At 41.5% G+C, this 57,323-nt stretch overlaps 1 protein-coding gene across 1 annotated transcript; it reads right to left on the bottom strand.

Moving 5' to 3' along the window:
- Positions 1-15,799: 15,799 nt before the first annotated feature.
- On the bottom strand, positions 15,800-41,280 carry tshz3a (teashirt zinc finger homeobox 3a). Its single transcript, XM_012860308.3, has 2 exons — positions 40,772-41,280; positions 15,800-19,950 (listed from the first exon to the last, which is right to left on the bottom strand). The coding sequence occupies exons 1-2, from the start codon at positions 40,809-40,811 to the stop codon at positions 16,658-16,660; spliced, it is 3,333 nt and encodes a 1,110-aa protein (XP_012715762.1). The 5' UTR covers positions 40,812-41,280; the 3' UTR covers positions 15,800-16,657.
- Between the last annotated feature and the right edge of the window lie 16,043 nt (positions 41,281-57,323).

The raw sequence follows: 57,323 nt of genomic DNA, 5'->3' as shown, positions 1-57,323 counted from the left end.
AAAAAAGCCATTAGAAGACTTCAAGTCATTCATGGACATTGCAAGCACATGGTAGAAGACAGTCTGGTCAGATGAGTTTGAAATCAAACATTGTGGCCTACATGTAGTGGTGGCACCATCATGCTGCAGGGATGCTTTTTTTTCAGTAGGGACAGAAAATGTGGTCAGAGCTGATGGGAAGACAGGCAAACCTGCAAGAAGAAGAAAATGGACAAAAATCATGGCTGAGACATGCCCTATAAGGCTAAAAAGAGGGTGGTTCTACAAAGATATTAATCGAGGGATTAAGTACAATGGCATACCACACACCTTGGGGGTATTTACTTCTAAAATATATTTGAAAGCCTTTCTTTCCACTTCACAAGCATGAAATAATTTCTGTTCATCTGTCACAAATAAATAAATAAAAAAATCTAAATAAAGTGCACCTAGTTTGTTGGTTATAATTCTACGGAATCTGATTAAGTTCAAGGGGTCTGAGTATTTTTGCAAGGTAATTGTACCATTGGCAGTCATCTGTCTCCCTTTTTTTTGTTGTTCAATCAGATAAAGTGCTGGAGCCTGGGAGAGTTAGATCCATTTAACAGGCATCTTCCTCCGCTGACAGAAGTTCAGCTCTGGCTCCCGACGGTTCTATTCCAGCTTGACCTGTTCTGTTCTCCGCCACCGAAGCCAGGCCTCGGAGGTGGAGCAGAACACACCAGCGTCCCTCTACAACCATCAGTCAGAGCTTTCACTCTGAACTCTGTGTGACCTTCTCCTCAACTTTGAAAGAAGTAGTTTGCTTCGTTTTAAAGCGACAGGAGCCGTTTTCCTTTTTTTTTTTTTTTTTCTGAATGAAGATTAGTGAAAGACTTCCTCCTTCAGAACCCCAAAACTATTAAAACTGACCATTAAAAGAAGCAGGCGAAGGCTGAGAAGGACGGTGTGGAAAAGAAGTGAAAATCTTTATCTTTGGTGAATGGCCCTTTAATTCGCTCTCCCTGACAGAAGGCAACGGCAGCCTGGAGGAGGGTCAGGACACCAGTTGGCATGAATAGACACATTTTTGTCTCGTCTCCAACTTTCTCTGCGCTGTGCCTCCCCTGACTGTAACATCTCATTTTTTCCCCCCAAGCTGGAAGTCTCAACAGCCATTCTCTTGTCACTGGGAGGAGGCAGGCAGCTCTCTGTCTCCTCACTCGCAGATGAATAGAAAACATTGTGCCAAAAGGTTCAAATTCGCCAAGCTGTTTTCGATTGCATATAAAACACAGAATCCGAGAACATGTTGGAAAATGACAGACTGATTGGCTGTGGTCATTTCAGTCTGTGTGGGCCTCATTTTCCCCCCGTGTTTCATCAGTGGGTGCATTCATCCATTCAGGATAGATTGAAGCAGTAGCCTTTAATAAAGTCACCAGGCTTGAAAATATATGAATAAAATGACATCCACTGCCTTGGATGGATCAAATTGACTTATCCTGGTAATAGCCCAAGGATAATGTGTGCGTGTACACGAGCAAGAGTGTGTGTGTGTCTGAGCGGAAAGACGGGAGAAGGAGAAAACAGCAGAATCAGAGATGGATATAGTGGCGGGACACAGGCAAGAAAGAATATCAGAGAAATAAAACAAACGTGACCTGAGGGGACAAAATTAAATGAAAACCTGCAGCTGGACACATGACTTTGAATCTTATTTGTATTGGTAAAAGTGACCCTTCTGCTGTTATAAAGCGCTATAAGGGATGCTAGGAAGAAGAAAACAAAGCCATTAAGGTGGAAAGCACAGAAGACAGAGAGTGACAAACTTGATCCTAACAAAATTAAAGGGTTAGTCAACACAAAACATGAAAATTATGAGTCCAATTTCTCCAATTCTGCAGCAATTTGATCGCGCTGAGACACAGACGGCTCCCAAATCCAATGATGCAGCCGAGGAGGCGTAAAGAGCTGAACAAAAGGAGCCACGATGACAAAGACAGTTTCACATTTCAGTCAATTACAAGAAATAAACACTCTCAATCTCCCATCTTGGCCTTTTGTATTTTTCCTCCACCATTTTACTTATTTTCTTGCCTAAAAGTGGGTGCCTGTCTATGGTTTGGGCTGAATGGTCGTGAGCCATAATAATGACAATCAGAAGCGATGGCTGTACAAGGAGACACATGTCTGTTCTTTGCTCTTCAAACGTCCGGCTTAAACTCCTGCTATGTGTGAATAAAGACGACAGGAAGTGGCAGTTTGGCAGCTCCAACCAGGAGTGTCACTCTCAATTGCGTCCCCTGCCAGCTTCAGACACATCGCACGGCCAAAGAGGTCACGGGTCGGACTCCTCTTACTCCCTCTCTTTCCTTTTCTCCCCACTTTCAACATTGTTTGTGCAGGACTTTTCCATTTCAATGCCACCTATGTGCAAAGCTCAACCGTCAAGGAGAAGACAGCATGATGTACGGAAAGCGCGAGCCAGAGCGACGGCGGCACATTTTCTGAACGCTCCAATAAAACATGAGGGTTGTCTTGTCAGATTATCCTGACAACCTGTGTCAAAATCTCTGCCACGTCTTCATGAAGCAGAGTAGCAGATGTCCTGAGCTCGCCTTCCTCCTCTGGACAGAACTGTCAAGATTTTCCCGTGAAGGGCACTAAAGACAGAGCAGATGGAAAGAATGAGGAGTTTTTTTTTTTTGTTTTTTTTTTTTCACCAGTTGGGATACAAAATGATATAACATGAGGAGAAAAGTAAGTTTAGTTTAAAAATGTGAATGTAAAGAATTCTAAGCAAACCGCTAAACTGTGTCTTAAATGATCAGTTTCTAACTACAGATTGTCTAAAACACCTCGTTTTGGGGGTAGTTTCGCAGCCTTATCCCCAAATCACAATCATTCTGCCTTTCAACTGGATTCATACAATGAACTTTTGCACATTTGGCCATATGACAACCACAAACTTCAGATTCTTGTACTGCGAGTTTATGTAATAGACCAACAAAAAGTAGCTGAATATTGTCCAGTGAAAGGGAGAAGAGGAACAGGTAAATGGATAAAAATCTGAGAATGATTGGGCGCATTGGTAATCACTCCCTCTGGGTCAATAATTGTACAACTAGCTTTTGTTTCGATTAGGGCTGCAGGTCTTTGGGGGTGTGTGTCTTCACTGTCTTTGGACATCTGGAGTCTGTAATATTTGCTATTTTTTTATTTATTTTTTGGCAAAAGCTCAAGTATGTATGAACATACATTTTTAAATATCAACTAAGATTCTTGTTTGGATTTATGTATGGAGCTTGTTCTGAACCAATGGCAGCTCCTCTATGAATGGCACCCTGGGGAAGCCCCTTTCTCTGTGACTCCCTCCAAACTATTACTATTTTCTTCCTTTCTATTCTGCTTCCATGATGCAAACATCCAAACGATTCCACTTAGTAAAATGTAATTTCGTCAAATCATTTAGGTAAACATAGCTATAGGAATAAATCAAACTATACCCAGCTAAAGGAAAATGAAACATCACAGAGAAACTTGTCTCACCCAACATAAACTGTGTAAATGGCAGCAAACACACCTGGATTTCCAAGCGGGGGGCCACCTAGAAAATACGTCGTGGCACTAAACCCCCCTTGACTTAAAATGCATAAAAGCAATCAAAAATTGTTCAGGACGATACAGGCAAATACAAAAAGTGCTATTTTTGATATGATGGTTGTGTTTGCTCCCTTTCTAATGCCGCTCTGGGCAAGTGCCCACATATAAAAAAGCTGCCAATAATCAGAATCCATTCCATTGTAGCTCTGGCTGCACGTTAAGGATCATAGTCCTGGTGGAAGAGGAACCTCCACCAAGGTTCCAAGTCTTGGATAGCCTCAAACAAGTTGTCTTCCAGAATTGTACTCTAAATATAGACATGTTTGTTTTGTTCTCATACTTTCTGGAGTTCTCACAGCTACGATTTTTCCTTGCCACTCTTTCATAAAAGCCAGATTTGGGATATTACATGCCAGGGAAGACAGATCACCCGCTATTACCATATAACATAGAAAGGATTACAGGATCAATGTGTACCTCTGTGAATTTTTTGTCTCTCCTATTGTGTCTCTGCTCTGTCTTCTCTAACCCCCATTCAGTCGAGGTAGATGACCGTTCACACTGATCCTGGTTCTGCTGGAGGTTTTTCCTTCCAGTTAAAGGGGAGTTTTCCTCTCCACTGTCACTTCATGCTTGCTCAGTATGAGGGATTGCTGCAAAGCCATCAGCAATGCAGATGACTGTCCCTGTAACTCTACGTTCTTTCAGGAGGAGTGAATGCTGCTTGTCAAGACTTGATGCCATCTGTTGGGTTTCCTTAGATAGGAAATTTTTTGACCAATCTATATAATCTGATTGAATTTGACTTTGGAAAGTGCCTTGAGATGGCATGTATCATGACTTGGTACTATAAAAATACAATTGAATTGAATTGATACTTACCTTGTTGACAGAAGCGCAGCTCCCACCTAAGCCGCAGATCTGTTCAGCTCCTCCATCTTATCTTGGGGTTCTTGACCACTTCTCTGATTAATGTTGTCCTTTACCAGTTTGTAAGTTAAGGCCAACAGACTTGTTTTAGCAGGTTAGCCTTTACCAAACAATCTCTCCATTTTTATGTGATGGAACAGTGCTCTGTAAAATGTTCAAAGCTTCGTATATTGTTATATAATCCAACCCAGTAAACAAACAGGTAAGCTTTATTTGCTGATTAGATGAGCTCTGATGGCAACATGTTTCATTGGATTGTAGTTAGGAGTATTCGTTCATTGATTCATTTCACTTTATTTTGCTACTTTTATTACACAAAGTAGCAAAACAAAAACAAAAATAATAATTTATCTTACAAAACTCCTAATTTACTAAAAAAGGAATAGGCTGAAACCAAGGCTTATACTTGCATCCCCTATTCATAGACTCAGCAGCCTACGATGATAATAATAATAATAATAATAATAATATCATCTGTCCATATACATACATGAATACACATTCACACATTTTATTTAAGCACACATGTACATATTTACATACATGGTTACACTATACTATTTATGTCTACATATCAGTATAAGCTTTTAATATACTCTTTTAAAGCTCACCACAAAAGGACAATTTGAGGTCATTATTCAATTCATTCCAGAGTTTCACGCAGATAGCTTAAATACATCTAGGCTTTGTCTGACTTTTCCCCTCAGCATGTTCAAATATTAACAAACCTTGTAAATTATATTTACTTTCTCTCAATTTAAATAATTTCTAAATTCCAGAAGGAAGAATTTTGTTCAGTGCTGTTTACATTATTTCCAGTATTTTAATATATACGGTACAATGTCTTTAAATTTTTATGTATTACTTTGAATGAAATGTTTATTACTTGGTTCACGATATCCCACTTTATTACCCAATTTGTTGCCCAATAATATGTCAATGTTTGTTTTATTTACATTTCCCCATACTTTTGAGCAATGTGTGTATATGCAAGTCTTTTACATTTATTAAAATTTTGTTTTAAACAATATACCAATAGTTTTTGCAATTTTATTGCCGATATATTCAACATGAGGCCTCCAACTAAGTTTGTTGTCTAGAATAATCCCAAAAAAAATGTGTGTCATAAACTCTCAATTTCAACTCCAGTTATATGTAACTTCACATTATTGTTAGTCCGATTACCAGAAAATAACATAAATTTAGTTTATTTTCATTTAATGATAACTTATAATCAAACTACTTCTTAAACTCAGCTAGCTCTTTTTCAACTATTTGTATTAATTTATCCAAATTTTTTCCCAGAAAACAAAAAGCAAAACAAAAGAAAACCAAAATCACCAGCAAACGTTATAAATTTCTAAATTTTAGATACTGCAAAATATAATTTAAGTAAAGTATATATAAGTTTGGTGGTAAGACTGAGCCTTAAGGAAGACAATTTCAATTTGTGACTTTGTGTTGTTAATTTGTACATATTGTAACTTATTACTCAAGTAACTTTTTAACTACTTATATGTATGTAGTATCAGAGAAAAGACAGCCAAACTCAAATGAACATGCCACTTTTTAATTTTCTTATTGAAAACTTTATATCCTTATGATTTCACTTCTGAAGATTATATTATTTATGTAGGTATGAACAAATGTTTTTGATCTGCTTAATATTCTATCACATTGATATTTGTGGTTGTACAGATACAGCACAGTAAATTGGATGAAGCTCGTTTGCCAGATTGAAAGTGTCTTTTCAAAATAATCTTTAATTAGTTATTTAACATACTTGCATTAAGACCACATTTCTGTATTAAAAATTCTGTTTATTTATCGGTCTAGTTGTTGAAGAAATTAAATGTCAAGTTTTTTAGCAAAAGAAACAGACAGAAAGGCTTAGAGACATCACTCTCTGTGTAATTAATGTATATATTATGTCTCACTAAGTGAATTGGGTAACTGAAAAAAGTTTACTTTTCAATGAAAGTCTGATTTATTCAGATGCACATAAGTAAATAGTGAGGCAAATGTGATAAAGTTCAAAATCATTAGGGGCCTTGATTTATGTGGACTTGAGGACATGTGAAGCTAATAGCATCATGAATTTTAAGCGTAAAATACTCAAAACTACAATAAAGCAACAAGCCTCTTCATTCTTTTCAATTTTCTCAAGTTGCTGATCAACTAAAAAAAACTCCTCTGATCATTTATATCAAAGCTAGGGTTAAAAAGACACTCTTTCTTACTACAACTACTGCTGCTCTTCCTGGATGCTCCGATATTCTTCAATTTACTTATACAAAGGGCCCCAGCTGATTGAAATGACCCAAAAGTATCTATGTGGTACAGCCATTATGATTTATGTTTAATACCTCTAAGTGGCAAACAGAAGAGCTTCATTACTTCTTTAATAATCTCCTTTAGCAGAAGACATGGTCATAATTCAAAAACAAAAAAATTTTTGTGGCTGCATCTTTCAGAGGGACGCTATAATAATCCCACTAATTAGAAACCATGAATATAGGTGTGAAGCTAATAATATAGAATCAAGCAGCCTCTGAGAATATGTTTGTATTTTATTGCATTTTTCCCCCTTTTCTCAAAAAAATTACCAACCCTTTACTGTAAACTCTATAATCCCACATTTCTGTTTTTATGTTTTTACATTTCTGTGAATCTGCATGCTTTGACTTACCAGTCACTTTGCTGCTGGTACACCTGACTTTCCCCATTAAGGGACAATAACGGATATTTCTGTTGTATTCTATTTTTCTAATCTATTCTGTTCTTATGTTGAAGTCAGATTTATCTTAGGTTTTTTTTAAATTTCAGACAATTTTAATATGTTAAATAATAATAAGATAATATATTGCTATTTTAGTAAAGAATATCTGTTGAACCCATTGACCTAAGTACTGACTGTGCTTTTAGTTGACTTATTTTTCTTCTTCTGTAGGTGGAGTGTGATGCAACAGAGTATCCTGCAATCAGAAGGATCTGACATACTGGAATTTCCAACTTTACTAAGAACTTACTGGGGAAATACCAAAAAAGCTTCAGAAGTCAGTAACTGATCAACCCCAAAACAAAAATGCACATTTAAAAAACCCAATGTATTTGATTAGTCGTTGGCTAACATTTAGTGTGGTTTTGTTCATCTGTTTAATTGTGTTTAGTGAACTACATGACTGTCAATTACAGTTGTTAACAAAAAAGGAACAAAACAAACCTCAAAGCACCCATGTGTCTGCGTTTTGTTGACATCTCTAAAGGAACTAAAGACTGGGAAACTGATTTTTCTTTCTGTTAAAGGGGAGTTTTCCTCTCCACTGTCGCTACATGCATGCTCCATATGAGGGATTGCTGGAAAGTCAACAACACAATACGAGCGACTGTCCACTGTTGCTAGATGTTCATCCAGGAGGGGTGAATAATGCAAGTTACTGAATTGATGTGATCTGCAGGGTTTCCTTAGATAGGACACTTTTACCCAATCTGTCTGTCTGGTAAATGGCCTGTACTTGTATAACACTTTATCAAGTCCTGTGGACCCCAAAGCAGTTTACACTACATTCATTACACTGCAGTCAATCCCCCATTCATTCATACGTTTACAAGCTGGAGGTGCTGAGCTACATTTTTAGCCACAGCTGCCCTGGTGTGGACTGACAGAAGCGAGGCTGCCGTAAAGTTGGAGTCACGGGGCCCTCTGACCACTGCCAGCAGGCAAAGTGGGTGTAGTGTCTTGCCCAAGGACACAACGACAGAGACGGTTGCAGCAGGGGGACCAACTTTAAATCCAGAAACCTAACTACCCAAACAAGATAAACAACGTCCAACACACAACAGAATTTCATTTTGATGTGTTTTACTTTGATCAATAATTGTGGGTCTCCTTCCACAAGCTTTTAAAAATGATTTGCTTGACAGAACTGGGGAGGGACGAGGTGATGGATGGTGGTGATGTCTTTTCAGCTCTTATCCACTCTGTGCCCGAATTTTGAACAGGACTAAGATAAGGGCCTTGTGATGACCTTTCCAAAACAATAACTTTGGAGTCACTATTTAACTAAGCATTTGGAAGACCTGTGTGAGCCAGAGCTTCAGGTTCCTTGCTGATGTCTTGAGATGCTGCTTCAATATTTGCACATACTGTCTTTCCCTCTTGACGACATTTGTTTTTAGTGGCACTCTTTTGCACCATAACTCTCGCCCAACATGCTGCTGTCATCCCCATACTTCACAGTTGGTATTCTAAGGCGTAGAAGTTTCCCCCTTATGAGCAAACACTTCAATTTTAGATTAATCGGACAACAGGACCTGTTTCCTGAAATTAAGGACTTTGTCCCTGCGTGTGTTAGCAGAGTGTACTCAGTCTTACTATCAGACAGTAAAAAGGAAAATGATTGTTTTTCCCCCACAGTATCTTGTTCTAACTGTATGTAGAATGTCATTTAATGAAGCAAGGGACAGCAACATTTTTGTAAATATTTGTAAAAATCCCGTTAAATTAAATAACCGGATGTAGAGACACATTCAGTAAATTAGAATATTGAAAATTGTATTCATTTCAGCAACTGGATACAAGTGAAATATGTTATATAGAGTAAATATACACAGACAGATTTTTTTCAAGCTTTTATTTCTGCTAATTATGTTGATATTCCGCTTACAGCTAACGAAAACACCTACTTTAGGATTAGAATATTTAGGCCAATTAAAAAAAAAATTAAACACAGAAATGTGAGCTCAATAAAGAATAAATTTAATACCAGTTTAAAAGTTTTTTTTTCTACAAGTAGTTTTAATCTGACAAATCAGCCTCATCTGAACGCACTTTCAAATTTATTGAATATGACTGTATAATATTGCACTCCTTAATATAGTTAATTAATGAGCAGTAGGAAAGAAATCGTCCTTGATGACGATTTAAGTTTTTCAAACAATAGAGCAGTGGCACGGATTTCGACTCAGGTTCAAATCATCCGGTGGCTTCCCGCTAATTTAACATGATCAGAGCACCCTCAAACACAAGCTCTGTGAAATGACAGCGGGGATTAATTTTGTCAGGCTTGTAATCGCGCCTTATTGATGTGTTTCCTGTGAAATGGCACATTGGAAAGAGCAGTTTCAGCCACGGGGCAACTCCGTTTCATATGGAAGTTGCAGATAGACGTTTGACGGGAACCTCCTGATCACACATCGCTCATATTATCAGGCAAGTAGGCACGCACGCACTTGCACAGGTAAGGCTCTATTACACAGATTTGATCAAGGTTAATTTAATCACTCTTGTAATACCTGACCAGAGGGTGTTTTTTACCCCTGAAAACACCAAGTTGCAGGTAAAAAAAAAAAAAGAAGGGAGGGAGGGAAGGAAACATTGACAACAAATCGAATAGTGATTTTATGAAGGTGGCATCAGAGACGGGCCAATCCATCAGAAGGGTGGCAGACTGTGGACGTGTTGCCGCGCGTGGTGCCAGGCGAGGTGCCAGGCGGTCCAAGCATCATCCTCCATGCCAGAGCCCCGAGGCTGTGTGTCCCCGTCACAAGGACAGAGAGGTCGTTAGGACCAACTGCACTAAATCACATACTTCCTCCCACCCACTGCCACAGCCAACAAAGCAGGTTGATGCAGAAATTCTGGGGGAGGCAGAGCTGCTACTGGAGGAATCCACTGGTTTGTTGCAAGTAATGCAAATCATATCCTTTTATTCCAATTGATGCAATGATCTATGATGTTGTTATGACACTTCCACTGCTTTAGAGAGCGCCCCGATGTCAACAAGGCTTTACACAGAGTGAATGATTCCCCCTAAATGCATTTTAGAGTTTTGCACAAATACATTTTCAGTGCTAAGTAAACAATGCAGCCCATTATCTAGATATATTGGCTATGCAATTTTTTTTTTTTTTTTTGCTTGCTTGGTGGCTTGGATGTGCAAGAGAGTGAGGGAGAGATGGAAAGACAAAGAAGCAGGGAGAGAGCGGAGCACTCCTTCCCCAAAAGACATCAGTTCTGTAAACAGCGCTGGCACATTTTCCATTCCGTCAGCATTTTTCTTTACGTGTTGAACAGATAGCTAAAGGTACCACTTAATGTGATGGGAGACAGGATCTAATGGATTGATACACAGGTTTTGACATGCTATTTGAGCATGGAGCTTGCTATAATTGGTCATGTCATTGTGCATTAAACTAACAATATATAGAGAACTGCCCTGAGACGAGTGTCTTTAGCAAATCTGTCAGATATCACACCAAAATACCTCTGACAGCCAGCTCAGGAAGCGGCGGAGCACTGCAGCACAGCGCCATGAAAACATGCACCCACTGGAGAGACTTCAAATCAACTAAAACCTCTTTGTCTTTTTACCTCCTGGTCTCTCTTCAACGCTTACCCTCCAAAATGTTCTTAACAATGCAAATGTTTTATAGTTTTTAGATTAAAAAAATGAATTTTCTTTAAAGTTGGAGAAGATGCTACTTTTTTTTTTACAGGTAGTTTTTTCCATAGACGTGTGCAGTTCCTGCCAAACATCAGAAATGGAGGTCAGAGGTACAAGTTAAAGGCATCTTGGAACGGCTGTCAGAAAATATAAAGTCACTTCTGGAGGCGGCTCCCTTCTGCTGTCTAATATTGGCACCAATCTTTAGACAGAAAGCTTCCTTTTTGGTCAGTAACACGGCTCTTTATCAGATTTAATGACATAACCGAAACACCGGAAAGGAAAACTGATTTTGATGTTATTAGTTTTTGATTCCCTTTGTCTTCTTTGCTTTTGGACATTTGAAGGTTTGCTCAGATCTGCAAAAAGCGTTACAGTGCCTTACAAAAGTGTTCAAACCACCTCTTCACATTTTGTGATGTTTCAGTCACAAAGCTAAATGAATGTTGTTGCGATTTTAAGAGATGGAGCACCGCGTGATGCATTATGTGCAGAAAGGAAAATGACAGATGTTTTTAAAGACATTATGCACCACATACATTAAAAAAGTATGGCGTGCATTTCTAGCCCCATTTACCTGAAATCTCTAAAATAATATTCAGCGCAACTGATTGCTTTCAGGCATTACTTAATTAGTACATAAAGTACACCATGTGGTTTTTATCCTGTGAAAGGTGCTACATAAATAAAGTTTACTTACTTACCTTTAAGTAGTTTAGTATCAGTATAAATCCAGCTGTTCTATGAAGGCACCAGATATATTAGTGAACCAAAGACCAGTTTGCAGGGATATAGTTGTGGAGATGTTTAAACCTGGGTAGGGTTGTAAAACAGTGTACCAAGTTTTAAACATCATTAGGAGCATTTTTCAATACCTTTTTCAAAAATGGAGTGATTATGGCACAACTGCAAATCTACTAAAACATGGAAGTCCACCTGAACCAGGCATCTGAACCCTGAGGTGCCAGAGCTACACGAAGCTCTAAAGGCCAAAATGCTATAGAACAGTTTTTTTTAACAAATAAAGCTAAAAAACAGACAAGTTTAAACAGTTTTCATTTCAGTTCATGGAAATTCTCAATCAAATTTTCTCAACGGGAAGACACTGTTTGTCCAATTATCCAAATCTATTTTCATTTTCCACAAATAAGGATGAAAATGCTCTAATTCTGATGATGTTTTTTTTGTTTTGTTCTAAAATGTAATAGAATAAATTAACCTGTCTTTTTATTAAACCAGAAAAAAACAAAGCAATTTACATTAGCGTTATATTTACAACTTGATAGGTTTCTTTTTCCACAGGCTCGTGCAGGTTTTGCTGCTTTAGACAAACCTAGCAGTTGCTGTTTGGAGCAAGAGCAAAAATGGCTCTTTGGATTCTAGAAGTGGCTGACCGCTCATTAGAGAAGAAACCCGTGGCAGTTCTGGGGGAAGCTGCAGCTCAAGGGAGAGCACTTGTTCACAAATAAAACCTGACCTTTATAGAAGAATTGCAAGACAAAAACCATTGTTGAAAAAAACCCATGAGAAGTCCCAGTGTGCCACAAGCCATGTAGGCGACACAGCAAACATCTGGGAGAATGTGCTCTGGTAAGATGAAACCAGAAATTAACTTTTTGACCTAAAAAGTTGGTGAGAAAACAACAAAAGTATCAAAAAAAAACAAAAACAAAACAATGCACATTGAATGATTTTGATCAAAGCATGATCATGTTTTAAAGTGGCCCAGTCAAATTCCCACCCTAAGTCCGAATTGAAATCTTTGGCAGGATTGGAAATCGATGCTCACAGACCCCCTCCATTAAATCTGACACAGCTTGAGCTGATTTGCAAAGAAGAACAGGCAAATATTTCTATCAAGAGAGGTGCAAAGTTTCATGAGACAGGCCCCAAAAGACTTGCACCTGTAAGTGCAGCAGATGGATGTTTTATCAAGTATTAATTCAGGGAAGGGTCAACAGCATGCTGATCTATTCAGACAAGAGAAACATTTCGTGAACCACGTATCCTTTGGCTGCCACTTCACAATAAGAGGTGACCCGTGTGTTGGTCTGTCAGATAGAATTTCAATAAAATGCATAGAAGTTTGTGGTGGTAATTTGAGAAAATGTAAAAAAAAAGCAGCAACAACAACCTTTTAGCAGGAATAAGGCCTCTGTGAATCTGACCTTTTGTAGACACTTGTTTGCTGCACGGCGATCTGTAACAGTGCACACAAGCACACCAAGGCAGAAGAGATAAACATCAACCTGCTCTAAACACAATCCACCACTATTTTGGCAGCCATTTTGTTTCCCTAAGTAGATCGTCGCTCCTCCTCGGCTGTCTGTCTGTCGGCGCTGTCATCCGCCGCCGTGTGATTGGTCTGATGGGCTTGATGCTCATCACTCTGTCAGGCTAGGCTTGCCTTTCATTAGTCTGGGCCCCCTCCATCCGCCACACTCGCACAAATCACATTGACATCCAAACTCCTCAGATCCACAGAGCAATTTAACTGATATTCATTAGAGAGATGACAAGAGCTGATGGGAGATGTGTGGAATGGAAGAGTGGGGGACTCATTGTCCTCCTATCCTATCCCTGTCCTGTCCGCCTCCTTTCATCCCCTTCTCACTGCTTACTTTGTTTTGGGAGCATTGAGGCGAATCGGCTTTTATAACTATCCACCCTTCAAGGATAGTCAAGACAAAAGAACAACCAATAACAGATCTAATATCCCCATTATCATCACAGGAAAATACAGTTGAGAGGTGGTTTGTGGTTTTTTTTCCCCCCCTTGCTAAATAATTGGCTACATCAGATTTGTAGCTTCTGGATTGCTCTCCAGCAGCCACTATAATGCTCATTCGAGCAGAAGTCCAATCATTTAGCCTTCTCCCTCCAGCCCCTCATTAACCCCCAAAGTGTCAACTATCTCATTAATGCCTCCAACTATCCTCACCCCAAGTCCATCACTACGGCTGAGGCATTATCAACATACAGAGTGTTGAAAAAAAAAAAAAGAATTGATCAAGTCTGGGAGATAATTTCCAATTTGCAAGAACTCTGTAAGCACTGGAAACTCACAAGATATTCAATAAGGCTGCTCAGCCTTTTTCATTTGCATTATCAATGGCTACCGGCTTGAATCCCATCTTTCAATTAGCATCCTTTGTTAAAGGCTTTATTCTGCTTGTCAGATGTGAGTCATCACCGGGTTCTCCCACAACGTTTCACCAATGTATCCTAAACGTCGGAGGGCCGGGAGCAAGTCTGAGGCGGTAATGAGTTTGTGTGAGAAGACGGGGTCAGGACACAGTGTGTGTGTGTTAATTAATCTGTTCCCGGGTGGGAGGAACTGAAGCGAGATGATGAGATTTAAGAGAGTAAATGGGTGTGCTGCACTCGAGCTGTCCTCCGTTGAGTGAGTGAGCGGGGTTAGAGGCTGGGCAAATGGCCGTCGCCATAGTAACCAGATAACTTCCCCGGCCTCAAGTCGCTCAGTCAGTCAGTCATGACAAGCGAAGCCTGGGAAGATCAAACAGAAAGAACATGGTGTCCCCAGGCGTCTTCCAATGAGACAGAGGTGGATGGTCACGGGTTTAAGATGCAGATGTGCGTGTATGTTTGTGCCTTCTCTTTATTGCCTCGTGAAAAACATTAAAAAAAAAAAAAAAAAGCTCATTACATGGCTCTGAGCCTGAATTGTGACTACTCTGATGGCATCAACACCTGCCAGTAATGTCGTTAGATCCAAAAGCCTGCATTGAGGGAATAGCACCTGTCTTTGCATCCTGCACCACTGTCAGCTCGTCTCAGCGCGCATATATAGGATCCACTTTATTTTTTCCGAGGGACAGTCGTGGAGTCCAGGTGTGTGCCAGATCTGCTGTCTGTGCCCAGGGCTCCTGATGGCTTCCAAGCCCCCGTGGTAATCAGCCCACTCTGCCTGCTGTTGGAGCTCGCCTGCCTCCTCCTCCTCCTCCAGTGGCTCGTTTCAGAAACATCTGGTGGTTTACATGCAGCACACACCACCTGCCAGACGCCTTGCAGGCAGTGGCACCACTTGCACCTCTAGAGTCTGCCCCACAATAACGACGACACAGATATCACCAGGAACATTGGAGGAACGGTATCTCTGCACAATCTGGTGTATTTTCTAAGTTCTACGCTTCACATCTGCAGGCGTGACCTCGCTAAGCGAAAGGTCCTTTAAATTCAAAGTGCCCTGTCATGACTTTGTGTGACAATAGAAAAAAAAAAAGTTTATTTAGAAAAAGGAACCTTGCAAATTTATTCCCACTACTTACATTTTGTCAGATTACAACCTCAAATCTCAATGTATTATATTGTAAAATAATAGATCAGCACAAAACAGGGCATTACTGTGAACTGGAAGTAAAATGGCCATAGCTTTTCTGCCACACGTTTTATTTTTTTTGCATGGAGGTTGATTAATTTAAACATTAGTTGCACACCATTTACTATTAATGTGACTATTGAAGTTGACTGCACAGGGTTCTATTTAAGGGAATCAGATTAATGGGGGCTGAACACAAATGCAAGCCACACTTTTCAGGATTTTACTCAAAACAAAGTCTGAAAAACATACATTTTCTTTCCACTTCACAAGTATGCCCTATTTGAGTAGATCTACAGTCTCACATCCCAATAAAACACATTGTAGTTAACGGCAATAATATGCCAAAGTGTGGAAAACTTTTAGACTTTTGCCAGGTACTGAAATGCACGGTATTTTAGTAACTAGTTGTGTGTTGCAAGCCTTAATAACTACACTGAATCTGAACTTGAATTGTTAAATAGAAAAAAGTACCGTAGTATTCAAATTACTCTGATTAATAAGCATGAAACAAAACACATTTTTAGCAGTTAATTCAGTTTAATCATAGAAGCACAAGGCATCAACATATCTGTATTGTGTCTTTTTTTTATATCAAATAACATTTATAAAACTATTGTGCAAAACAGTGTCCTTTTAATCTTCTTCAAAGGCTCTGCACCAGTGGATAGTCATAGTCCTCTTAAATTAGGAAATATAACAAGTATGCATAATTTAAACAGCGAATTGTAAGTTTACACAATATATGTACATTTTTATACAGACCTGGATTTTAAGTGCCCCTTACTCAGTGATGATGAATAAGGCAGATTTTACAATCAGCAAAGATAATTGATAACAATAAACAAAAAGCGATGAACTTCGGCGGTTGGGGCAGATTCTTTTAAGGAGCTTTCCCAGGAATTTGGCTGCTTTAAGATGTTAAAAATCACTAATCTGGAAGGGTATTTTTTAACTCTTGACAAGACAGGACTGTACAAATGTAAGTGTAAAACATGCAGACTACCAGCAGATCAAATCCTCACTTCCAAAACACAAAATAAATACGTTAAGTTTTATAGGTTTCAAGTCAACACCTTTTCTTTTCTAGTGGAAAGTTTCATCGCGTTCTGACACATTTCTGAAGGTGAACGCAGACAAAAGGAAGCCGTATATCTTCGAGCTACAGTATACTTTGAAGTGAAATAAATGTATTGAAATAGGGAGAAATTAGAAATGTTTGTAGGCCAAACTTAGGTTAACACATTGTGCGAACCTTTTTAAGCAGTAGTTAAGTGTCTTCATGTATTACCCCAAATTTTGGAGATTCTCTAAAGTCTCTTTGTCTTTAACAGTCATTCTACATACGTGTTCCAGTATGTCTAGTGCTACAAGTAATTTAGTGTTTCTCTAGTTCACAAACATAGAGCAGATGGTCCTCTGGAGACTTTCCATGGCTCTTGCTGAGGTGAAGCTTGATGGCGTGCTTCGTGGCGAACTTACGGACACAGAGCTGGCAGCTGAACACGGCTCCGTTGCTGCTGCAGTCATCGGGAGATTGTGGCAAAAGGAAGGAATCCAGGGGTGCTACTTTCTCAGTGAGAGTGTTTGTGTCCCTTGCAGTCTGTTTGGGGGAAAGCTTGGCCAGGTCCCTGACTCTGAAGCCCAGGTGGGCTTCCAGGTGGCCCACGTACGCTGTTGGGGTCCGGATCTGAGAGGCACAGTCACTGCAAAAGAATATAGGCTGACCAGAGTCAAGGTTCTTGAGGAACTTGGTCCTGCCCGTTCTCCTTAGCTGGTACTTGACATTAGCCAGCCAGTGACTGATGGTGGTCATTGAGAGACCTGTGAAGCGAGATATGTGCATTCTTTCCTGCGGGCTGAGGTCATTGATATTATACTTGCCCTCCGAAGTCTGTCTCAGGCTGGAGGCAAACTGGGCCTGTAGCAGAAGGAGGTGCTGCGGGTTCCAGTTGGAGTGACGGCCCTTGCGCTTGTGGCCATGCAGGGACGCGTCGTCCTCCTCATGCGTGGTGCCCACGACCTCCATTTTGTCCGTGGCACGGGACCGCGTAGGAGGCTTTGTCACAGGGTGCGACTGTGTCAGGTTTCTAAGCATGTCTGAGATATCCGACAGTGCGTTCTCGTGCAGAGGGCTGCTGGAAGTGTAGGGAGACACCACTGTTAGCTTTGCAGGGGTAACGAGAGAGATGGGGGAGACGGAAGAGGCCGTGGACGATGGGGTTAGTGGGCCTGAGCCCACAGAACCTCCTTTATCATTTTTACTTTTAGTGAGGTCAATGGGCTGGTCATCACTGGGCTGGCAAAAGCTATTATCAACGACACTTTCTGGTTTTTTGGTTTGTAACGGGGAAGCAGCCACTGCGGCCTTCTCAGTCATGCTCTGGCTGAGCCTGGAAAGCAGGCTAAGGGGATCTTGATTTGGCATAGAGGGTTTGGCTGCTTTCCCCAAATGAATGTTCATTACGGACTGAAGAGCACTTAGTGGGTTGACAAAGGGCTGTTCGGGAGGAGTGTGACCAGTGATAATGGCGGTGCTGCATCTCAGTGTGGAAGCAACTGGAGATTTGACTGCAGAGTTTCTCTTGGGTTCTGTTGCTGGGGATGCCCTGTCACTATGGCTCCCCTTGTCACTATTGGCTGAAGTAACTCCCCTCCATTCCCGAGGGGAGTCAGCCTCTCCTCCCTTGTGTGATTCTCCAGCCTCACTGCTACAAGGGGACAGCTGGTTCTCTCTCTTTGGAGACAACTGCTTTACCCTTTGCTCCACCTTTGCTACCTTCTCTGTCACCTTTTTCACCAAGTCTTCCATTGCTTGAAAGTTGTTAGTGGGAAAGGGGGAAGAATGACTCAGTGGTGGGGAGATGAGAGGCTGGTTTTTAGCATAAGAAGACAAAGTCCCATCCCCTCCGTTGAACAAGAACTTCATCTGTGAATTCTTTTCCATGCTGCCCTGTTGGAGCTTGAGGGAACTGGGGAACTGGTAGGCTGCATGGATGCTAGGGTAGCCTCCCCAGCTTGGATTCCCACTCTGTGCCTTATTGATGGCTGAAGTCACTGTGTTTTCCAGTGATTTTAGGATATCGATCCCTCCTTTAGGGCTCTCCTTCAGATCATCCTCTGTAAGGTAATTATACTTGGAAATGTCATATTTTTCCTCTCCCTCGGTGTCTTCCTCTTTACCAACAGCGGTCATGACTTGCTTTTCGGTTGCACCGGTCTCTTGCGTGGTGCACTCCTCCTCGACCTCCTCCTTCTTGATCTCTTTCAGAGGAGGGGAGGGAGTTGTGTTGGTTGGAAGAGGTGGAGGAGAAAAGGTGGAGGGTGCAAGTGGAACAGATTGGACTTTTTGATCAGTAGGTGTGCTGACCCTCCCAGGACTAGGGGACGTTGCCTCGGGAACTGCTTTAATTCTCTTACCCACCGAGCTGGACACCCTCAGGTAGTGTCCCGTCACCATCATGTGGGTCCTCAGCTCTTGGAGTGTATTATAGGAGCTTCCACACTCCATGCACTTGAGGATCTGAAGTTTATTAGACTCAAACTGCCAAGAATAGCTGGCACCGTTCTGGTGGCTGTATCGGGTATTAGAGTTAGTGTAAGGGCTGGAGGAAGGTTTCTGTGAGGGTTCACTCTGATCTGCTTTTGCTTTGGGGGTTCCTTCTCTCGATCGTGATGAGGTGAGGTCCAACCCCACCAGTCCTCTTTTCTTAGAGGACATGACTTTGGCTGCCACTGGGGCCATTGGCTCCTTCAGAGGCACTTTCTGGTAGTGTTTGGTCTTAATCATATGGACACTGAGGTCCTGCAGTGATTCAAAAGAATGGCCGCAATACATACATTTCAAAACCTTCTGGGCATCCTCTTTTCCTTCCATCTCCAGCAGGGACCTCTTACGTGGCTTGGACCAGCGCTTTGAACCACTGCCTGTTTTATCCTGGTTGTCATCCCGGTAGTGGCCTGTGTCGTTCATGTGGACGGTCAGCTCCACCAACGTGTCATAAGCTGCACTACAGCCCTTACAGCGGAATTTGCTGGCCCCGGTGAAGATTGAGCCAAACAGCTTTGGGTTTTGCCTGTGAAGCTGGACCGTACTAAAGAGGCTTGGCTCAGACGGAGCAGGGTGACGGCTCTGAGGAGGGTGTTGTTGTAGGGTCTTTGCTACTGCGGACTGATGCCAGTCAAAGCTACTGCTGCTGCAGCTACTGCTGCTGCTAGTGCTGTTGCTGCGAGCGGGCTTCTCCGTAGAAGCCGAGGTCTGTTCCTGAAGCTGGGTGGAGTTCAAGTTCAGTGGCGACCACAGAGGACTGGTCAAGAAACTTGAGTAGATAGCCTTCATTTGTTCTAACGTGTCCATGCCTATGGGAGGCGTTTTGGCATCAGGATTCAAAGAAGCCGGGACCATGTTGGATTCTGATTTTCTGCAGGGGCTCTCGAAGTCAGACAGGCGGTCACTGGCCTCACTTACATGTGACTCGCTGTCCATCTCTTGTCCTGAGAGCTCTGTAGCCTCAGCTGATTCCTGGTCACATGCCTGCTCCTTGGCAGTCCCTGCACTTTGCTCCACAAATTCCTCTTTCATGGGAAGGTCATCATCCTGCGGTACCGACGGCTGCTCTCCTGCCTCGGCTTCCTCCACAGCCTGCTCTGCCAGCTCCTCGGGAGAATACGCTGCAAGGAGAATGGAGACAAAGGGAGAAGGAATGAGATGAGTTAAATTGCAGGGAGAGTACATGCTATGTAAGAATAACTGGAGAAAAAGTTTCCCTGCAATGTGTGCCCGAGGACTCCCAGGGATAAATGAGCCATCTGTGTGGGAGCCTTTAAAGCTGAGCTGAGAAATTACAGTCATCCCATTTCACCTCATCAACCGTTGAGGTGTTATTTTCCTCTAGGCGAGCCTGTATTTATATACTACCCCAGCCACATGGAACTTATGTCTCCCCTCTTTTACACTCCTTCTATTGGAGGAAAACAAAAAAGAAATATCTTGGCAAAAACATAATGCACCATTTTATTTATCTCAAGGCACAACAGCTTGAAATGAAAACTAAATCTGAAATTAATGAAGCCCAATCTCACTGTGGCATTCTCCTCTGGGGTAATAAATGAGTTGGATCAACCTCCATCTGTCAGTTAATATGTCTGACGCCTCTTCATCTGCCTTCTCTCTGATTACACACAAATGCAGACTGACGCCCGCATGAACACAGTCAAAAAGCATTTTCTAAAAAAAAAAAAAAAATTGTTTAAGTGAAAGGGATGTCAAAAAATTTGGCGATGAAACTTTGATAGGTTAACTAGACAACCCATCGTGTCAAGTGGACTGAAGTAATTTAGTGCAGGTTCTTAAAATAAAATGATGAAGCACGAAATCTAAAAAAGAAAAATTAGATTTCAAGCAAGAACTCAGTAGACACGGGCTGGTTAATGCAAGGGTTTAAAAAGTTATGATTTCAAAAGTACAAACATTTTCCCCCGTAGGGTCCATGTGGTTTAAAGTCCTTTTAACAAGATTCCAGAGAAGCAGTGACCAAAAATGCACATGTCTATTTTTAAACAGATTAAGGCAGCATTGCCTCTCCTCCACCAGCTGCTGCAAACTGCTGGTCAGCTGGCTTAATGAAGGCTACTATATTTTCATAATTTAGCACTATGGGAACATTTTTGGCTGTGAAAATCAGATGATTTGGAAAATAAAAGTGCACCACCCATGACTGTTATCACTGCATTAACCCTACAGCCAACTGTGGGGACGCAAACAACCTAATTATTTTTTCAGCCAATATTAGCATGTTATATTTGTGTTACTCTAAATTGCTGAACAGCAGAAAGGTATCCTATTCTGTGCAATAAGCATGTTTACTTGAAAACTATGGCAAAAAATATAGTGGGTATTTTTTCTATATTTTGCTTAAAATCTACTTCACAAGATCAAAATAACCAATTTTATGGGTAAATTTATATTATTTGCAGCAGTATGAGTGTTGTTTATTTCCTTTTATTAATAAAAAACAGTTAAGATTATTGATTTTGTTTTCCATTTTTGGGTAGATACCATTTTACAGTGAAATCCTTACTCAGTTTCATCATTCCATCAAGATATGAAACAGGAGCAGAGGAAAAAGATTGTTGACCTGAATAAGACGCTTGTCACTTTGCGTGTCAATGACCAGCGCTCTCATTAGGAGAGATAAGCGTGTGCATGCGTCCGCGAACAAGCATACCGCGTACACAAAACGCGCACGTATTCTTGTGTTTCCCGTGGCGACAAGTCTACGCATCTAACGCCAACTCGGCTACCTCTAAGTCCACCCTCCATTTCCTGACAGCCTCACACACAAAAACGCGCAGGTTGAGGAAAAACAAATAATCTGGAAATTGTGGACGACCTGTGGACAGGTCTGAGGACTTTTGGACAATTTTGTAAACTAACACAAATGCTAGAAGACAAAAAAAAAATACCCAGGATATGGACTCAGATGGTTTGATCAGCTACACAGTTGAGCTTAAACAGGCACACACACAAACACAAATACTGTGACTAAATCTTTCATGCCCTCCCCTCCACCCCCACCCCCCCCATACACATATCCAGTCTAAACAAAAATGTCATAGCTGAAATAACTCTCATTTCCAGTGCTAACAGCCAATCTCAAGGCAGCCATGCGGCTGGCGCTGGTCTGATTTGGACCCCGGGGGCACAGTCAGCAGGCAGCCCCACCGTGAGGCCAGCCTAATGGAGACCTGGCAGGTGCGACCCACTCTCCGTCCTCCCGGAGATTTGGTTTGTCACTGGGTATCCATTACCTGCCACTCTCTGCTGATAGGCCCTGACAGCCCTGATCAAAAGATGTCGTCGGGCCCCAGTCCGCTTGGCAGTCAGCGGCATGTCGTTTGTAAAAAGGGCCAAGCAGGGTGTAAATAAAATGACATGATCACTTCCCCGGCCCCTCATGTTCTGGACACAATTATGATAATGCGGACGTGGGGAGAGGCGAAGGGAGGGGATAGGTGGAAGAATGGAGAAGGGGTGAAGAGGTAAATGGCTCACGCTCAGAGAAACATACTAGGGATATATCTCCCCGCGAATAGTGTTCATCTGCATCCCTCTTTACTCTCATTTTACTTTTCTGTCTCGTGTTTATAAAAAAAGGAATCCAGGATGGTTGAGTTGTTGTGTCCTAATAAGCTAGCCTTAAATATCAGTTTGCATTAAAATTTCCTGGCATATTGCTAGACATTTGATTTATTTCAGGTAACTAGAGTTGCACCACAAAACTGGTTGTTGGACTGGAATATGCCGATTTTTAGTTCGCTCGATCCTATAGAGGCGCAGTGTATCAAATTGTAACCCATATTGCAATATCAGTGAATGCCATAGTATCATCCTAAAGGACTGCTTGGAATACGTGGTAAATTTTATATCTTAAATATTAACAGAGTCAAGAAAATTTTTGTTGATTGCAAGTAATCATTCTCTTCATAGCAATTTTCAGCAATAGTATAAGAATTCTATATATATTTTTCTGGTATGGTGCTAACCTACCTGAGCATGACCAGTAACCAGCCACTTATAAACTCAGTTACAGATCAGTGAATGTGCCACATGCGAGTGCCACGAGGTAATTCTGACACTAACAGTCTTTAGTGTGGATGTCATTACTGAGTGAAGAACACTCAAATTCAGTGGATTCCATTAGCAGTGCAGTGGTTCAAATGAAGCCAGGGGAAGCACGGGGGTGGGGGGGTTATTTAAAAGCAAGCTGTATTTTCTACAAAATGTCTGCAGTCCTTTCAAGCTGTGAGGAACAAAAGAGACGGTGAGCAAAACATAACAGGAAGTCTGAGCAGAGTTCAACAAAGTCGCTCTGTTTGGTCTTTTTATGTTTTCAACCTCTTTATTTTTTGGGGGGATGATGGATGCAAATATTTTGGCAGCCTTCTCAAAATCTCAGCATTAAGAGAAGAGTCTACCTTTTCCATGGAACACAAACAGAAACTTCTGCTTTATTAATGCTAACAATGCTAATAGCTAATGTAAGATGTTAAAAACAGCTTTAAAGGTGTTTGTGTTTTTAAATAATCGTCTTTTAGGACAGACTGCAAGGTAGGCCAGTTGGTAGCACTGTTGCCTTGTAGTTGGAAGGTCCAGAGTTAAGTTACGTTCACATTGCAGGTCTTGATGCTCGATTCGGATTTTTTGCTAAAATCTATTTTTTTGGGGGTGGCTGTTCATACTATTATTAAATGTGACCGCCATCAGACTTCTGTCTGAACGGTCAGGACCGCAAAGCGACCCGCAAGTGCAGATAAGAGCAGGAGACGTCACACAACAACATGCTGTTTACTGAAGTAATGGTGAATATTATTCTAGAAGTCTTCAATAAAGTTTAGTTTAAAAAAAACTCACCTTGTTATTATAAGAAAGCTGTTGAGCAACGTCAGCCGCCAATATGAAGACCACATCATACCAAGACAGAGTAAGGTGAAAAGAAAGCAGCACAGCTATTAAAAAAGGTCTTTTGTGGAGCGCTAACTGCTGCTGCTGTGTGTGGATGTGCAGTTGGAGCCAGAAGAGTGACGTAAAAGACAGATGAAATGCAACATGACCGTTCAGACTGCGAACACTGAAAAATAATTGATACATATCAAAATTAGTACCACATATTCAAGTGGCACAAAGGTGATATTTTTTTGGGTGAAAAGATCAGAATTGGGCCGTTCACACTGCCATGAAAAAGACGGATAAGGGTTGTATCTGGGCACAAAGATCCGATCTGGGTCACATCCTGGGGTCCTTCTGCATGGCATGGAGCTTGCATGCATTCTCCATGGGCATGCATGGGTTATTTGTGGGTGCGCCGCTTCCTTCCAGAGTCTAAAAACACGACTGATAAATTGATTGTTCTATTGTAAAATGTACTTAGGTATCTGTGTGTGGGTGTGTGTGTGCTTGGTTGTTTGCCCTGTGATGGACTGGTGACTTGACTAGAGTCTAGCCCACCTCTGACCCCCCTGCAAGGGGGTTTAGATGATGAATGGATACAACCTCTGTTTCTAATATTAAATATATCTTCATTTGTTATAGGTCTTTAAGAGATAGCATAATTAGTAGAAATTGGTATCTGCTGGTCAAAGGGTTACAAAACCTTGAGATTGAAAATTGATCCAAAGTTGTGATCACTTCTAAATTGAATTACTGTATGACATGTGAAACCTTGTAGCCAACAGTCCTAAGATACTCTCTCTCCTATTTTCCTGGTAGAAAATGTTTTAAATGTAACACCAACACGGCTGCAACTCTATCGGCTATTGAAGTGCACACAGCACAGAATGGAGGGAGAGAGAAGTCCAAAAAGACCAGCAATAAAAAGCTTTGGAGTCAAACCGTGCTCCCAGGCAATTTAAAATGCAAAACAAAAACCATTATGTCTGAGCACTATCTGTTAATTTAATCCCCAATGACTGATAATCCATCACACAGGGCGACAACCACATCCAATTATTCTCCCTGCCTTGACTGACAACAGAGGTGATTTATCAAGCTAATAAAAGGTGATGGGAATATAGAGGCTCCCTTAGAATAAATTATGAATATTTTGAATACAACAATACCCTGTTGCTGCCTTTAGTTATATCTAAGCATATGGCACAGGCTGGTTGGCGAACCTTACCGGTGACAAGAAAAAGAAACCGAGAACGTGTGGTGGGTCTTGCAACGATAAACTGAGCTGATGCCATGTTGGTGGTGGGGGCAATCATTAGGTTTCCTTGAATGATTCCTTTGGGATGGGGTTGGGTAAGGATAGAAGGAGGTGCACTTTCACACAACCAACATCTCCGTTGCACCTCACGGAAAAAAAGCAAAAGCAAAGGCAAATTTACGCAAAAAGACAAAAGACGCGGGGAATGAAAGTCTCGTGTGAAAAGGCAGACATTTCGACCCCATATACATGCCAAGTAATTATAAGCAAAGCTCGTCACTTATAACCCCCCCGCTTCCATCCACATCCACACACAAACGGACTCAAACATGCACGTAGATGCAAGTGATGAGGAAAGACAGTGACATCTTGGCATGCAGGAAGCATTCCTGTGGAGTATCATTTTCATAAACATAAGGGCCGCAGACGAGGAGGGAGAGATCATCTGATAGAAATACTGCAGTGCTGCTCTGACGACCAGGAACAACAGAGAGGGCAGGGTGTGTGTGGGTGGTGTGTGTGTGTGTGTGTGTGTGTGTTGTGGGAGGGGGGGGGGGTGATTAGGCAGGAAGGTGCTGTGGCTGTCTTTGACAGAGAGCCTTTCAGTGTCTGTCTCCTTCTCTCTGTCATATTGTTATTTCTCATCAAGTGCTGCTGAAATTCTTAAACTCCACTGATGCCTTATCCTAAGCAGGCTCTCGTGTGAATAAAGAAAATCCCACATGACCTCCTGAAGAAGAGACTCGCACTTTCTCCTGATGTATCTCATCGGCATCTAAGAAAATAAATAAATAACCAACCGAAAACACACATTTGCAAACTTTTGGCTTTGTAAAAACAGCTCGATAAGTTCTTTATCACGACGCTACTAAATCCCCCCCCTTTTTCAAAATCAACGTCTTGATGGCCAAGAGGAATGTTCCACAGCTGGGGAAACAGTCTAGGGAGGCAGATCACACCCAACAGAAGCAGGGTAAACAGGATGTGTCATTAGAAACTGTACCTGCATCTGACCCTCGCATCTAAATGATTGCTTGGTCAAAAACACAACCTTGCCAGAGGCAACATGAATTTAAAAAGGGCTGTCCTTTGTGCAGTCGTCATGGATGCAATCTTTCATTTTTATTGCCATTTTTGCACAGGAAGGGAGCTGGTTTGAAAAAAATATAGATTTGTCAGGAAAAAGTGCTTAAAATAGCTTTAAATAACGTGATACGTATAAAAATAGCAGTTGTTCTAAATATACTGATGCTTTTTTTTTTATACATGTAATGGTATTTTCAATGAAAATTTCTTAAGATGCACAGATAAATATGCTGGAGAACTGAATTGGCTGGTTTACACCCTGACAATTACTCAAAAATGTGACACTTTTTCATAATCAGTAAACGCACCGCACCTAAACGGTTCCACGTCTCAATAGCAATGCTTTTCAGTGTGGACGCTATTCTTGTGTGAAAGGGACACATTAGTTATTGTTATCAATGAGATTCTTAAAAAAATAAGTCACAGGGAGCGTTAAAGTGCAAGAAGGTACTGAAAGGAATCTGCATAGTCTGTTACATGTCGAGGTATGTATGAGTTAATCATCAAGAGAATGAGAAGAAATTAGACTTTTAGCAGACAACAAGAAGGCTGAGCGGAATACAACGTGGCGGCTCTGTTTTAACCTTCAATGCTCATGGAAGATGCTAGTTTCAGAAGTCCAAGAGTCAAGAAAAGGGCCTAAACTTAATAGTAGATACACATTCAGACTTCTGTTTTAGTAATGCTAGCCACAGTGATCATGCTAACGGCTAATAGAAGATGATAAAAACTGTTAAAAATGGCAATTCTACAACACTTTGGTAATTGTTTTGAAAAGTTGGTGAACTTTCAGTCGTCTCTCCACCTAATAGGTAAGTAATGACCGATACTGGAAGGCAGGGCAGAATAAAAGTATTTTGAAGCCACCTTAGTCGTTTTTAGAAATTACAAATGGCAGAAATATATATCAGCACGGATGGTTAGACAAAATTGGAGATCCAAAATCAGCCCACAAAATTCTGAATGCATCTCTGCAAAAGTAGGACTTTTATGAAAATATAACACCGTGCTATTGTACATGTAGTTCCAGCAGGTAGATAACAACTTTATTTCTCAAAAGTGGATGGCTCCATCCGAAAACGTCTAAATACAGCTCCTAGCTCCTGTTCCTTGACCTTTCGGACAGCCTTTAACTCATACGCCATCACGCGATGGTAACATAATTCTAGTCAAATACGGGCCGACAGCCTTACGAAATGAACTACAAAGCGCACGCTCTCTTCAGGACATTTCCGTTAATTACCTTGAGGTGAGCTGTGCTTATATGTCACGCAAAGGATCGTGGGATTCCTTATAGCTCCTTAACGCTGGTAAGGGACATCACGAGGTCCCTATGCTAAAGAAGCTATGAGAGGAAGCATACAGGCTCCTTTTCCTACCTTGGTCCTTACTCACTGCACTATTCTGAGAGCACTTACAACGGCGACCGCTGACACACTTCCACTTTGGCTGAAGAGTCCTTACCCAAAAGATGCAGCCTACGTTTGCAGAATTCAGACAGAGGATTTGGACCAGTCCGCACAGGCGGTCTCTTTTAGCTAACTTGTAAAAGAACGGGAGCAACAATAAAAGCAAACACCCAGCAAGAAAATAAAATACACATTCTGGATAATGTGCGGATGATTATTTTCAAAGGGATATTGCTTATTGTTAGTGGGCCTCAAAAGAACAGAGGGAATAAACGTCTTTTGGGGGTATTTGCTCATATGTTAGTCAGTATCTTCAGATGGCTAACACTCTGAAAGAAGTGACTAAAGCTATCGCAGCACGACATGTCTGTCTTGACATGCGTACAATGTTTGAGCTGGACTCCGACCGCCTTGAACCCGCTCAGGTCCTCAGCGGGGGGCCCTTACTGACAGGAAACAGCTCAGGAACATTACAGGACAGGAAGCCACCAAGAAAAGAAAAAAAAAATGAAATTTGCTTTGTAGTTTCTCTCAAGTTTCTCAGCTGTCTAAAACTCTTTAATTATGTTCGAAGAAAATGTAGTCCAAAACAGCCCCATTCTGTCAAAATAGCAGCAGATCAGTAACATACCTAAAATGCCTTTCCCTTGTACGCATGTGTCAAAGTAACACACTCAATCAAACTTAGGTCTAGCCTTCTTTTTGCTTTGATCACTTCAAGCTGGCTTAAAGTCCCATGAGAAAAAAACTACAACAGGTGATCTGTGGCCACTTTACACATTTAACACGTTCTGACATGTGGCTGTTTTTAGAGGTGACCAGGAGAACTCTGCTCCTCTCACTTTATGGGTTCTTAATTCATAACTGTGCCACAGCATTAAGCTCATACATGCAGTGCTGTTCCAGGCAATCTTTGGATGTCTTTGTCGGGTTTTATTTGTGTGCATTCTCTACCCCCTGATGGCACCGTGAATACATTGTGTCCGCCAATTGTAGTGCAGGATGTGTGATATGGGAGATGGGAAAAACAGAGAGATCATTCTGGCCCCAGGCGAAGCTTAGGGCTGAACCTTGTCAGTGCGCATAGTGAGAAGAGAGAGAGAGAGAGAGAGAGAGAGAGAGAGAGAGAGCGAACAAGCGAACGGATTCAACCCTCAGCTGGTTGTTGTGTTATGGCTGGACCTCAAAGCTGCCAGCTGCACACACAGACCCCTACGACCTGAAAATTTATCCAGTTTATCTGACAGGAGACGAGTCACAAACACAAGAGAGGCCTCCTGATATGTACTCCAACACGGCGGAGCGCGAGGTCACGTAACGCATCGGGCCTCAGTTTGAAGCTGCCACAATAAGTGATAAAGCAAAAATGGAAACAAACCCAAGAAAATCTGCAAAAAAAAAAAAAAAACTTCTACCACAGGTGCACAACCAAGGCAATAAATAACAAGTAAAAGAGAAGGCAATGTTTCAGTGGAATATTGCTGCTACTATATTAGCTACTTTTTGGAAACGTTACGGACTAAAATAAATTGTTCTGATATTGAATGAGACACAGATAGTTCAGAGATAAAGATGTACGGGGATAGAGATCCAGATAAATCTTATAATAATAATAATAATTTAAAAAATCACATACAGGGCGCAGTATGATGTCTTGAAGTAAAGTTTTTCAAGTTTAAGTTACACTACACAAAAAGGACAAAATACCCCTTCATCGCCAGCCATCCATGGAGTACGGGAATGTTTTTTTTTTTTTTTTTCCCACAGGACTTACAGGGAGGGAACCACATGGGGGCACGTGTTCCCATTGACTGCCCATGGAAACAGTCCAAAGTCTGCTTGGGTAGCAATTGACAGGCAACTACTTTTTTTTTTTTTTACCGAGACCCATGACACCCAGGGTGAAAAGGCATATCACTAATTTTATTAACCACCACTGATCAAAAGATCGCCTGGCTGTGCAAGAATCTGAAAGCGATACCGACCTAAGATAGGAGTATAACAGGTAAGACGAGATGAGTACCACAGTACCTGCATGCATCGATTCTTTGGGATCATTGTAATTTGCTTTGCCCCAGATTTCTGCTTCGGCAGCCGATTCAAAGCGCACCCCGAAGCTGGGGGCAAGCAGTAGCGGTAAAAATCCAAGCGAATTGTAAAGCATTAACGTAAACAACTTGAAAACCCACCCCAGCGTGCCTGACTATTTCCTTATAGTTTAAATTACACTGCGAGACTGCATGCATTGAAAGAAGCTGTGGGAAAAGTAAAGCCTGCGGGTCTGCTCCATCAGCAGTTGTGATGTTTGGCTTGTTTTTTTTTTTCTTTTTTTTGCCACCAACAGGGTCTCATCGTTTAAACCGGAGCCTGTTTAAAACTGGCCTGATCTGCCCTAGCCTGTGCTCCGAGCGGAGTGCAGGAAGTTGTAAAACTGTCTAAAGCAAAAACAGTTACAACAGGACACACAGGAATTAGACTCACATTACCGTTGTTCTGATCTGGATTCACAATACACACACACACACACACACACACACACACACACACACACACACACACACACACGCTAAATATATATGTGGTTCAAGTTTGAATTTCTGTTTGCCATTCGTTAAAGCGTTTTTACAGGCATTACAAGCTTATTCAAATAATTCAGAGACCTGACAAAACCTTTCGTAAAAGTCAGTTGTGGTTTATCATGTAAAGCGTCTGCTAAGACTGTCATATTTGGAGATTTGTACATTAAAATAACGTCTCAGCTATTTGTAAAAAAAAAAAAAAAAAACAAATGTGAAACTCAAGCCTTTGCTAAATATATAAACTTTAAAAAAAAATATCCTTGAGTTTTAAAACAATACAATAAAGGGATAACATCTCTGAATCAAATCATGGCAATACAGGTTTAGAGTTATGGAGTTTCTACAATTACAAATCCTAAAACGTTACGAGGGAAGTCGAGCTTTAGAGATGGCCTATATTGGCTTTTTGCGCTAAAAGGCTGGGAGCGAAACAAGCGCTACGTTCAAAGCTGAAACCGGGGCCAAAAAAAAAAAAAAAAAAAAAAAGGTTGGGAGAGGAGAGAATAAACTTGGGTTGAGGAACAGGACAGCTAAATCCCTCCTACAACACACAGCTGCTGCCATGATCGCCTAGCAACGAGGAGGTGATGGACGCGGCCTGAAGATGGATGGTCACCATAAATCACTGTAGTGTGTGGGAGGAGGACAACGTAGGAGGCAGAGAGAAGGGAACAAGGAGAGGAGAGAAAAAAACAAAACATTCTTTTCCTTCACTTTTCTTTCAGAACAGCACAACTACCCTTGCCTTGACCTCTCACTGTACTCTCAATCAAATATCTTTAGGAATCAGATGGGTCTGGGGACTTTTCTTGGTCAAACTACATGGAAACTTCTTGGTGATTATTTATGTTGTTACCAATGGTTTTTTTTGTAAAGAAAAAACATATCATCAACTTGCACACAAACCTTTTACTTCTACGCTCGACTCCCGAAGGATGGGTCATTTGACAAGTACAAGGTATCCCAAGATAAAAAAAACAACAACGTTGTTTCATAACCACTAAAAAAAATCATACCATTCCAGTTGTTAGAGGTCCTTTTATTGAGATGTCAAAGGGAAGAGAATTTTCTATAGCACAAACCAAGCATAGAGTATTGTTCTGTGTAACGCACTACCCTCCCTAACCTGTTGCTGTGCGCTGTTGGCTGAACAAAGCTGTGTTATTTCAAAAGCACAATGCAATTTAGTTTCAAATCAGTTTAAAAATCCTAAGTTTTTTTTTAGTTTTAGTCAGATTTTTTACAGAGTTTATCAAGGGGCTATATGTGTCTAGGCAAAAAATTATGTATGGCCAAAAAGTGATTTTCAATCTTTATTAGACGTGTAAACACAATCCGGTTTTAACCAAGATTGAGACGTATTAAAAGAATGATTGGTCTGGGCTCAAACTCTAGACACCTCATTTAAAAACAATGTCCTTATAGACCTACACTAACTTCATGACATGCACAAATAATAGGTTAATCTGAGACTTTATGTCTGCACCATAAACACTGGTATTATTACTGTCAAAACCCAGCATCACGCAGTTAATAAAAAGGGTAAAATTAATCTATTCCACCTTCGACTTTGGGTTTATGCTTTCTGTGTTTACATGATAGGCCAAATACTGAGCTCTAAATTATTCTATGTACAGAATTAACAGTGACTCCTGTCTAAATGGGGTCTGTGTGTAACCTTAAGAGTGAAAAAGGTGTGATGCTCACAGTGAAACTGTAACAATCACTTGTTTTAGCAACAGTAGGAATAGTTGTTGGATATAAGGGCTGGACTATATAGGAAAAAAAGCATATTGATAAAATTTAAATCTTATTAAAAACGTATATTTTAAGTGTAGCCCTGGTCTGTTGCTTAGTGACCTATTTTTAGATAAAGAACACACAAACACTGAATTCAAGCTTGACTCTTTATTCAACCAACTTTTTACCGAAACTGCAAGTTTTTAAAAAGGAAAAAAGAACGTGTGCTCTGAACTCTTTGAAGGGGGGCGGAGCTTGGTTCCTGGGTCTGCGTTTGTGATTGGTTGGGAGGATGCAGTGACTGTAATATTAACCAACATGGCTAGAATGCAAAAGGAAGGAAAATTGTTATTCTATTGAACTTTTTATTGACCCTTTTTTTTCTATCATCGACATACGTCTATCAATCGATATATATTGTAATTTAATTATCGTCCAGCCCTATAGGATATCATACTGTGAGAATCCCAAGCCGATGGCTGGTTTGGGAAAAGATGACGATAATGACCGCCTAGATTTTTCATAAAGCAACACTTCAGGCAAAGCAATCTGGGTAGTGTAGTTGTGGGATAAACAACCCTGGGCTATCTGATTATGGCTTACTGCTGCGGCACTGGTGTCTAGTAACACTCAGAGAGCGCTCACCCATCCATCACACAGTGAGTGTCTGTCTCAGGCTTTCCACCCTGCTTCTCCTCGTCCTGGCTCTCCAGTTACAGCCATACACGGCCGGCCTAAATAATATTCTTCATGATAAATGGCGCTATAAGCCGGGTATCCATCATTAATCTGATTTTTAAAGAAGCATCCATCTTGGAGAGAGCCTGTTAGGGCCACGGGAGAGCAGAGCAGCTCGGGTTCATTTAAAGGCCAGGCTGCTGCATGAGTGATACCTGTCAGCCCTGTTCATCAGGGAGCAGCGCGCACACATTAAACATTGACGCCATATGGCCCCATGCGCACGCACGTACCCACGCATGCATACGTCTGCAGGCCCTCTGTACGTGTGTGTGTGTGTGTGTGTGCGTTTTGTGCAGTGTTATTTTGTGCATACATTATGAGTCAACAACGCCATAGCACATTTGTTGGACTTGTAAAACGACAAAGCATATTTCTCCCCTTCATTCAGACATCTTGCTTGACGTGTCATGGAAAAACATTCTGTCACTCATCAAGACGCGGCTCGGTGTAACTCAATCCTTCCTGTCATCCCAAAAAAAATCTCCCCTCCCGAACACTCCTCCTCAAGGGTTTCAGGAAGGCTCACGCTTCCCTGGAAAAATCACTCACACGCAAACAAACAAAAGTTTATCTCTCGCTCCTCCGACTCCGCATCACACTCTCCGTTCCTTAACTTTTTTTTTTTTTTTTCCTTCTTCCTTTTGTTTTCTCCCAGTCCAATCTGTCTCTTTCTCTCCCTTTCCTCTGTCTCTCTCTCTTCCTCTCTGCCCCCCCCCCTCTATCCACCTCCCTTCTGTGTGTATCTGGTAAAGCCTGTTTGATAAATGACACACGTCACCGTGTCAGAAGCGAAGGGTGGGTCAGTGATAAATGACTCTGTTGAAAAGGAAATCGGCTCTGTGGCATGGCCGGCCTATTCTCCTCGTGGATTGGGTTTCAGGACCCCTGAAGAACGGAGGAGCTCAGGTTCCCCGAAAAAGAGCACACATCCCACCAGGCTCTGACGCTCTCTGCCTTCTTAGAGGAAAAAGGTGGGTGGGTGGGTTGGTGGGGCTGGGGTAGGGGTAGGGGGGGGGGGGGGGAGTCCAGGCTGTCCCAATTGTCGCCACAGTGCAGCTGCATCCATCACAAGAGCGGTGGGACTATTTTTACAAAGCCTCCGAGTCGGTGCCAAGACAGCAGTCTCTGCTGAAAACCTCAGCTGAAAGCACACTGAAAGCTGAAAGGGAAGAGCGAATGGCTAACAGTTTTCTATTTGTGACACTACTACACCACTTACACTCCTCTCTGAGAGCCCAACCCTACGGCTTGACATCTGCCAAGTGTGTGTTAAAAAGGAGAGAAGGCCCGTTTCAGCGCCCCCCCACTCCTCCCCCCCCTCACCACCACCATCATCCCCAGCACCACTACCTCCTCCTCCTCTTCCTCCCTCCACCCCCCTATCGTGCCCTTCTTCTTTTTCCTCCTAAAGTCTCTCTTTCAGTCACTTGCTGGCAGGGCGGCACTGTTATCGTTGTACAGGCACGATTTATGGAGTGGGGGCCCATAGTTTAAAACCAACAACAAAAAAATAAAAAGAGTTGTCTGTCAATACCTGTGGGAAACACTCCGTCCGCCGTCCTCCTCCTTTCACTGGTGCTCACAGCCTCATTAGGTATACACTTATCAGACACATAGATCACAGACGTGACTCAACTTCAACGGAATCCGGCTGCAGGACCTTCACTGGCAACGGGGCCTGCAAGGCCAAAGCATTCGCCTCGCTCTAACACCTGCAGACAAGCGGAGGCGAGTTGTTGTCGGGAGCTCTCAGACGACGCTGGTGCACATGTCGGCCAGCGAGTATGCCCAAACCGGTGCCCCCCCCCCCCCCCCCGCTGCCTCCGTAAGGACATGCTTTTCACACGCAAACTGGAAGGCAGACGCGTGCGAAAGAGGCTCGCCTCTTTTCGTCCCCCCCGCTTTACGACCCGGTCACAACACGGGTGCATGCGTCCGTGACGCGAGCCGTAAAGGCTTGCATCATTGCCAGCGGCAGCTGCGCACGGGCTGGTTACTGGTTCCAAGGCACACTGACGATTTACAGAGTTCCTGCTTCGAAATGTAAAAAAACAAAAAAAAAAAAAACAAAAAACAAAATGTAGTTTCTATGGTTTGGGATGTTTTATTCATCCACTTGGAGGATAGCGTGTTGCAGAGAGTCCTCTCTCCCACCTGTTGCTGTGCACTGCCGGTCAGCTGGCTGAGAGAAGGCTCTTGCTTGGATCTAGATATAGAAGACAGATTTAGCTGTTCCCCACTTATGAAAAAAATACGGAACCATTGTGTGGAGACTAAAGGAGCGCCACCCATCCTACTTCATAAGTCAACACTGTTCTAACATTTCAGCTGGCAAGATATGAGCGCTATGTCTGTTAAGGTAGATGGATAACTCCATTAACTGGATAATACCAGCCTGTTAGATTGTTTTATTCTATAAAGAGCCTGAAAGGCACAGCGTTTTGCACAACAAGCACTTGAGAACTACTGCTAACCACTTTAGTGGGTGTTTATTCTGTTTTTTTTTTTTTTGTTGAAGTCTATGAATCAAAATCCAAATATTTTGCACATTATTGTAGCTGTAATGCTGTTGTATTATTGCAGCAGCAGTAGGAATAACTGTATGCTTTACTGCTTTTGAATAAAAGCAACAGAGCGTGCATAAATCACACACAGCTTTATTAATTTTTTTGTGCGATTACCGTTCTGTGAAATGGAGGGTATTGTATCATCAAGTGTTATCAGGTAAAAGATAAAAAAATGGATAATGTTGGCAAACCCTTTTGCTCTTTGAAAGAAATCACCGTGGGTCACATGAGAGCTACAGTAATTGTTAATGTATTTAAAAACATGATAGAATACAATTATTGTGGGCTGTTTTGTGGAACAATTATACTACGTGAAGTAACCATTTCATAATAGGTAGCTCTTGGTTTTAGAGCAGCATCTGTGTTTGGGAGGCTCTGACCGTATAAAGTGACACGTTTTTGTAATCGTCACTTTTTCAGTTCTAACATAAAACCCAACAATGCACCACAGTAAACATTTATTTCCACATTACACATGCCTCTCATGTAATTGTAGTATTTTTACCCAACGTCCTCATACTGTTAGAATCTCATTGCGGCCCATGCCTGGTGTCAACACTGCATATCAGGCTGTCACACATTTTCTAAGCATGCATGTGCTGTTATAATGTTGGACTGGTGATGTGCTAAGACAAACAGATGGATTGACAGAAAACCTTAGGCCTGCAGGTTTCACCCGATCATGGCTGGACTCCAACAGAAACACCGCAGCTATCATTCCTTTCATGGGTAGCACCAAATCACACGCTCATACCGGCCCAAGAAATTGTAACGTGCCAATTTAGATTCACACTCACATTTACGGATATAAAGGATGGGTGCCAGTTTGTCAGCTATATTCCTGGCCCTGTAGGAAAAGGAAATCCCCAAAACATGGAATTTGAAGCTTCAGATAAAAATAGTGAGGATGCACTGCCATCTCTGTGGTGAGTGACCTTAGAGCTGATACATTTAGCAAAAAGAAAAGAAAAAAAGAAAAATAGCAACAAAAACACTTTAGAGGACTTATAACATAGGGCTAGTTGTAACCTTTTCAAGTAGTTGAAACATTGTCTAAAGAATATCTGAGACAGAAAAGAGGGTTTCAGCAAGGCAAAGGATTTTTTTTTGTCCTGCATGGTGAGTAGGGCGGAACGATTTGGCCAAAAATCTAAATTGCAATATATTTCAACCCTGATTGCAATTTAATTTTGACTTTTCTCTGCATTAACCACAAGCAACAAAACTGGCCTGTAGAAAATGTAACTGTATTTATTAATCAGAACATTATTGTTCAAGAGAATAGCTTGTTGAGTTGGACATCAAATCTTGTTGAACATAAAGTGCATCCAACAAACAAGTCTATGTATTAAACAGTTTGATTGTTACCTAATGCTATGGTGAAATTCCTGAAAGTTTCTGGTAAAAAAAAAAAAAAAAAAAAGATTGTATGAACTCTAAAACAAATAATACAGTTAGATTATCTCACTGCTGCAACCCGTTTTAAACATATTACCGACACCTAAAGGACGTGTCTTATCCATTTATTGTTACATTTATTGTTACCAAACAATTGCACACCTCTGCGATTTGGAAATTGCGTTCATTAAAATTGCGCTTATATTGCAAATGCGATTAATTGTTCAGCCCTAATGGTGATCCCCCCCCCAACCAAGCACTGGTAAACTAAAGTTTAAATATGATATATATCAAAGCTATGAATTGCCCAGTTACCCATAATAGCAAGGTATAAAACAGTTATGGTATCAAAACTGCTAAAAATCCACAGATATAATTTTATTGTGTTGCCAGAAAGAGTTCCAGAGTGGCTGCAATTTTCTCTAACTGTTCGAAGCAGAGGACAGTAGTATTGTGCCTTCCCCACCTGCTGCTGGGCACTGGCAGTCAGCTGGCTGAAAAAAGGGTCCTCCACTTTTCCCTTGCCTTCAAGAAGGATTATTTCATATTTAAAATATGTACAATCATAGGAACTGAAACTTCTCTCTTAAGGCAACACTATTAAAATTCCAACTGACTCCCTTACGAGCAGCTTGACTAATAACCAGCCAATTTTAACGTGTCACTTTTGTGTTACACTGAAGAGCAGAATACAATACAAAATGTGTTATTTGTGATCTTTGTATCAGATTAACAAATAAATGTTTTATATTATGGTGGTATTTTACTCAGTCATACTATGAAAATCTCATGGTGGCCTATGGCTATTTCTGACCTTACTTTTTCTTTCAATGAGAGATCCAAAACAAAACGTGTACAGTGTGAAGCAACAATTCCTATGAATTATGCTTCAGGAATCAAATAAATATGAAAGAAAATATAACATCTACATAAAAATAATAAAAAAGTAACAAGATTTGATGTTTCTGGTTGAAAATGTCTATAGACGACATGTGATCACACACATACAAGGAATGGATCAATGGATATATATTGTTACAACCCATCATCAACCAATTCTAAAAATAAACAATAAACGGTAAGCAGGGGAATAGCGAGCCTCGAACAGTGTCCGCCTGTAGTCTGTACACAGATTTGTATTTGCAGATGTGCCAGTCAATCAGCCACCGATTGGAATCAGCCAATTTTCCCCTGAGCGACTCTGATCGGTAGCTGACAGATCAAACACTGAAAAAAAAAAAAACTCCATTGTTCTCCGTATTCATTAAATACAACAAAACTAAGGCATTCCAACGTTTATGGTCTAGAATCACAGCAAGCAACAGCAGATTGATGCAATTTCTTTTGAGTTCAACGTAGGGGAGATAAAGGTTAGGTTCCTGCGTGTTGATAAATTAGGCTAATTTTATGTAGGGTTTAAAACTGTGATCAAAACCTCTTTAATGTACCAATTTGGAGGAAAACAGTTTGAAGGAAACTTAATATCTAATTGAACTGGGTGGATTACATTTATTTGTGTAGTTTAGCAAGGATTGCAACTAATCTTCAATCTGTCACAATTTACCCCCACCTATGAGGTGACGTTTAACATCTAACCACGACTACTTTCTGCAACGTTGTAAAAAGCCGCAGGCCCAAAAATCGGAGTTCTCATTTGTTGCGAACATGTTAAAGAAGAAATATTTAGATACCTTTTTTTATTATATAGTTAAAAAAAAAGTTTTAGGCTGTACCCTGCTCTCCCCTTCCTCCTGGACGTTTTAGTGTAGTAGCCGTGCCTTTGCCTACTTGTTGTAAAGCTGCTGCGGACTTCCTGTTAAGCCAACAGAGTACACTTCAGCTGTTTCAACAGCTTCAGGCTCTGAAGTCGAGGCAAAGCTAATCGCCAGCCACAACGGAAGGAGGTCTGCCTTTCCACAGTCGGGGAAAACTCTCACTCTCCCGTGTTTTCTCGGCTGTTTACGCGGCCAGCCGCCCTCGGTTGTTAAGAGCACTCAGACCTGACCCAGGTACGCAGGCCCATTTGTCACCTGCAGCAGAAAATTGAGTTACAGCACAACCAAAGGCAAGCAGCTCTGTGTAATATCAAGTTGATTACATCAAAGTGGTGGCAAACCTCATTGGGCCGGGCACCCCGAGCTTGTCATCTCCAATCACGGGGCCTGTCAGGACTCCATCAGCCTCACGGCTAATTGGACCAACGCTAATGAAGCAGGCAAAACAAGTTTTCTGCTGTGCAGGGAGAAGCCCTCTCAGACAGGAAAGAAAAAAGAGGGAGAAGCCGAGTGTTTGCATGGGTGTGTGTTTGAGAGACAATGAGAGAGCAAAGCTGGATGTGTGTGTGTGTGTGTGTGTGTGTGTGTATATGTTGTTGGGGCGTGTGTAGATTTTTCATGCAAGTCTCAAGGTTGCAGTGGGCTGACTCTCCCCCTAAGTCCCTAATCAAGGCCCATCATCTGTCATCCTTTTCTTTGCTCTCTCTATCACCATGCTCTGTGCTGCAATCAATTCATCATCACCCTTTGTGTGCCACTGAACAGTTGACAACTTTATAACTTGCAGCTGCACGGGCTGACTGACAGGGGTGGAAGGGGAGCATGAAAAAAATGAAGAAATGAATAGATGAATGAATGAACAAAGAAGCGTGGTTGCAGGGAGAAAAAGTTGTTTTCTAAAAACACAAAACGATCTATATTACAGCCTTTTATGCTCTTTCGTCAACAGAGAAACAGCAGTGCGGAGGGGAGGAGAGAGCGGGGAGCAGAGGAGGACATGAAGAAGAAGAAGAAGAAGAAGAAGAAGAAAAAAAACATCCTTCTCACTGATCTGAAATCAGAAAGCTTTCAGTCATTCTTTATGTGCTCCCCGCGGCCACTCTGAGCCAGTGAGCATGTACATTAGGGCTGGGGCATTTTGATGAAATAAAAGCCCAGGCCAGCTTATGGCTAAACAGAATGGGAGCACTCACTCAGCCTGTCTCTGATTGACCATTAAAGCCATTGATGAATGGGCCTGTCAGGGGAGAGACAATTAAATCAAACATGAAACAAAGCCGTTGTGACGGCCCAGTCTGACAGAGCAAACCCATTCCTCCCCTCCATTACATAGCACACGGCTCCTTTTACAACCCCTAACCCACTCCTACCGCCTCCTCTGCCCACTGTATGCCTGTTACTGTGAGTGTGTGTGTGAGTGTGTGTGTTCAAAGTGAACAAGTGAGTGTGATGTGCTCCTTTTGGAAGTGTGTGTATGATTTCTTACTGTGAAACCACTTTGCCCCCTCCTATTCTTTCACTTTTCATGAGTCACCTCTCCATCAGATGCAAACCGAGTGTGCTTGGATTTGTCACATTGTTAGGACCTTTCTGTTAACCAACCTTCGCAGGACTAGTTACCATACGGGACCCCAAAAGCCCCAGAATAAAGTCCCGATTGGCGTGGGCCATCTTTAGGGTGTGAATTGCGTTCAGGGGGTTACTCAACTGAGCCGAATTCAAATGAAAGTCCCAGTAAAGGACAGCAATACAAACTAGTCTGCGTGCGTGCGTGCGCCACAGAGTGTGTGAGAGAGAGAGTGAGAGAGTAAAAAGTACACAGGCCCTTTCAAAGTGGTTTAAACGTGACGTCAGGGGCCCGCAGCACATGGTGGGAAGTGATTTTCTGATGCAAATCGGGAAGGATCAGATCAAAGCCGCATGACAGCCAATCAATCAACCGTCAAATCAGACATGGCAACTGTCGATTATGGCTCCTTCCAGCCCACGAAACTCCCATTGTCCGCACTAGGATTGTTTATCTTCTCTCAGAATGAGAAAAAAAGCCCTTAGAAGTAGTTTTTTTTCCTCCCCCCTCCCCATCTCTTCTCACTCTGTGTTAAAGAAGTTATGCGCTTGGACCAAAATGCGCACAAAGCCCTATGCTCCGCTTTAGGGCACGTTTCAGGCAACCGCCATAACAAAAATACACTCTTATTGGATATAAATGAACGGTTTGAGTTGTAAATAGAGGGCCAAACTTTCCGGCAGCAGACCCATCCGAGTTGCAGCGCAGAAAGGCAAACTGTTTATCAGCTTTGAGAAGGGAAAAAAGGGGTAGGTGACAGCCTTTACGAGCTCTCACAACAGTGGCCAAAAGTGCCGGAGCGCATCGTCAGACAGCGCAAAAAGCCATAAAGTGGAAACGGAAATGCAGTGACTGGAAAGTGAACCGCACAAAAAAACAGCGTAAACATGATGTTAGGCGCTTTTATAGTTGGATCCACATACCTGCTGCGCGCTTCGGCGCTTCTTGTTTCCTCCGTGGCATTTTCTGCGCGACGATTTCCGTCAAAAGTCTTCTTTTTTTGTCTTGTTTTTCTTCTTATTCTTTCATACAGCTACCTCCTTGCCGTATCCGGGAAGATCCACCTCTACTCAGGAAAAGATTTACGCCTTCGTGCTGTAGACTGCACAACATCGGAGAGTCCGACAGGAAGGGAAACTAAAAATCATCGCCGCCAGAAGGAAGGGAACGTTAAGCGAGGGGGGATAAATAAACCTGGAAATGGATCATGGATGTGCGTCGTCGGCGTTGTTGTGATCGGTCGGAGCGATCGGCGTCGGAGAATGTCAGCGGCGATAGCCAGCGTCCACCTCGGCTGCCTGGTCTGGCAACAGGCAAAGTTGAGGGATAAGAGAGATGATCGCGTCACTCACAGCGGGAGAACGGGCAAACCCACCGCTCCGTTAACTCTTTACTTCTCAGAGAGGGGCGGACACCTCTCAGGCGCCCACCTACCTCTGACTCCATGCGACCAGCAGCCCTGAAACTGTTAGTTTAAGATTACACGCAAGAGAACGAATGCTGAAAAAAAAAGAAAAAAAAAAAAAGAAAATAGAAAAAACACCAACTGTCTGGGTATTTTTCTTTCAGGATTGTGCGTGGATTCAGTAAGATACAGTTATAGGTCACCATTGTTAGCTTTTATTTTCAGCATGCCGTGGCATCCACGTGTAAATGCTGCAGCTTTTTGCAAGACTGAATTATTGTCAGCGAAATGTTTAATGTTGATTAAAAATATACATATTTTGTAATATTTTTGTGCTCTATGCATACTCATATTTATTAGACGATTAGATAAACCGGTTTCCCTTGTAGTGCCATAAAAATTCAACTGCAGACATAGCTTTACATAAATTCACGCCATAATATGTATCAAATAATAGCTTTATTTTTGGGGAGAATGGGGTACAAACTAGGTCCCCTTTTCTATTAAAAAAAAAACCAACAATCATTGACGAAGTATAAACATTTTAACACCTTTAACTCACAGGCTAAAAATACCTTGAATTATGTTTCAGCAACCTATGGAAACATTGCTAGCCTTCATGTAAGGAGCCCATATGGGGAGGCAATGGCCTGAAAAATGGACCCCAGATTGGACAGGCCATAGCTAGATAATGTGTACATGTGATTGCCTATATAGGTTCTATACAGAACAGCTCTAGGTAAAACAAATAGTGACCCATAACGGGAACTGAAGCCGACTTTCTCAAACACCCAATTAAGATCCAGCTAGGACTTTTATAGGATGCCAATCTGGTTGGCGATATGGGTTATATCTAGTTAAGCCAGGTGTGTCACACACAAGAACAACAAGGTGGGCACAGGGGGAAAATCCATATACACAGCTTTGTAAGCAGGCACAGTGAATGCTGCCTCATAGACAGCACATGTTTCTGAGGCTTTATTAAATTCAAAAGAAAGCACATTAACGCACCGCTATACACACACCTATGGTTGATGCATTTATAGAGTTGATGCATTCATAGAGCTAAAATAGTGTTTTTTTTTTCGTTTTTAGCCTACTTGATCTGCTGATCACTAATTGGAGCTTGTTTCTCGCGCCTTACTGGGACGGACAGTTGCTGGGCATATCTATTGTTCTACGATGTGTGTTCGATCCATAATTTGAGTTTTAACGCAAACAAGTAAAATCCCTTCCTTTGAAATCCCTTTAGTTGTTTTTCAGTCATTCCCATGCTCGTTCATTAATTTACCCATTTATTTTATTATTTTATTTTTGTCAATATTAATTATTCCTTTGTGTAGCAGTTTACTTCCTAATTATTGAGCTTAGATCTGGAATTCAGTGAAAAAGAATATTGATAGGAATATTTTACTATGTATAATTACCTAATGGATGGCAAAATTACACAGCGAAAAACATCACTGGACACTCTTAATGCTTACACAGTGGGACACAGATTCCCCATTAGTTGGGCATGTAAATAAGCAATAGAAAACTTGTCAGGGTGCAACTGACAGATTACAATTTTTTTAATTGCGGCTGCCACCCCCCCCACCCCAAAAAAAAAAACAACAACAAAAAAAAAAACAGATGAAAATCTCTCTCAGCATTATTAGTGACAATACAATTTTATGGTACGATTGATAGTAAACTGTCATAGTATGTGGGAGTATGCTTTAGATTTCTTCCTCATAATTAAATTCAATTATACTTCTGTTACTGATTTAAGAGTTTGTTCCGACAGGTAGACGGTCATTATAATTGCTAAAAGCACATTAAGCGATTTTGTCAGATAAAAACATAAACACTACAACACACATGCCAAGAATGCTTAGATCTTTACAAATTTGCAGGGCACAAGGCTCACCTTAAGTCTAATCAAATACAGTTTATACAAACTAAGCATGACTTAAAATAACTAAAGCTAATAACTAGATCTGTATATTATGCTATTGTACATGGGTATCTGTAAAACTCTACTCATAGTAATATCCACCTGTATATTATATTCAGTACATATCCAGCTGTAAATTTAGTTCACAATACTAATTATCTATATATTATACTCATAGGACAAATCTATCAGTAAAATTATGTTTATAATAGTATCCATCTCTATATTTATTCAGTAAAAAACCATGTCCTGTACATATGGAACCATTGTTTATCCTGCACTTGCTGCTATTGCACTTCTGGTTAGACCTAAACTGCATTTCGTTGCCTTGTACCTGTACCTGTGTAATACCAATAAAGTTAAATCTAATCTAATCTAACTAGCAAAGAAATCCAGATAAAAAAAATCTAGTTAAACAACTCATTGATGCTGCATCTTTTGAATAAATACAGTAGAAGCAAAAAGTAAAAAAGTAGAAGGTAAGCAAAAAAAAGACAAAAAAAAAGCAACATCAGAGAAGGTAGGATCTGAAGTGCTCCCAGTGTTGTACAGCATTATAGTATTAAAACTGTAATATGCAACAAATTGCAAACTTTAAAGCTAACGTAAGCAACTGAATGTTAGCTTTATTCAACATACAATAATCAGTCCTCTCATATCTGCACCTTAGAGATCAAAGCAATTCAACAAAAAAAAGTTGTGTTAAGTCGTGGTAATGACCATGCTAATGAGTCACACACCACTTGTCAATTCTTTGCCTGATCTCTGCACACCGAATGACCCCGCGTCCCTCTGATGCGCACTTCCTCTGCCTTCATTCTTCAAAACCCAAACATGCTGCATGTAAACCCCCCGGTATATAAAGTATTTAGGACAACACACATTTGCAGTGGAGTGTGTCGGAGTCCGCACACGCCTCTCTCTCTCTCATTCCTCCTCTATGCATGTGCACGTTAAAGCAGGGAGCGAGAATTAAAAGCCTTTCGCCGGACGTGATTTGCTCCTTTCTCTCCTCGTCTCTGTGAGAGTACAGAGTCTTGGTTCCTGTCACTTTAACAACATGAAATTACAACCCAAATGGGATGTCAGGGGTTAGCAGTGTCTCTAACAGAACTATGCGAATATATATCCTCCTATGGACTTGCCCCCACTCTGACCTCCCCCAGGAACAAGAAGTAACACGGTGACTGGCGTTTTTACGGCCAAATTAAACCGTCCTGCAGCCGGCTGAAGGCAGCGGGAGAAAGCAGCCTTTCCAAAATTAGAGAGCCATCATCATGACAGAAAGTAGTGGGGACATGGTGTCATCCAGCCACGGTATCGATTAACCCATAAATAGTATATGGGGCCCCTTACACTGCGGTTCTCCCAGGCTTACACTGTAAATGGAAGTTATCTCAGCTGTGCATCTGTCTTGCTTTGTTCTACGCGTTAAAAACCTGACATCTAAAGACTGTAACCTGGCTGGTGCTTGGTACACTGTAAAAAAAAAGAAGAAAAAAAGAAAAAAAAAAGAGGATTTTATGCGTCTCATAAGCGTTTTCCAGAGTTTTTTATTGGGTGTCATAAACAGAAAATGAGGTATTTTGTTTAAAAACAATGCAGGACACATTTCATATAGGCTGGAGGACTCCACTATTTTAGGAAATCCATTTTTTACAGGCGTTTTACATATTCAAAAAAGGGATTCAAATCGTCTTTCAAGTACCATACGTGATTCTGTCTAATGCCAGGTAGACCTGCTGCATTATTCTCCTCCTTTCTGCTCTCGGCACCAGGATTATCATTAAAGGGGATCATCTGTCAAGCCTGCATTGATTTGCACACGAGTTTCGCCCAATCAATCTTAAAGTTGCGATTAAAAAGCGCGAGCTGCTTCTATTTTTCCGCCGAAATCTTTTTTTGGGGCAAAAAAAAACAGAGAGGAGGCCTTTCAATTTCATAGCCTCCAGAACACTCAAGTATTCATTGCGCTCCACTTTTTTCTTTCAACCTCTCTGCGGGAGGCAGGACTCATGACATCTATGTGTGCCGCTCCTATTCACAATGCTGTGCAGCCTTCAGATTTGTGCTGCGAGTGATCCCTCAATACCATCGGATTGCTCTCATTGGACTCTGCCCAGTTATAGGGGGCCGGGTCCAGAGAACCGCAGAATTGGAAAGCCGAAATTGTTAACTGTGACAGTTCAGGCCTTGTAAAAGGAGGCATTCAGCGTCATTTTATCCTAACTGTATGGAAAAGTCTTCTTTAGCTGGACGCTTTTCCCAACAAAATTTAAAAAGGTACAAAACAAGAGACTCTGCCAGGCCTCCATTTGTTTCCCGCAAACGGATAACATGTTTGTCCGTGTGTGCGTGCGTTGTTGCCTTATATGTGTATTCACGTCGCTGCGTTTCACATGCGACTGTGGGTGCATAATGCATGGCCCTGTTGAGAAGAGTGATTGCTTTATTCCTGCCTTGTAGGTGCTATGGGGGCCAGGGACGTGTCTTTGGGCAGCTGTATGGATGGCTTGAGGAGGTCTCCATCATTCATAAAGCGCACTCCTACATGTAGAATTGATCTTGCAAAGACACAGGGTGGCAATAGCAGTTCATCAGTCTTCCCTAACCACAAATCATTCCGGGGTGTACCCCCATGGGGGGAGAGATGTGACACCATTGTCTGTGGAGAGGTCCCGGAAAGTCTTGCTCACATGGTGGCTTCAAAGTATGTGAAGAAGCATGGAGAACATTTTTTGTGAATGCACAACCAATAGGGAACTGGAAGTCATGTGCAACGAGAAAGTATTGCAATTATAAACCCAACGTTTGTTAGAAAATTGCTTTTGTACCCCTCTCCTATATTTGCTTTTGTTGCAAACTTCGAAGCATTTCATCGGGATTATGAGTTTTAAAAGAGTAACACAATGCACGGCATATTTATGAATTGGAAATAAAAGAATAAAAAGTTTTCAGCTACTTTTTTTTACTTGTGTAAAACATCAAACGTGTGGTCTGTGCTTTTGTATTCAGTACTGTATTAAATATTTGGAGTCAGTACTGTGTAGGACCACTTTTTGCTGCAGTTAAAGCTGCAGGTCTTTTGATGAACGTCTCTGCCAGCTTCGCTCATCAAAGACTGAATTTTTTTTCTTTGTCCAGTCCTCTTTGGGAAAATAGCTCAAGCTCAGTTAGACTTGATTTTAATCGGATGTAGTATAGGTTTGGACTCTAAAAGGGCTATTCTGATATGTGACCAGTCCATAATAGCGCTACCTGTCTGCTCCTCCTGGAAGGTGCAAACATGTTGCGGCCTCCTTCATATTAGCCTTGCGTTTCTCTCCGTCCACTTTACCATAACCTCTGAAGGTGTGGAGTCTGATCTGACCAGAACAGCTTCTTCCACATGTTTGCTGTGAATTGCTAGATTGAGACGTTAAATGGGACTTCTTATGGCTTTCCTTCAGCAATGCCTTTCTTTACACTGCTCCTCCATTTCTGCCAGATTTGTGGAATGCACCGTTATTGGTCAACAGATTATCACACCTGAGCTGCTGAGCGCTAGCTTTCCAACTCTGCTCCAGAGTTACCATGGGGCTATTGGCCGTTCCTCTGATTAATGGCTCTCCCCAACCAGGCGGCTTGGGTGGACAGCCATGTTTTGGTAGATTTACAGTTGTACCGTTCTCTTTCTATTTTCAGATGACCGATTACACAGTGCTCCGACGTTCACAACCTCTGGAAGCCATTTTTATTACCTAACCGTGATTAGCTTCTCCTCAAATCTTCCCCTGACTGGTCAGGCATGTCTCTTGGTTTTCCTGATGCTGTCGCTTTACTAATATTCTCCAACAAACCTCTGAGGCCTTCACAAATCAGCCGTATTTATAATATGATTAAATTATTCACAGGTTGACTCTATTCACCACCTAGATAACCTCTGAAAGTAAATGGTTGCAGTGGATTTTATTTAGGGGTGTCAGAGTGAAAAGGGCACTGAATAACAATGCATGCCTACCATCTCAGATTTGTTTTTGTAGAACATAAAACGCGGAAAGGTTCCAGCTCTATGAAGACTTTTGCAAAGCGCCGTGACTGACTACACTTATTGTTTAAACGCCCATTATCTTTGCTCCAGCGTTGCTATAACTAATGTGTAGGGAAGACATTTATTTAAAGCAGCTGATGCTTGAAAGTAAAATGAGGCCCAACTGCTCCATTAACAAAAATTTGTCAGGAACATGATTAAGTTTGATAATGCACCTTTGCAGCGGGACCTAAAGTCAAACAGGTTTTACAAAGAATGCATAATTTAAGCTACCTTTTCTCATGCTGTTTAAAATATGGACCTCTGCCTATTAATAACCGGGTCCATTAATTTGTATAAATCAGCTATGTATGGTACCAAGTAATTTCCACCCCTGTAAAGGGAATTGGTGAGATGAAGCTCTTGCCTTTGGCCTTGAGTTGCATGTTCAACTCATCTTCCATTAGTGCCAAAGCCTTCTTCTGCTCCTTGTCCTGCCGCTGCTCCTCCTCCTCCTCCTCGTACCGTTTGGACCTTGTCATTGATCTTCATTCTAAAATAATCTCTTATCATCCCTCATTGTGAGCCTGCAGAAAAAAACCTTTTCTAGGTCCCGATTCATTAGCGTCACTCTGAAAATAGAAAAGTTCAGGCAAAGGTGGACGTGTGATGATAGCTCAGAGCAAGCGCCTTAATAACACGTCCGGCGACTCACCTATAACCCCGGCGATCTCGACCGGTACGCTTTTGACACGCGACAAATTCCTCTTTGCACCCCAAAGCTTTGACTCTTCGGTTCCTTGAAGATTTCCTCCACGGCTTGAACGATATCTCTCTTACTCGCTCTGTTCCCCTGTTATTAAGCCATATAGTTCAGTTTTCAGTTCATGTCTTCATTAAAGACCATTAACATTCACAGACTGAATTGGTCGGACGTTGAAAAGGTCTGCTTAACATTTCTCCGCGCTCCTCCCCAGACAGCCGGCAAGCAATTCTTTTTCAATCATTGTCCAGACAAGAAAGGAGAGGCGAGTGGGAGATGCGAGCAGATTTAATAATTTCGCTGTGAATTATCGGGAAAAATTACTAATTTGATGCGGTTCATCTTTTAGGAGTGCTAGATGAGTCTCTGCACTGTTTCAATTAGCACACTTCTGATTGTAGAGGCTGAACTCAGGCAATTGATCAAGTCTTTGTGTCGTCCTCTCTTTCCCTGCCTCATTGCCCAAAAGACCCTTTTTAAATATTCAGGTAGATTATGAATGGTTACGAGCTTATCTATTTATATCTCCTTTATTGACAGTATTACATTTATATGAAGTCAAGGTGAGGGATTTAATTTAAGACTCTTCCAGAACTGCTGGGAATATTTAGAAAAGGATTGATTAAGGAGCTGTGATGTATATGATTAACAGCTCTTACTCCCTGTTATGGATTTTGGCTTTTCTTTTGGATTCACAAATTCTGTAAATTTGCAATAACTTTCTGATCTCGCGGAGCGACTCATAATTTCGGTGTTACCTTGTCATGGGAATTCAAATGAACGTCTGGCACATCTTTCTTCTGATGTGATGTCAATCAGCTCAGAGCTCTCAGCCTGTGTTTGAGAGAGGGCTGACTTCTGCCTTTCCCTCTTCCGTTCTCAGGCGGGGAACATAAAAGGGAGGATATGTTTATGATGGACGGGCAGCTTTTTAAAGTGAAGCATCACAGGGTGTTGGATGGGAGGGATCCAAATCAGGACGTCTATGATGTGACAGGACAGACAGGAACATCCTTCTGCTTGTGTCGAGATGTCAGGCAGGGAGAATCTCAGCAAAGCAGACAGTATCATCGCTTTCTGGAGAGAAGAGAGATTTCACCCGGGTGGGGGGGAAGTGGAGGGACAGTGATGGAGAGCAGGTGACTGACTTTCAGGTTGGGCTTTACCAAAACCACGCTTTCTCTTTGGCTTTCCCTTTTCCTTATGAATATCTTGAAATACAGATGGTCTTAAGACTGTTCTTTATTTCTATGAAAACAATAACCAAAACTTTGCTTTTAGCCTGTCAGCCATGGAAAAAAATAGCTACACCATAAAAGAACATGAAGCCAATGCAACAACTACTACTATTAATACTACTATTAATACTACTACTACTACTACTACTACTACTACTACTACTACTACTACTACTACTACTACTACTAATAATAATAATAATACTAACAGGGCCTTAACTGTTGAGTCGGTGAAATTCTACATTCTACATTTTGCATCAGTAGGGGCAAAAACAAATACATATGTAATTACTAGTGACTGAAAAAAAAAAATGACGATAAACATAGATCACATTTGTAAACAGTAAAGATACATACAACTGTTGCTGTAACAATACCATTTCTAGTTCCAGTGATTAAAATCGTCCAGATGTTTTAATGCAAGACAAAATCCCACAGCCTCACCCACAGTGGAAATGGAGACACATCATTTCAGTTCCATTCAATTTATTTCCATTCAAATTTATTTGAAAGGCACTTTACAAAGTCAAATTCAATCAAATCCTCAAAAGTTTCCTATCTAAGGAACACCAGCAGATTGCATGAAGTCTTGACAAGCAGTGTTCACTGAAAGAGCGTGGAGCCACAGTCGTCTGCATTGTTGATGGCTACAAAACATGGCTCCATAACTGTGCACACTTTTAAACCCATGCTTTGTTAAGAAGTCGGTAAAAAGTTTTTCATCTAAGGGAAATCCAGTTGATTGTGTCCCAGGAGTCCCTGGCTCTGCAGCAAACCCTTCTCCCGAATGGGCATGTGAATGACGAAGGTTTAGTTTCAAAAAGGATTGGTATCAGGAGATATCTCCCCAAAAAACGTACTTCCATCAGAAGAAATGCAATCCAGGAGCGTGAAGCTTCCACCACCATGTCTTACTGTGGGTTTTGGTGATGCCTTGCCTTTGCTCCATCTCAGTTTCCTCATAAGAAGACACCAGCTTCCACGCCAATTTGGGACATTTTAGTCAGGCCTGGGATTTTTCTTTAGAAGACGGTGCTCCTCTCCTGCAACCTCATTCCTGAGTTCAGACAATTGAAGTATTCAGCAGCTTCTTCCCACACGAGAAGCATAAACCATTCTTGTTAGCGAGTCCTGCAGCTCTTTCAGGTTCCCTGTCCAGTTTCAGTCTTTTTTTTCTTAATTTTGGACAAAGAATGATTTTTTTCGTAATGTCACTGTTGTCCCCTATGTTCTATTTATGACTGTCCTCGTTATTGCCAGGGTAAATGTCCGCAATAATGGGACATTTCTTTTGTTTTCTTCTCTTGATCCCTTTGTGCAATCATATTTTAATCCTTGGTTACTTCCTGTGCACACCATAGCTTCAGCTAAGTGAGAAAACATGAGAAAAGTAGTTTTTTTTTTATGAAAGCTGCATCTTATTCAGGTTAATCAGATGCACTATAAACTAGATCCAGAAGTGCTGCACTCAAACATTCGTTTAGGATGTCCAAATGTTCGCGACGAAATCATTGCACATTTTTAAAGTTTTGCTCCAGTTGATTTTTTTTTATCATGATTTTATCATTTGTCGGTAAAAGAAAATCATCTTAGTCTCCCGTCCATGTGTCACACAAACCACAGTCAAGTGCCAAAGCACACGCTTTACGAATATAGATACTAATTGTGAGCGTCTTAAAATACAGCTGACAGACATTCCCCTCTCTTAGAAATAATCTGCATAAATTTACACCTCTGAAAACTGTGAACATTCTGTCTTTCTCCTCCCCTGCCTCTTATCCTGTTTGGTAATTAGCCTCTGACCCCACTGGGCTCACGCAGGCATCGAGATTGAAGGACAGCGACGGTTTAAGCAATGGATCCGTCATAAATATTTCTCATCAGCCTGAGATGTTGGGGGCACAGCTCCAATTTTATTACATTACGGAGCACATCTTCTAGCACTGTCACAGAGAGGAAGGAGGTGTCGGGCCAGGAGCTGACTTCGACTGCCGTGCCAGCTACATTATGCCTGGGCTCTGCGGCGTGCCCCTTGACTTTGCCATGTGTGGAGAATCAGTCGATGCTGGTGATGGGCAGTAATTCCCTCGCCTATATGAGCGAGTGATCAGAATTCATATTAGCATCTTTACACGCTGATGGCAGCCTGTCACTCCAGGTGCCAAGTGGTCTCCTTGGACCGCAGTCAGTCACTCACAGAGAGGAAACTGCTTGCTTTTTTTTTTTTTTTTTATCCTGCTGGAGGGAAAACATGTTAAGCTCCATCTGGAAGACAAAAACAGATACCGAGTTAAGTCACAGCAGAATTTTAGCATAAGCAAATGTTTTGCGTGCACGCAGCAACGTGAAGATGATTGTTCAAGTGTACATTCAAACAGTTCCAGAGGAACAATGTCTTTTAGCGGCCGCCGATTCTGTTGTGTTGGTTTCACTGTGTGTAATTTCTTGAGATTAATGACACTGTCAGACACTTGTGAAGCATTCTTAACTAAGATTCAGCAGCGTAATGTCCACTCCATCTTTGTTTCATTTTTTTCTCCCCCCCCCCCCTCCGTTCATTTAAAAGGAATTCCAATCAGCTTTAGGCCATCTTGAATCCCTCCTCGTTCTGGCGACTGCACACGGACGGTGCCAGTGTTGGTGGGAGAGTGTTTTTGCCAAACAGATGGAAAAGCCTCAGTGTTGCGCACACACACAGACTCACACACTTCCTCTCTCTTGGTGATTTCATGGCCTGTGCTGACATTCAGTCATTCATTACAAAGTGAATTAATGTGCCAGAGTTGCAGTTTTCCTTTAAAAAACAGATGTCGCTGGAACATCTAATTAAGCAACACTCCAAATCATTACCACGCAGTCATCTCCAGCCCTTTCGCATGAGTCTAGAGAAAGTGCCTCTTAAAAGTGCACAAAGTAAAGCAGTATCTCATCTGGATGTCCTCCTATAGATAGTTGATGTGGCTGTGACCTCAGTGCCCAATAATCTAAATCACTGTTTAAATTATTCACACAATAACGACACCGGAGCACTCCATTATGAACATTATTGCTGAGAAATGGGCTCAGCTGAGGTGAAGGATGAGTCTTATCTTTCGCTGTCAGTCGGGGCATTAGTCATTGTAACGGGTCCCTCAGACCTGTGTTCGGGCTTTTCATTGAGCTTTACATAGCAGATATATCACACATCACTGGTGGATGTCAACATCCTAACAATGAGATAAGGAGACCGTCAGAAGATGTTTGGCTTCTGTTTGTAATTTAGGCTCTGGTCGCTCCAAAATAGGGCTGTTGGCACTATTTCTGCAACAATTTCAAATCATCCCATTGCCTTTTAACTTTTATTTCAAGGAGCGCTACTTGACATCTCTCAAATAGTTCTTGATCAATAGGTAAACATGTCTTTAAAAGTTGCTCAGCGTTTTCCTTTTAGTTTGTTTCGTCTTTAACTGTCCATGGATTCCAGTTGTGGGTTGTTTGTCTAAATAATGAGAAAAGTGGAGAAATGAAGATACTTCAGCCCTAAACTCCATCTACAAAAACGCAAACAGGATCTGACACAAACCTAACAAAGGGTCTGACATACTTCATCGCTCAGATGGTCGTCTACACCAGAGGTCTTCAGTTCTGGTCCTCGACATCCGGTGTCCTGGAACATTTAGATGTGTTCCTGGTCCAACACAGCTGAATGAAATGGACAAATTGCCTCCTCAGTTTGCAGTCGAGTTGCTCAGAGTCCTGCTAATGACCCGATTATTTGATTCAGGTGTGTTGAAGCAGAGACACATATAAATGTTGCAGGACATCCTAACTCAAGGACTGGAATTGAAGACCTCTGGTCTACACCATAGCACTCTTTGTTGCAACCACTGTTAAAGATACAGTATGTCGAGTTTTAGAGGAGCAAAATGCAAAGTTTCACCACTAGGTGTGCTGTTGAGCACCCTCTGTAGACCAAAGCAAGATGTGTGGCTAAGCACCAGACCAGTTATCTACTTCAATTTGACATAAAGAAAGAATGCCCTAAACGTACGTGAGGATCACGGAGGGCAGCTCACAAGTCTGCAGGGCTGCATTAACGATGCTAACTGTGTTAGCTGGGCTACCGGCTACTCGCCTCACATAACAGTGACTGCTGGTCCATTGCTGGTCAAACTCCAAATAATTAACCCTCATGCCACAATTATAGCATAATGTCGAATCAAATCAACATAGCAACACAAGTCTAACAAGAATGTAACGACAACAAAAACAAACATTTGACTTTCTCAAAGCTAGGCCCGAGTCAAACTGGAGCTGCTTCTGCTCTCAGAATAAGATAAGATTTGATGCTTTTATTTGTCATTATACATACAAGATACATATAATAACATTTTATGAGGGGTAGACTGATCTCCTGTGACTGCCACTAATAACAGACCTGACCAGCACCTCTTTAGTGGTACGGGAAACCAGAGAGCCCGCAGGAAACCTACACAGACACGGGGAGAACGTGCAAACTCCACACAGAAACGCCCCAGCTGAGCCCAGGACTAAAACCCTGGACCTTCTTGCTGTGAGGCAAGAGTACTAACCACTGGTTCACCATGGCACCAAGTGCTCGCCACCTTGAAAAAGCGAGGGCAGTGTTAAGCCTTGTCTTGTTTTCTTTCCTTGTTGAAAACTTCTTTTCCAAGGGCCATTGTTTTTTTGTGGTAATAAAGGGTCCTGATCGTCATCAGGTGAATGCGGCGGTGGACTTTTATTGGGAGGGAGGGGCTAAGCCCTGAGTGGCAGCTGTTCTCATGCACGAACACGCATGAATGGCCGGTCTGGCTTTGTAAACAAGAGACTGGAGAACCACACAGAGATGGTGCGAGACATCGTACCACATTCCATCTAAAACTATACATTTAGTTTTTCACAAAATATTTTTTTTGTGTTTATATAAAATAATGATATTTTGCTTATTGCTCCTTTAATATCCAATCATCTTTTATTAAAGCTGTGTGACCTTTTAGGTATTTTGCCAGCAGGACAGTCTTCTACATACCAGTTTACAGGGCTAAAGCAGAGCAAGAGAAATGTTCCCTATATGTTTTCTCTCTGCAAATTCCCAAGAGCCCTAATTCCTCTATTATTCTTGCTCTTTTTTGCACACCTCATTGTATTTCTATAGACTTTATGCTGCCTATTGAGATCATTTTGTTGATTGTATCTGATGAACACTTTTGAGACATTCTTGCCCTATGTGTCATGATCTCCATGTCTTTGATTATTTTTCGGTTGCTGTGGATATAGTTTGTTAGTGTTCATCACCTCTTTAGTATTGTTTATCAGTCTGTAGATTTGGTTCCTTCCTTCTTGATCCTGTCATTTAGTTTTCTGCTTATTATAGATTTAGTTAGTTTATTCTTGTTTCTGTTAGATCTTTGTTTTTCTTCCTGCCTGTCTTCAGTTAACTTGGGGAGTTTATTTGGTCATTCTCCGTTTGTTAGGTTCTATCTACCTCCCTGTCTCCCGCCGTCTCATTGCTCTTCCTCTCCTTCAGCTCATTCACCATTATATCCGTCACAGAAATCTAGAAGGAAGAAGAAGGGATAAGAGCAGAGGTGAAAACAACAAAGACAGGGGAGAGAAAAGAGGCGTTTGTGTGGACCGACGACAAGGCGGAACATACAAACTCAGAGGAGCGAAATGTGTTCTTGGAAAATCCACAGCAAACTGGTTAGTGTCTGAAACACAACTTCCGTTACGAAAGAGCGCCATTTTTGTTGTTTTTGTCAGTGGGGGAGTGTTAAGGGAGAGGGGAGGTCTGCGTTGACTAGCATACGCAAACTCTCCACTTTATAATTTTATGGATAGGGGGGTCCAGACAAAGCCGCTATGGAGGGCCCACGATTAGCCGTGGTTCAAATGTTGCTCTGACTTTAGCCAGAAAAAGTTTATATGATAACTGTTTTCCTTACTTCTCTCCCTTATCCAATTTTGAATAGCGGCTGAAAGATGTGAGCTCCTTTTTACCAAATGTATGCCTCAGGTTAAAATTATTTTTAACTGGTAACCAATTCCTTGTCACTCTGATTAAGTTAATCATATATTTCTAAAAATATATACAGAAAACTTTGTATGTTTTTAGGGGTACCAGTGAGTGTAGTGTTATGTTAAAGATATTTTCTAACATGCATTTTTTTTGTCTACTGAATAATTGACTTAAGATGAAGGTTGGTTTTTTTTCTGTAGGATTATACTAGCGCAGTAAAAGATGAATTGATTCAACAGCGTTTTGAAGATCTTTTTTTCATGGGTGCTAATAATTGTGAAGAACACCTGCAAATCATGTTTGCAGCTACCAGCTCCGTGGGAAGCATTGTACTGATGTCAAACAGAACTGATGCTCAACACAACAGCGAGTGAGAGAGATTTTAAATACAGAGACTCGTGCTGAATGAAGGTTTACACGTTGCGAAGCATTCATGTATGTTGAGTAAGGCCGACAACACGTAACCACAGCACTTTCTATGTGACGTCTACATCATTTGTGGCGCTAGAGTAATAAAAACAAACTTCACAAACAGGAAAAAGTTTCCATTTGAACTAAACAAAATACTAGAACAGAAAGTGTTTTCTCTGTCATTGCTCTTTTTTTCCCCCCCTGCTCAGACGCCAAACTCAATTTATGTCAAACAAGGTTTAAAGGACCTTGGGATTAAAGCCATAAACTGGCTCCTGTCAGACCTGAAGCCCTGCTAACAATTTAGTGCCAAACCAGCGTTGTTCAATATGATTTCATATTATATCATGTCACGACAAAGTGACAGCTACACATCAGCCCAGTCACAGCTGGTTTGCCCTGAAGAACTCCTCCGATGTCGGCTCCAATCGAAGCCGACTCCACTTTCCTCTGATCTGAAATGGGAAATCCATCTGAAGTACTCTGCTGGGAGCGGCTGCAGCTTTTGGTAACGAATGCTAACAGGTCAATCAGGTAATGAGACGAGGTATTTGAAGGGTGGGTGAGGCAGAATGGGCTTGGTGGGATGCTGTGAAGAGCATGCCAAAAGCTTTTACTGGGCCCATAATGACGGCTCGGGACCGCGCTAATGGGGTGCACACCTATACACAGAAAACAGCAGCAGCGAAATGAGCAGCATGTAGATATAATGTTCCTCTGATGTGTTTTCTCATTTTCAAGTGATGACACTTTCACTTTGTAAATCTCATTGGCATTAGAGAACCCCCCCCCCCCCACCCCGCGTGCACACACACCCACACACACCCACACACACACACACACAAAGGTGCAAACGCATTTAAATTATACGATAAAAGCCTTCTGAAAATGCCTTCAAACAAGTAGAATTACTATTTTAATTCTAAAATATGAATAAATTAAGACACAACCACACAGAAATGGTTGAAAACTAATATTTTATAAACCATTGATATTTAGCCCAACAACGATATTTCAAAAAAAAAAATATACAAACACGTGCCAGGTATGACCAACTATCTGACTTTTCTGTCTTTGTAGTTGTGATAAAACTGAAGTGGTCAAATTACAGTTGGTAAACAGATTTAAGGTGAGAAATAACCACAGAATGTCATAATCGTGGTTCTGTTGCTATGACCTTTTGATTGCCAACATAGCATTTTATGAATTTTATTACAGATATTTTCTTGCCTAATAACTAGATACTTTTACTTTATCTCCAGCTAAGACGATGGTTGTTTTTATACTGTTGAATGAAGATTTTAAAGTATATGGAGAAAAAATATCAATTTATCAGTGTCCATTAAAATTATTAACTAGGGTTAGGGTTAAAAAACAATATAGTTTTCGTTTTTACAAGATGAAATACATGGCAGAATAACCAGAAGAAACTATGTAAGAGATCGAGTCTCTTTCCTTCATAAAACCTAACAGCTCCCTAATGAGAGAGGATAGCCAATTAAAGGTGATTGTGGCTTTGAGTCATTCAGGACTGAGTTACAGGCAGCAAGAATGCTGAATTTTGTCACTTCAAGCTGCCTTTGTTTTGATGTAGGAAACACCAAACTTTAGACCGTGCTTCTGGAGCAGAGCCGGCCCAAAGTTCTGCTATAACTAAACCTTCCTTTGGGGGCCCACCCACAGTTAACCCCACC

Source organism: Fundulus heteroclitus, chromosome 2, assembly GCF_011125445.2.
Source record: "Fundulus heteroclitus isolate FHET01 chromosome 2, MU-UCD_Fhet_4.1, whole genome shotgun sequence".
Lineage (NCBI taxonomy): Eukaryota > Metazoa > Chordata > Actinopteri > Cyprinodontiformes > Fundulidae > Fundulus > Fundulus heteroclitus.
This window is presented reverse-complemented; position numbering and strand designations above follow the sequence as displayed.

Bases quoted from the DNA above. Each gene is read 5' to 3' on its own strand.
- tshz3a (XM_012860308.3), bottom strand. From the start codon at position 40,811: ATGCCACGGAGGAAACAAGAAGCGCCGAAGCGCGCAGCAG. The intron at 19,951-40,771 runs GTATGTGGATCC...TTCTCCTTGCAG, and splicing joins AGCGCCGAAGCGCGCAGCAG to CGTATTCTCCCGAGGAGCTG.